General features: G+C 34.0%; 4 protein-coding genes and 1 long non-coding RNA gene across 16 annotated transcripts in view; 4 read left to right on the forward strand and 1 right to left on the reverse strand.

Moving 5' to 3' along the window:
* Positions 1-15,541: 15,541 nt before the first annotated feature.
* Positions 15,542-17,221, reverse strand: LOC111407389. 2 transcript variants are annotated; one of them, XR_002705100.1, is made up of 2 exons: positions 17,023-17,221; positions 15,542-16,280 (listed from the first exon to the last, which is right to left on the reverse strand). It is a non-coding gene; the product is annotated as an uncharacterized LOC111407389 (long non-coding RNA). The 2 variants fall into 2 exon arrangements; XR_002705101.1 differs by having other exon boundaries at positions 15,542-16,701; positions 17,023-17,107.
* Positions 17,222-27,389: 10,168 nt separating this feature from the next.
* On the forward strand, positions 27,390-28,247 carry LOC111408360. Its single transcript, XM_023038126.1, has one exon. It carries the CDS (start codon positions 27,390-27,392, stop codon positions 28,245-28,247), a length of 858 nt encoding a protein of 285 aa, XP_022893894.1.
* Positions 28,248-35,679: 7,432 nt separating this feature from the next.
* On the forward strand, positions 35,680-49,604 carry LOC111407390 (glycerol-3-phosphate dehydrogenase SDP6, mitochondrial). Of its 2 annotated transcripts, XM_023036827.1 has the most exons (7): positions 35,681-36,153; positions 38,584-39,057; positions 39,634-39,965; positions 47,355-47,515; positions 47,848-48,106; positions 48,929-49,224; positions 49,311-49,604. In XM_023036827.1, coding segments are annotated over exons 1-7 (1,890 nt in total). In that variant the 5' UTR covers positions 35,681-35,786; the 3' UTR covers positions 49,312-49,604. The 2 variants fall into 2 exon arrangements, with proteins under 2 accessions (XP_022892596.1, XP_022892595.1); XM_023036828.1 differs by lacking the exon at positions 49,311-49,604 and having other exon boundaries at positions 35,680-36,153; positions 48,929-49,225.
* Positions 49,605-55,251: 5,647 nt separating this feature from the next.
* LOC111407394 (putative ribosomal large subunit pseudouridine synthase SVR1, chloroplastic) lies at positions 55,252-67,061 on the forward strand. 4 transcript variants are annotated; one of them, XM_023036830.1, is made up of 10 exons: positions 55,252-55,906; positions 63,801-63,880; positions 64,049-64,120; positions 64,242-64,274; positions 64,419-64,512; positions 64,615-64,663; positions 65,057-65,207; positions 65,889-65,945; positions 66,151-66,206; positions 66,480-67,061. In XM_023036830.1, the coding sequence occupies exons 1-10, from the start codon at positions 55,399-55,401 to the stop codon at positions 66,538-66,540; spliced, it is 1,161 nt and encodes a 386-aa protein (XP_022892598.1). In that variant the 5' UTR covers positions 55,252-55,398; the 3' UTR covers positions 66,541-67,061. The 4 variants fall into 4 exon arrangements, with proteins under 4 accessions (XP_022892598.1, XP_022892597.1, XP_022892599.1 ...); XM_023036829.1 differs by having other exon boundaries at positions 55,254-55,906; positions 64,049-64,149; positions 64,242-64,314; XM_023036831.1 differs by lacking the exon at positions 55,252-55,906 and having other exon boundaries at positions 63,863-63,880; positions 64,049-64,149.
* A 973-nt stretch (positions 67,062-68,034) lies between these two features.
* Positions 68,035-72,089, forward strand: part of LOC111407395 (protein FLOWERING LOCUS D-like) — a 9,544-nt gene continuing 5,489 nt past the window's right edge. For 5 of the 7 annotated variants that reach the window (XR_002705102.1, XR_002705103.1, XR_002705104.1 and 2 more), the window contains exons 1-2: positions 68,038-69,781; positions 70,441-71,169. Coding sequence is in view for 3 of the 7 variants with exons in the window: in XM_023036833.1 (XP_022892601.1) it covers positions 68,266-69,781; positions 70,441-71,169 (2,245 nt within the window). In the remaining 4 variants the exon portion in view is untranslated. Of the gene's footprint in view, positions 69,782-70,440; positions 71,170-72,089 lie in introns of all 7 variants that reach the window. The other 2 variants (XM_023036834.1, XM_023036835.1) reach the window with 2 other exon arrangements.

A 72,089-nucleotide genomic window follows, 5' to 3' on the forward strand; every position in this document is an offset into this window, starting at 1 on the left:
GATTGTAATTAAAAAAATATGGGGATTGAAAATGTAATTTTATAATTGCATAATTGCCCAAGGGTTAAAGGTGCAATTTTATAAATAAAGAAATAATTGCATATGTGGTTCAAGGTCTAAAGATGTAATTTTAAAATTCAATCAAATGATTACACATTATCATAGGGGTTAGATGTGTTATTTCATAAATTGCACACTTAACCTCTATCATCAACTATAAATAGAGGATTGTTGTGAAATGTAACATACCATTCTTCTCATCATTTTCACTCCTTAAGATATTGATCAAGGAAACCGTGAAAAAGGTAAATATTGATATTTTTCTAACTATAGTGCAAAATACATTAATATGTGTAAATATGTGTTTATATGTGGTTGTTTCTTTTGCTATGTGACATGGTAGTATGTTACATGTGCATTGAGTTTATTTGGAAAATGTAGGAATAATTACGTTTTCAAGATCATGCATACTTGTGTTGTCATGCTGATTGAGTTGCTGTTGAAAATTTTGAACTTGAATCCCATTATAGATGTACCGTACTATTGTATCTGAATAACTGTACCACTTTGAGGCCCCCAACAGTCATTAAGGGTAGCCAAGGATAGGGTATTGGGAGTTCGACACGGCAGTGCCAGGAGGTTCCTTGGTGGCCTTGGGACTACGGATAGGCACCTTGAGCGCTGTATATATGTAGGTCAGGCCTTGAATTTGTATGTATGATATAATGATGTGGCATCCTGAGTCTCGGTGGGTAACGATGGATGCGTTGATATTGGTTTGCACTCAGGAAAAAGGCCATGTTATTCTGAGCTCATACGGTACACTATAATAAGGATTTGGGCCCATGTGTGTTTGACATGCGTCATTGCATCATCATATATTGACTAAACTTTATGGCTCACGTTTTGTATTTTGTATTGTAGATGCCACCGTGAGAGACTGTAATTGTCCGACCCACCAGACATGCTGAAATTACTGAGGACCTCAGTGCTATACATGTTATATATAGACGTATCCACTATACACTTTTTTTACGGTGATCGACGAGGAAGAAGAGATCGAAACTTTTGAAGACGGGGAGAATTTTGCAATGGTAATGATTGATGTTTACGACTTGATCACTTGTCGTTATATAAATACTATAATGTATGTAGAGTAAACAGCAAGTGGCACTATGTAAAATAGGAAAATGATGCCTAGTAAGAGAGTGTAGTAAAAATGAAAGAATTTTGACAAACTTTGATATACCACCATAGCAACATGCTGTAGAATATATCTATAGGAAACTTTTGAAAAATCTGTAGACATTTCTTTTGATCGAAAATTTTTGATAGTCATATGACTAAGGTGTAATGAGGTGTATTTTGTAAAACAAAATTCTCTTTTGGTATAATATAAACTTGGCAGTTCTTTTAACTCTTTATATTCTGAAATTTGATTTTCTTGATATGTTTTTATTTTACTGTAAAATGTTTAATATGATTTTAATCTAAGGATAAAAATAAATAAATTAGGGAAATTAAGAGTAGTGCGTCACATATCCCGTGACCTAGCTGACTGTGATAAAAAAAAACTCTCAAAAGATCAGTTGGCTATGGTCTTGTTAAATTCAATAAATGATAAATATAGAGATTTTAAAAATACTATTGAATATGGGAGGGAGACTCTAAATACTGATGTGATAATAAATGCTTTGAAAAACAAAGAGTTAGAGTTAAAATCTGACAAAAAGGAATCTGTTAGTGGTGTAAACTTGATGGCTAAATCCAAAAATTATCAACTTCAATAAGAAATCAGGACCTAAGAAGAATGTGAACTTTAAAGAGAAAATTAGAAATAAGACAAAGGGTTAAAAGTGTTTTTACTATTCTAGGTGAAGATCATTTTATCAAAGATTGCCATAAGAGAATTAATTATTTGAGGAATAAGTCTAATAGTGGTGGTGGTACTACTTTGGCCTATAATAATGAGTCCAACATAGATGAGGTTTTTGTTGCTATTCACAGTCCACCTAGTCAAGAGTGGATCTTTGACTCTGGCTGCACATTTCACATGTGTCCTAAAAGAGAATGGTTTACAGAGTTGGAGAATGTAAATGGAGGCCAAGTTTTAATGGGTAATCACATGTCTTGTCAAGTAAAAGGAATAGGAACAATCACCTAAGGCTTAATGGTAATAATGAACTGAATCTAGAAAAGGCCAGATATGTTCTTGATTTACAAATAAACTTGATTTCCTCAAGTGTCCTAGATGACTTGAATTATAATATTATGATTAACAAGGGATACATTAAAATCTTGAGGGGCTCTCAATGTATTGCAGAAGTTCCCAAGAGACATAGGCTTTACATTTTACATACTCAAAATCTTTTTTGACTCCATATCAGCAGCAATTTCTGCCCTCAATGACATGTCACAAATATGGCATAAAAGATTATGCCATATTAGTGACAAAGGCCCACAGATTTTGAAAAAACAAGGTGCCTTTGGTAAAGATGTGATTGTGAAATGCAGTTTTTGTGATCATTACATACTAAGAAAGTAAAATAGATGGTAAATCTGTGTCCATTCTTGAATATTTGCATGCTGATCTTTGGAGACCAGTTTCAGTATCCACACATACTAGTTTCAGATTTTTTCTGTTAATCATAGATGATTTTTTTAGGAAAAATTGACTCTTTCTTCTTAAACTTAAGTCTGACACTTCTAATGCTTTAAAGAATGAAAAATCTTGATTGAGAATAAAAAAAATAAAAATATTAAAGTGTTAAGAAATGATAATGGGCTTGAATTCTGTAATTATGAATTAGATGAATTATGCAAATTGCATGGTATTTTAAGACACATAACAGTGACACACACTCCACAACAAAATGGCTTGGCTGAAAGAATGAACAGAACTATTTTTTAGAAAGTTAGTTGTATGTTGTTAGGTTCTAGTCATCCCAAGTTATTTTAGGAAGAAGCTGCAAAAACTGCTAGTTATCTCATAAATAAAAGCCCCGCTAGTACTATACAATTTAAATCCCCCGAAGAAGTTTGGACAGGAAAACTTGTAGATTTGAATAATCTGAAAATATTTGGATGTGCAGCTTTTGCACATCAATCTGAAGGGAAACTTAAACCTAGAGTCATTAAGTGTGTTTTCTTGGGCTATGATAAAGGGGTATAGACTTTGGGTAAAAGAGACCAAAGCTTATAAGATAATTTTGAGTTGAAATGTGGTGTTTAATGAGTCTGATGTGCATTGTTTGAAATTTGAAAAAAGACCTTAAAGAAATAGGTCAGACTGAAAATGAAGGAAAGGGAAACTAAAATTGAGGTGGAGCAAGATAATAATGATAATCTACAACTTGATCAAATTGAAAATAGTGATGTTGAGGCTCAAAATAATGATGAAACTAATCAAACTAAATCTGATTTTGAAGTTAATCAACCCTTGAATGATTATCAACTTACTAGAGATAGATAAATGAGATAAATAAGACCACTTGTGAGATTTGTTGATGAAATATCCCTTATGACCTTTTAGGGGTTCATTGAGAATGAACCTAAGTCCTTTAAAGATGCTATGAGTAGCAATGACTCTAAGCATTGGTTAGCTACAATGCATGATGAAATGGAATCATTAAGAAAGAACAGAACTTGGACCTTGGTTAAAAGACCTAAGGGTAAGAGAGTTATTGGTTGTAAGTGAATTTATAAAAGCAAGAGAGGTGAAAAAGACATTAGATACAAAGCAAGACTTGTGGCTAAAGGCTTTGCTCAAGAGAGGGAATAGATTTCAATGAAATCGTTTCTCTAGTTATAAAATTCACAACTGCTAGAGTCATACTTGCCCTAGCTGCTCGGTTTAATTGAGAATTGGATCAATTGGATGTAAAAATTGCTTTTTTAAATGAGGATCTTGAAAAAAAAAATTTATGGAGCAACCCAAAGGTTTTGAAGTGAATACAATTACTGACTTAGAGTGCCTTATTAAAAAATCACTTTATGGTTTAAAACAGGCCCTAAGACAATAGTACAAGAGATTTGATACTCTTGTGCTTGGACTTGGTTTTAAAAGAGTAATTTCGATACCTGTCTTTAATAATAACAATAACAACGGACTCGCAGGTCCAATATAATAAAGAGCTCGCAGGCCCATAACAACAACAATAACAATGGACTCGCAGGTCCAAAACAATTAAGGGCTCGCAGGCCCATAAAACAAAAAGAAGTAGATCAACCATTCAACACATTCATATGGTCGAGTCCATAATCATCTATAAACATTCATCACATAAATGTTTCCTATTTATAATATCTAATATTATATACGATGTCTCATAAATCTAGCAATTATAGTCATCAAAACTTATTCAAAATTTTGGATCGAGATAATTAATTAATTAATTAATCATATTAATTAATTAACTTAATTGGCGGGCCTATTTAATTAAAATCAAATTTTAACTAAATCACGAATGAGAGTCCAACTCTAATTCCATAACTATTGGGCGAAGTAATTTAATCAAAACCGAATTTTAATTAATTATTAAATTAAAGTCATACTCTAAATTTTAATTTGCATTGGGAAGTGATATTAATTGAAATCAAATTTTAATTAATATAATATTAGAGTACAACTTTAATAAAATTGAATTAATATTTTAATTTACGATAAAATTCCTAAACAAAATAAAATTCAATTAAGGATCAAAATTAAATATTTAAGTTAAAATCTAATTTTAACAAAAATATAAAAGTCGTCAAATTTTAAATAAATTTTAATTTTGGGTCAAAATTAGGGTATGGATCAAATCCAATTAAAAACTCATTTTAAAACCAATTCAAAATTCAATATCAAAACTATTTTGACAATTTACAAATTTGACCCAAGTTGGAAATTAACAACAGACCCTTCCAAATTAAAAATTTGCGAAACAGGTCCCTCTTTTAAAAATATTGCAAATTGACCCCATTTTCGTAATTGCAACCAAGGGCCCCTAATTGCATTATTTGCAACAGAGGCCTCTGTCTCCACCAAAACCCTAAAAATCAATTTTTTTTTTCTTTTTCTCCAGTGAGGCAGCGCCTAATTGGACCCGGGCTGCTGGCTAGGAGCAGCGCATCGCGCTGCCGGCTGCAGCGGCAGTGGTGCTCCGCCACCGCCCCCCTCGACCCAAAAAAAAAGTTTTTTTTTTGTTTTTTGTTTTTCAATAATAGATTCTGAAAAAAAAAATTAAAAACTATATTTGCTAGATTTAGGGATGAACATGATTAAATCAACCTTTAATTTAATCAACATGTAAGCCCCCGTTTGACCCCCATTACCTGAAAATAAAAATGGGGGGAATATTATTTTTTAGAAAAATGAGTGGTTGAAAAAGAAGGAAAAGTTTTCGATTTACGTGTAATATTATTTTACGGAAGATTGTGTGGTTGAAAATAGGAGAGAGAAAAATATAATATAATATAATATAATTTAATGGGGATCAAACGGGGGCTAAATCAGTTCCTAACAAATACAAAGTTGACTCTAATACCACTGTTGGGAATTTACTTAAACATGCACAGGGGAATTAAACAAATTTTAATTTCCATTCAGGATTCAGCTTTGTATTTAAATAAAAACTGTGATAAGAAATATACATTTTCTTGATTTTGCAAATTCCTTCGCGTTATTCCTTTCCAGCAACTTGAATCTGCCTCCCACAGCTGTCCAATTGTCCAACCTCCAATGAAATCCACACAAAGAATAGACTACAACTGCTGGGATTTTTTCTCTTGTACCAGCAAGAATAATGAAAACCTTATGGACCTCAAATCCTAGCCATGTATTTATATAAGCCCAAACGGGCTCGGCTCGGTCCTGTCCAATGTTTAATTAATCCATTTAATTAAACTCGGTCCGTGAATTAATTAATCCAATTAATTAATTCGAGAATACAAATAACAAATCCAATTAATTAATTTATCCAACGATTGTTAAATTAATCAATTGGCAATTTGCAATCTTCCAATTCTCTTTTGTGTGCGACTCATTAGGTTCCCGACCACGATGCCTAACGACGTGAAATATTATTTTGATCTAATCAAAACTAATAAATTAAACACACTTTTAATTTATCACAAATTCACACTCGTCATCCCAGATTGACATCTAGCAATGTATCAGGGCAACACATGTGACGGGAAATGTCACGTGATATGACAAAACCAAAACTGATCGTTTACCATGAAATTATAATCCCTTCGTGAATATGATCCGATCAACAACGAGATATGAAAGTGTGTCAATCTCGATTATCGATCGTATCTTTCATTCTACTATTAAGTCAATATGAGTCGAAAACTCATTTTCGACTTATATGTATACCTTGACCAAGGATTTCGTTATTGACTTAATTGAACGAAATACAAATCATAATCTCTTACTATCTAAGAGTGACGAATCCTCTATTGGTCATTCACAACCTTCATATGGTCTTGACATACCCGAACGATATCGTATTAGCGGCCCTTGGCAGAGCAACATCCAACACCGTCAAAATATGACTGTCCTCATATAAGGCACTACGATGACCTCAAGTTATAGGACCAATTCCACTACCAAACGTTAGAGATTAACCACTGACACTCATATAGTTATCCATGTGGAATCTCTTAGCGCGTCTCCAATATTTTGTTCTATAACAAAACATCCACGTGTTCATTTAAGTGTCACCACACTTTAGCTCGTGAGATTAGCTACTTACTTCACAAGTAAGAAATGTCACATGTGATGGTCTAACTGTATTAAAAATATCTGTATCTCTTTATTACTTACGACCACGATTTATTCAAAATCCAATCATACGTAATTTGTATCTCACAATCACAACTCCTTGTGATTAGCAAATCACTTAAACTTGGATCTTCAGATTCTATTATTTAATATTATTTATCATAAAATTAATTTAAATAAATAGTAGATCTTGCCAAAATTAAATACATTAAACATATTAAAAGCATTTACAACTTAAATCGATTGGATCTAGGGCATAATACTTACAAAATCAAATCACTTGAACTTTGAAAACACATCAATTTTCATCGCAAAGGCTAGCAGAATTTAGCAAGAATTACAGGCCAAAACTTGTTCAGAACATAATACCAAATATGCCCATGTACAAAGTGATATCCCTAGTCGTTCCTGGCTGAAGCTCAACTAAACTAATCAAGGTGTTTGGAAGAGTTTTGTGGTCCAGTCACTAACAAAAATATTCCCAAGTTGGCAATGAATAATACTATTCCTAAGAGAAGCTGTCCAAAATAAGTCTAAACATAATCGTGCAATACATCTCTGGTAGAGCTCCATAAAGAAGAACCCTAAGTAGCCCCACAAAAAAAGATTGATCTTCATTTTTCTCCCCTATAATCTTTTGTTCATAGAGCCTTCAAAGGACTGACATAATGAGATACTTCTTCCAAGAACACAATTAATAAAATACAGTTAAAATACCCAAAAAAGGCAATGTTGTGGAGATTGGCACAATGATGATTGGGCTGGTTTATTACAGATGTTAGGCTTGTGGGCCGGGTTTGCAAATTGAATAAATGGTGCTATTTTATTCTTGGCAAAAACGTGTTCTGGAAACACGCTTTCTCTTATAAAGAACAGATGCTCCAGATCTTGCAATGTGTCCATTTTTGCAGGATTGAAACCTTCTAGTGGCTTCAATATTTATATGGCTCTAGGGTTTTCTGGCTGCAAGACTTTTCATTCTCTCTTCCTCTCGAACTTTCTTTGTAGCTCTTTGTGTTCTAGCTTCTGCACTCCAAAAAATTTAGCCCGGTTACGATGAAAAAATTACCAGCCTTGTATAGATCTTGAGTAATTGATGTATACGATTTTTTATTTCTTCATTCTTGAGTGAATGTTGTAATGATTTGTGGGGCTTATTTTGGAAAATCTTGAGTGATTTCTATTAAGTGCCATGGAGTTTGTAGTAGACCGTTCATTTTGATGATTTCATTGATATAGTGATTTCCATTAGGTGACGGAAGCTCAAAAGGAGATTAGGGACCTTGATTCCGAACCTCTTACTTTAGGGAAAAAATCTCGTGTTCCCTTTTTTGTGTTTTTTTTTTCAGTTTTGCACTTTATTATTTTCATATTCTTGTTGGTTAAAGTGGCTGATCTGAATTGAACTGTCGTAACAGTGGTATTAGAGCTTGTTAACGGTGATTCTTGGTGCCGGTGTTGGTAGATTTGAAAGTTTCTTACATTCATTCAACAAATTTCTTATGTTTCTTGAAACCCTAATAGGGGGGTCCGATCAGTTCGTTCATGTTTCTTATGTTGCAGTACATAATACTGGCTTATACTGTGAGATTCTTGCAACTGAGACTAAAACCCCAGATCTAAGACTTTTTCTTGGTAATTCCTCTATCCAGAAACCATAAGTTGTCTAGAATCTGAGGGTTGCCTTGATTACAAGTCAACGGTTTAGATTTTTTTTTTTTTTTTATGTTCTTGCATGTGTTCTCTACATATAGTATATTGCATGCTGAAATTTGTGTATCTATAACTTGGTACTTTGCTGTCTTACGTAAACTGCCTACTTTTATGATGAATGAATTGTTGAGATCTCTCTGAATAGTTTGCACTATATATCTTGAATATTGTTTGTACACTTTAAAAGTGATTATTGTGTATGATATTTGAGTTATTGCAAGTTATATATATTGTTGAACATGTATGTGATCTGCCTGCACTGTCAATAATCAAATTATATTTTGATTATGTCAACTAAAGTTGGACTGGAGATTTTTAATGGTGAAGGAGACTTTAGTCTCTGGCGCAAGAAAATGTGAGCCCTTTTACTTCAACAAAAATGTGCTAAAGTCATTGATGAGTCATGGCCTAATGATATGGAAGAAAACAAGAAAATTGAACTTGATGAAATTGCATGGAGCTCTATATTCTTGCAGTTGCCTGACAATGTGTTGAAAGAAATTGTGAGACAAAAACTGCTGCTGAGTTGTGGAAAAAATTAGAAGATACTTATTTGACTAAAACCATGCCTAATAAAGTATATCTTTTAAAACAATTTTTTGGTTTCAAATTGGATCCATCTCTTGATCTAGAGGCAAACATTGACAGATTCAATGGATTATCCTGTAACATCCCAAAATTTTCTAGTAAAGATTTTTAATATTTTAGGGAGTTTGTTTTTAATTTTAGGGACTTATTTAATGATAGAATAAATGTTATTAGGGATTGTAATTAAAAAAATATGGGGATTGAAAATGTAATTTTATAATTGCATAATTGCCCAAGGGTTAAAGGTGCAATTTTATAAATAAAGAAATAATTGCATATGTGGTTCAAGGTCTAAAGATGTAATTTTAAAATCCAATCAAATGATTACACATTATCATAGGGGTTAGATGTGTTATTTCATAAATTGCACACTTAACCTCTATCATCAACTATAAATAGAGGATTGTTGTGAAATGTAACATACCATTCTTCCCATCATTTTCACTCCTTAAGATATTGATCAAGGAAACCGCGAAAAAGGTAAATATTGATATTTTTCTAACTATAGTGCAAAATACATTAATATGTGTAAATATGTGTTTATATGTGGTCGTTTCTTTTGCTATGTGACATGGTAGTATGTTACATGTGCATTGAGTTTATTTGGAAAATGTAGGAATAATTACGTTTTCAAGATCATGCATACTTGTGTTGTCATGCTGATTGAGTTGCTGTTGAAAATTTTGAACTTGAATCCCATTATAGATGTACCGTACTATTGTATCTGAATAACTGTACCACTTTGAGGCCCCCAACAGTCATTAAGGGTAGCCAAGGATAGGGTATTGGGAGTTCGACACGGCAGTGCCAGGAGGTTCCTTGGTGGCCTTGGGACTACGGATAGGCACCTTGAGCGCTGTATATATGTAGGTCAGGCCTTGAATTTGTATGTATGATATAATGATGTGGCATCCTGAGTCTCGGTGGGTAACGATGGATGCGTTGATATTGGTTTGCACTCAGGAAAAAGGCCATGTTATTCTGAGCTCATACGGTACACTATAATAAGGATTTGGGCCCATGTGTGTTTGACATGCGTCATTGCATCATCATATATTGACTAAACTTTATGGCTCACGTTTTGTATTTTGTATTGTAGATGCCACCGTGAGAGACTGTAATTGTCCGACCCACCAGACATGCTGAAATTACTGAGGCCCTCAGTGCTATACATGTTATAAATAGACGTATCCACTATACACTTTTTTTACGGTGATCGACGAGGAAGAAGAGATCGAAACTTTTGAAGACGGGGAGAATTTTGCAATGGTAATGATTGATGTTTACGACTTGATCACTTGTCGTTATATAAATACTATAATGTATGTAGAGTAAACAGCAAGTGGCACTATGTAAAATAGGAAAATGATGCCTAGTAAGAGAGTGTAGTAAAAATGAAAGAATTTTGACAAACTTTGATATACCACCATAGCAACATGCTGTAGAATATATCTATAGGAAACTTTTGAAAAATCTGTAGACATTTCTTTTGATCGAAAATTTTTGATAGTCATATGACTAAGGTGTAATGAGGTGTATTTTGTAAAACAAAATTCTCTTTTGGTATAATATAAACTTGGCAGTTCTTTTAACTCTTTATATTCTGAAATTTGATTTTCTTGATATGTTTTTATTTTACTGTAAAATGTTTAATATGATTTTAATCTAAGGATAAAAATAAATAAATTAGGGAAATTAAGAGTAGTGCGTCACATATCCCGTGACCTAGCTGACTGTGATAAAAAAAAACTCTCAAAAGATCAGTTGGCTATGGTCTTGTTAAATTCAATAAGTGATAAATATAGAGATTTTAAAAATACTATTGAATATGGGAGGGAGACTCTAAATACTGATGTGATAATAAATGCTTTGAAAAACAAATAGTTAGAGTTAAAATCTGACAAAAAGGAATCTGTTAGTGGTGAAAACTTGATGGCTAAATCCAAAAATTATCAACTTCAATAAGAAATCAGGACCTAAGAAGAATGTGAACTTTAAAGAGAAAATTAGAAATAAGACAAAGGGTTAAAAGTGTTTTTACCATTCTAGGTGAAGATCATTTTATCAAAGATTGCCATAAGAGAATTAATTATTTGAGGAATAAGTCTAATAGTGGTGGTGGTACTACTTTGGCCTATAATAATGAGTCCAACATAGATGAGGTTTTTGTTGCTATTCACAGTCCACCTAGTCAGGAGTGGATCTTTGACGCTGGCTGCACCTTTCACATGTGCCCTAAAAGAGAATGGTTTACAGAGTTGGAGAATGTAAATGGAGGCCAAGTTTTAATGGGTAATCACATGTCTTGTCAAGTAAAAGGAATAGGAACAATCACCTAAGGCTTAATGGTAATAATGAACTGAATCTAGAAAAGGCCAGATATGTTCTTGATTTACAAATAAACTTGATTTCCTCAAGTGTCCTAGATGACTTGAATTATAATATTATGATTAACAAGGGATACATTAAAATCTTGAGGGGCTCTCAATGTATTGCAGAAGTTCCCAAGAGACATAGGCTTTACATTTTACATACTCAAAATCTTTTTTGACTCCATATCAGCAGCAATTTCTACCCTCAATGACATGTCACAAATATGGCATAAAAGATTATGCCATATTAGTGACAAAGGCCCACAGATTTTGAAAAAACAAGTTGCCTTTGGTAAAGATGTGATTGTGAAATGCAGTTTTTGTGATCATTAGATACTAAGAAAGTAAAATAGATGGTAAATCTGTGTCCATTCTTGAATATTTGCATGCTGATCTTTGGAGACCAGTTTCAGTATCCACACATACTAGTTTCAGATTTTTTCTGTTAATCATAGATGATTTTTTTAGGAAAAATTGACTCTTTCTTCTTAAACTTAAGTCTGACACTTCTAATGCTTTAAAGAATGAAAAATCTTGATTGAGAATAAAAAAAATAAAAATATTAAAGTGTTAAGAAATGATAATGGGCTTGAATTCTGTAATTATGAATTATGCAAATTGCATGGTATTTTAAGACACATAACGGTGACACACACTCCACAACAAAATGGCTTGGCTGAAAGAATGAACAGAACTATTTTTTAGAAAGTTAGTTGTATGTTGTTAGGTTCTAGTCATCCCAAGTTATTTTAGGAAGAAGCTGCAAAAACTGCTAGTTATCTCATAAATAAAAGCCCCGCTAGTACTATACAATTTAAATCCCCCGAAGAAGTTTGGACAGGAAAACTTGTAGATTTGAATAATCTGAAAATATTTGGATGTGCAGCTTTTGCACATCAATCTGAAGGGAAACTTAAACCTAGAGTCATTAAGTGTGTTTTCTTGGGCTATGATAAAGGGGTATAGACTTTGGGTAAAAGAGACCAAAGCTTATAAGATAATTTTGAGTTGAAATGTGGTGTTTAATGAGTCTGATGTGCCTTGTTTGAAATTTGAAAAAAGACCTTAAAGAAATAGGTCAGACTGAAAATGAAGGAAAGGGAAACTAAAATTGAGGTGGAGCAAGATAATAATGATAATCTACAACTTGATCAAATTGAAAATAGTGATGTTGAGGCTCAAAATAATGATGAAACTAATCAAACTAAATCTGATTTTGAAGTTAATCAACCCTTGAATGATTATCAACTTACTAGAGATAGATAAATGAGATAAATAAGACCACTTGTGAGATTTGTTGATGAAATATCCCTTATGACCTTTTAGGGGTTCATTGAGAATGAACCTAAGTCCTTTAAAGATGCTATGAGTAGCAATGACTCTAAGCATTGGTTAGCTACAATGCATGATGAAATGGAATCATTAAGAAAGAACAGAACTTGGACCTTGGTTAAAAGACCTAAGGGTAAGAGAGTTATTGGTTGTAAGTGAATTTATAAAAGCAAGAGAGGTGAAAAAGACATTAGATACAAAGCAAGACTTGTGGCTAAAGGCTTTGCTCAAGAGAGGGAATAGATTTCAATGAAATCGTTTCTCTAGTTATAAAATTCACAACTGCTAGAGTCATACTTGCCCTAGCTGCTCGGTTTAATTGAGAATTGGATCAATTGGATGTAAAAATTGCTTTTTTAAATGAGGATCTTGAAAAAAAAAATTTATGGAGCAACCCAAAGGTTTTGAAGTGAATACAATTACTGACTTAGAGTGCTTTATTAAAAAATCACTTTATGATTTAAAACAGGCCCTAAGACAATAGTACAAGAGATTTGATACTCTTGTGCTTGGACTTGGTTTTAAAAGAGTAATTTCGATACCTGTCTTTATTGTAAAGGAAATGGAGGTGTGAATTCACTCTATCTTCTTCTCTATGTGGATGACATGCTTTTAGCAAGTCATGACATAAAGAAAATAGAGTCAGTTAAAAACAAATTAAAATCAAAATTTGAAATGAAGGATTAAGTCCTGTTAGGAAAATATAGGGTGCTGAATTTAAAAGAGATAGAATAGAGGGCACACTAAGTCTAAATAAAAAATCTTATGTTTTGAAAGTGCTTGAAAAAATTGCTATGTCTGAGGCTAAAAGTGTGAGTTTACCTTTAGCACTTCAAACTATCATATGATCAATGTCCTAAAATTGAATATGAGTTTAAAAGAATGGTTAGAGTGCCATATTCAAAAGCAGTTGGGTTTGTTATATATCTAATGATCTGTACTAGGCCAGATTTGGCATTTTTAATAAGTGTATTGAGTATATACATGTCCAATCCTGGTGTCCATTGGGAAGTTATGAAATGGCTTCTTAGATACATTAAAGGGACTTATGACCTAGGGACTGAGTATAAAAAGTAAAATGAGGGCGTTATCTTGAGGGTTTACACAGCTGACTATGCAGGCGATAGGGATAACAGAAAATCAACCTCTACCTTTATATATACTTGTCTAATTCCTGTATAAGCTGAAAATCACAATTACAAAAATAGTTGCATTATCTTCAACAGAAACAGAATATATAGTTGCAACTGATGCTATTAAAGGGGGAATTTGGCTAAAAGAACTTTTAAATGAATTTGGCTTTACAAATGATGTTGTCTTACACTCTAATAGCCAATATGCTATATACTTGAGTAGAAATCCTTTCTTACATAACAGATCAAAGCATGTTGATGTGAAATTTTATTTTATAAGACATGTAATTGCTAAAAGTCATGTAAAACTTGAAAAGATTTCTACACATTACAATCCTGCTGATGTTGGAACTAAAGTGCTACCTTTAAACAAGTTTTTGGATTGTTTAAAATAGCAGAATATTAACTCTTACTGATTTGTGTATTAGGAATAAGAGCAAATGATGTCATGTCTGGAGGAATTACTATAAATGATGTTGAAATCATTGTACCAAGGTGGAAAATGTGGAGATTGGCACAATGATGATTGGGCTGGTTTATTACTGATGTGAGGCTTGTGGGCCGGGTTTGCAAATTGATTAAATGGTGCTATTTTTTCTTGGTAAAAATGTGTTCTAGAAACACGCTTTCTCTTATAAAGAACAGACGCTTCAGATCTTGCCTTGTGTCAATTTTTACATCGTTGGATTGAAACCTTCTAGTGGCTTCAATATTTATCTGGCTCTAGGGTTTCCGGCTGCGAGACTTTTTCTTTTTCTCTGCCTGTCGAACTCTCTCTATGGCTCTGTGTGTTCTCTCTCCAAAATCGTAGCCCGTTTGTGATGAAAAATCACCAACCTTATATAGATCTTGAGTGATTGATGTATAGGCTTTTGATCCTTCATTCTTGAGTGAATGTTGTAATGATTTGTGAGGCTTATTTTTGAGAAATCTTGCGTGATTTTTGCCGAATGCCATGGAGTTTGTACTGGACCGTTCGTTTTGATGATTTCATTGATATAGTGATCTCCTTTCAATGGCAAAAGCTTAAAAGAGAATTAAGAACATTTTGCCTTAGGGCGAAAATCTCGTGTTCCATTTTTGTGTTTTTGTGGTTTTTTAAGTTTCATGTTTTATTATTTCATATTTTTGTTGATTTAAAGTTGACTAATATTGTGAACTTCTCGTAACACTTCCGAACTTTAGTTTTGAAATGAGTTCCAAGTTCTCACAGTATCCAATAAAAATTGACAGACTTCTGGTTTGTAACTAATAACGAGCACGAAAAAGAAAAAGGAAACAGGAAAAAAGAGATGATATAACCGTTTGGGTGTGGACACAGGTCCATCAAAGACCTGTCTTACCAACCTGTTCGTCCTTTCACTCGGATAGAGGAGACTTTAGCCCGTGAATGGGCACGAGATTCCCCTCCTCAGCGGTCTGTTTTTTGTGAACTTTACCTTTCCTTCCCACTCACTCTTCTTTTCTTGTTTCCATCCTCCTTTTGATTTTTCAGTGTTGAAAGTTGGATATGAAAGTTAAAATAACGAATAAGACTGCACCATCCACTTTGAATACAAAATGGTCTGTTCCACTAAGAAAAGGTATACGTGTAGTGACTTAGATTTACTAAAAGAACTGCTTAACACAGAAAATATCAATTCTTAACTAAAATGGTTCTTGGTCTTTATTTGAAAATAAAAATTAAGTCTAACAGAGAGAACAAAACAAAAACAATAAAAATAGAGGAACAGTACGGTGACAATGCTTAGGCACCAATACAACGTTCCAGGAGATAAAAAAAAAAAAAGAAAAAAAGCGCATTACAGGTAAGCAATTAACATAGTCATACAAGTATATTGGCGAATTACAGCTGTTTCAAAAGTCATAACAAGTTAGGTATTATTTTTGAAGCCAAACAAGACGATCCAGAAAGAAGGTATGCTAACTCCAGATAAGTGATAATACGCATTTTTCTTTTCTCAGCTCATATTCCATCGTACAAGTTTTCGGCAACATTACCATCACCGGTAGTTCAAACTCAGACCCCAGGAATGGCAAAACCGTCCTTTTCTTCCGCTCAGCTGAGCCACAAGACAGCTCAAAAGTAGGGATGTCCCATTGGTTACCATCTCATCGTTCCCCAAAGAAACTATAAGCTGCCAGCATCCATTTACCAAGCTCAATCCACTGATGGCGGCTCTACAAAACTTGCTGGCTCAGGAACCATCTACACCCTTGACAGAGTAATCGAATGAGCTTTTTATTTACTGTTCTTATAGTATCCTGATATTAAAATTCTCAGATTTTTAAACCCTTGGTGAAAGGGTTGTTAATGTGAGAAAGAGGATTACGGAAAAACTGTCCAGATAATATACTTATATACATGATAACCTGCAATGAAATCAATTGCATTAGAAGGTTACAGGATTTGTGGCAATTTCTCCAAAAAAATTTCTTCAATCAAAGTATTGTACGCTGACTGAATGAGGGCCAATGAAATGAGATCTAGTGTATATCTCCCATCTTTGATAGCCAAAAAAAAATTAGGGACAGTGTTCCAAGTCCTCAAAGCCAAAACTGTCTCTGTCACCCACTTAGAAGAGCTATCAGATACAGTGTACATAAACTTGAGTAATTAGTCATTTCATGCAGACAAATGCAGTTTGTTGATTTTAAGGTGAAAAAGGATTAAAAATAATATTTTCCTGCACCAGGACTCGTACATGAGTGAATTTTCTTTAACCCGAAATTAGAAATCCACCCAACGTTCCTTGAGCTCTCTTTTATTACAAGCCATACTGAAAAGGCCTATCTGTCAAACTCCACAGGAAGGGAAACAAATTATTACATGAGTTGAGTGTCTGCCATGGTTTAGTTTCACACTAGTAACAATTCATAACCCTAGAGTACAATAGCCCATGTAAAACTGTAAACGAACTGCCTAACAAAAAGCTAAATAAAAACATGCTTAGCATGCAAACTTTGGAAAGGATTCTTAATTATAAAAAAAATAACAATAATAAATTCATTAAATTCTGTTGAGAAGAGAGAAAACTGAACAAAGGAATAACAAATCAAAATCCAAGCATTTTCCAATGGCATCTATCAGTTCTAAGAAGAATGTTTGACCTACCTTTTTCACTCATCCCGTCTCTTCCCTTCTTTCTTTTTCATTTTTGTTCATAGCACCAATTTGAATCCCTCTGAGAGGAAATCATCCCTGAAAGCAGAAGAAGAAAGATGAGGAAAAAATTTCATATCAAGTACAGTGATATGGAGGCAGAAGTAAGAAGAATAGAAACTTAGTCAGATATTCTTTGATCAGACAAAACATTTTTGAGGTAAAGTGCCAAAAAATGAAAGGTAAAGACGTTTTGCACAATAATATTGAAAGGTGGGAACATTTTGTTCTAATTACCCTAAAAATAAATACAAAAAAGCATTAAAAGTTGAAGCAACGCATACATGTCGTAGCTCTGGGCTTCCATGAGTGTTTGTTCCATATCATGGCGCCCAAGAAATGAAGGTTTCAATGTACATGTAGACAAATGCTGTGCCAGATTTATGTCCCTCTGAAGAGACAATGAGGCAAATTATTTAGTGCTAACACGGGTAATAATTTTTAAATCAATATAATTTGAAGGGAAACTTAGGATCATTTCTGGCAAAGAGTTAAGCTTCTTCACGAAGTCCATCAATTCAGAGACAGACTGAGTCTGTACAAGATACATAGAACCCAATCAGAACTCATTTCAGGTACTAGAGCTTGTTTTGTATTACAAATAATGTTCAGATTTAGTCAAAGAATAGCTTGAGAAGCTTTCTTAAAAGCTCTATTTACATAAACCCCAAATCTTCTAACTTGCAAATATGGGAAGACCAGAAAGTCTTTCTCAAATATTGCATGTACAAACTTGGACTAGACATTTGTTGATTCACACCTTAACAGATCTCTTCAATTTATTGTAGGAATATTGAGCAACATTTCAAGTGTTAGTCAAGAGACATAAATTTGGCACCTTTCTGCCAAAATAATTTTAACATTTTTAAATTCATTTTACTCAATTCTATAACCACAATTCAGATGCAATTCAACATCTCTATGTGACATTAGCCCCAGGACATCTGGCATTGGAGGCAAAATTGACAATGTCAATGCTACATGCCTTCATCTGACAATAACTCACAGTGGTGGAAATCTCTGTGTAGTCCTGCTTCATGGATGTTTGCCTTTTGACGTAGAACCTGCAACATAAATAGTAAGGGTGCGTTTGTTTTCCATTTTTGTAAAAATGAGAATGAAAAATATAGTCGTTATGGGCCTCACATAAGAGATAGAAATTCAAATTTGATGACTCAATATAATGGATAACGGTCATATTTTTCATTTTAATGAAGAAATAATGAAAAACAAATGCCCCCTAAATAAACAAAGCTTTAAATATGAATAAATAAAATTTCAGACAAAATAAAAACCGAAGATGATATGCACGTTAATTAAAATAAATTGATTATCAAATCATAAATAGATCACCCTGGACAACAACTTCAAAATTTATATCCCCATCTCTTCGAACAATTTGTCACTAAAACAAAGAAAATGTCAATAGGTAGTCTAATGGAACATCTAAAAGCAGAGAATAGTCCCGTATTATGTGCATATGAACACCACTACACTGTTGGGAATCTACTTATACATGCACAGTGAAAAATTAAAATTATTTCGATTTCCACTAAAGATCCCTTTGTATTTAGATAGAAATCATGATAAATGTTGTACTTTTGAAGAATTTTGCAAATCTTTTGCTTTTCTTTTCGTTCCAGTAATCTTTATTCGCCATCCACAGTTGTCCAATTGTCCAGCGTCCAACGGTGATCCACACAGAGAATAAGATTGCAGCTACTAGGATTTTCTCTCTTGTGCCAACAAGAATAATGAAAATCATATGGATCTCAAATTCTAGTCATGTATTTATATAAACCCAAATGGGTTCGGTCCGGTCAGGTCCAATATTTAATTAATCCATTTAATTAAACTTGGTTCGTGAATTAATTAATTAATTCGAGAATATAAATAACAAATCTAATTAATTAATTTATCCAACGATTATTAAATTAATCAATTGACAATTTACAATCTTCCAATTCTCTTTTGCGTGCGACCCAGTAGGTTCCCGACCAGGATGCCTAACGACGTGAAATATTATTTTGATCTAATCAAAATTGATAAATTAAAATACCCTTTTAATTTATCGTCAATTCATACTCGCCGTCCCTGATTGACATCTAGCAATGTGTCAGGGCAATACATGTGACGAAAAATGTCACGTGGTATGACAAAATCAAATTCGTTCGTTTACCGTGAAACTATAATCCCTTCGTCAATATGATCCAATCAATTATGAGATATGGAAGTGTGTCAATCTTGATCATCGATCATATCTTTCACTCCACTATTAAGTCAATATAAGTTGAAAACTCCTTTTCGACTTATGAGTACACCTTGGCCAAGGATTTCATCATCGACTTAATTGAAGAGTGACGAATCCTTTATTGGTCAATCACAACCTTCATATGATTCTTGACGTACCCGAATGATGTCGTATTAGCGGCCCTTTTTAGAACAACATCCAATACCGTCAAAGTATGACTGTCCTCATATAAGGTACCATGACGACCTCAAGTCAAACGACCAATTCCACTACCGAACGTTAGAGATTAACTACTGACACTCAGATAATTATCCATGTGGAATTTCTCGACGGGTCTCCAATATTTTGTTCTATAACAAAACATCCACGTGTTCATTTAAGTGTCACCACATTTTAACTTGTGAGATCAACTACTTACTTCACAAGTAAGAAATGCCACACGTGATGGTCTATCCGTAACAACGATATCCGTATCTCGTTATTACTTACAAGCACGGATGATTTAAGATTCAATCAGATGCAATTTGTATCTCACAATCATAACTCCTTGTGATTAAGAAATTACGAAGATTTCAATCTACGGACTCTATTATTTATTTAATTGTCTATTAATTAAATAATAGATCTGCCATTAAATTGCATTAATTATATATCAAAAGTATTTATGTTGAAAGTTGATTGGACTTAGGGCATAATACTTACACACGCCACACACGAGATTATCGGAAACAAGCATCCAGAAGAAAAAGTAATTACTCCCCAACGAAAGGAACGAGTTATACTTCCATCAACTGGTGATGCTAAATGAGCCTGATGTGGTAGATGGAACAGTCACACTAATTTCCAGTGGATGAGATAAGGGTAGACAAGCTCCTTAGTTCAATCACCTTATTAACAGATTAAAAGTTTAACGGAAAGAAAGGGAGCGATTACGGAGAAGACCTACAATAACTGGAAAAGAAATGAATGTATCTCAAGTGATTCAGATCATATAGCTATTTTAATCAACCTTGTGAACCACTAGAAACCACATCTATAAGAGACTAAAAGAAGAACAAGAAGAAATGAGACGACCAGCTATAAAATGTGCACAAAAGAAACGCTTGAATAAAGAAGTACGTAAGCAAAAAAAATGCTTTTAAATCCAAAAACAAATAGGATATTGTTGGGCCATTAGCAAACTAAAAATTTTAAATATAATGTGCTAAAACATTTAAGACATGCTTAATTTACCTAGAATTGAGGGGAACTTTAAACTTTTTCCCTTCTTGTTGAAGGCCCATAATAAAAGAATCTAGCTAAACAGCACCATTATTGACACCAAGAAACTGCATCAAACCTATTAGAGATCGCTTATGAACAAATCAAAACAGGAAGAAAAAGAAAAGAGAGGGAACCACCTCTATCATCAATATTGACTAATAAGATTTCAAAGCTTGAGCATTAATGCTTTTGTTCTCTAAAAATCTAAGTCTCTAACATTATTAAGGCTGAGTATCAAACTTTTAAAGGATTCACGTTCTCATTTCAAGTTTATTCAAAAAAGACCATGAGCGGACCCAAGGGGGTCATGCGAACCACTAACTTTTGAGATTTGATTTTTATTTTTTTTTTAATAAGTTCTGTTTGGTATCAATTGAAATATAAATTTTAATATAAATCAAAGTTAACAATTAATTTTAATAAAATATTTCATGAAATCCTTAACTTTTTAACTTTTATCAAAATATACTAAAAATTTAATTTTAACTTCCACCAAACAGGAGCAAAATCACAATAAATTTGAATTTTTTTCCTCTTTTCTCTTGCTCCATCTTACACTCACCCTCGCACATTTTACCAAAATCTTAACCCTTCTAATTTTTTAAAATTTGTCTATAATTTTTTAATAAATTATCATATCTACTTCAAATTTTCACTTTCCAATCAAATTTTCAATTAATTAGAACCTAAATTTGTATTTTATTCTATCCTATTTGTATATATAGAATGTGACCGAATTGATTATATCCAATTTAACTTACATTTAAAGAATTGTATTTGTTTGATTGAATATTTGTTATATGTTTCTTCTTTGGATTACTTGAATTGATTGTTTGTATTAAATACACTATAAATTTTTTAAATATAAATACGTATTTTCTTATGATGAGTAAAATATTAATAAAGTGATCAAATTGATGAAAATGATAAGTAAAATATTAATGAAGAAATATTTTTTTAAATGTAAATCTGCATTTTTTTGATCAATTATAAATCATTCAAAAATCAAGAACAAAGTATTCGATTTGTAAAGATTCTGATTGTACCCCCTAACTAAGAATCTCTGCGTCCGCCCCCTAAAGACTATGAAGATGACAATTATAAAATGTGCAATTCGTATAAGGAATGACACTGATGAATGACATCTCCAATTATCAATGTAGCTCAGAACTACACGCTTTTTGAAAAGGTCAGTCCATCGCGTGACATACAAGAGTTAGTCAACTATTAGGGAATATGCAGAGTCATTCTTTTTCTAACATTGCATTTTCACCCCTGAAGTAGTCCTTCATATATGTTGACTGAGAACACATAGGAGTAACCACGTCCACCTACAATAAGATCACAGAAAATTTGACATCACAAAGACTGATGTAGTTTACAAAAAATACTTTTGAAGACATAATTTAAATAAATAAATAAGTTTGTCCCCTCTAACAACTTAAACCTCTTGATGAGGTAGATCAATATAGTATTAGAGCAAGCACTTGAGTTCAAATTCACTGCCATTTGTTTATGAAAATCCGTGCACTTGTTAGGTTTTCAATTTATTTTTTAAAAAAATGAATGTAAAAAAAAAGGTTGAATCCCAATCTTGAGGGCCTCCACCGTTCCGCCTCTAGAGTTTTGTGAGGGAGGTAAATAGCGGGATGTGCCCCAGCAGATCAGGGAACAAGAGCTGCATGTACACTGCGCCTACAAGGAGTCCAATTCCATGTCTCAGGAATCGAACCCTCACACTGCGACTGCCAGCAAGGCGTGAAATAACCTCATTCCTATTCTTTGCACCACTGGACTATGCCCCGGGGGGCAAAAAAATGAATGTAGCCTACATGCAAGGGCGCATGTTGAAGATACAATTTAAACAAATAATGCTGAAGGTTGTCACTCTAATAGTTTAAGCTTTCGTAAGAGGTGGATAGACAAAGATATGAATTATGAACATAAAATAGCTAGAGAAATCACTATCTACTAGAAGTCCTAAACACCCAAAAACACTACAAGAGAAATTTATATGTACCATATTTCAAATAATAGTTCAATACAGAATACGTAAGCCTTGTTTTTTGATAAAAATTCCAAATATACTGAAATGGCATTTATCACTTGGGGCGGTCTCCTGCCAAAACTGTGATACTAAATCCCAAAACAGTTCATCTTAAAAGAAATCTAACACAGGATCATATGAAGAGGGTAAATATAGAAACAAGAAACCAAACAAAAATCAGTCTGCATTAGCAAGCTTAATAGTTGGCAGACCAAAGACTTCATTATATAGGACACCGTCTCCAAGTTCCTGGAAGTATTTAGCAAAGAAACTACTGATAACTGGATTAATTATCATTAATGAAAAAAGGCACTGAGTAGACGCCATAAATAAAATTTATCAGCAGACAAAAAGACGCTAGATGGCAGAAGAAGAGTTTGCCATGCTATTCAAGACATGTTAGATGCTTATATGGCTCAAGCTTTGACTTAGTAAAGATTGGAGGATTGGGAGTAAAAGTGTTTTGAATATATTATTGTCTCACACAATTACAATACAAACTACCTGAGGTATTTATACAATTTGGGAATGATGATATACAAAGTAAAATGAGCTATACAAAGAGGATACATGATTTATGGGATAGATGTGCTTGAATCATGTAAACCGTGTGCTTAACTCATGGAATTTGCTTAGAAAAGATTTCTCTTGACTGCTGGAATATGATCTCTGATTGGAGTGACTGGTGCACTATTACGCCCCCGTAAGATGGAATCCCCGTCAGAGATTCCAATTTTGGATCTTAGTAGCTGAAATCGAGAGCGAGGAAGAGACTTTGTCAGCTAGTCAGCTAGTTGATCATTGGTTGAGACATGAGAAACCTCAAGAAGGCCTTTGTTGACATAGTCTCGTACAAAGTGTAAATCAATAGCAATGTGTTTCATCCAAGAGTGATGCACGGGGTTGACACTTAAATAAGTTGTACAAACATTATCACAGAGGAGTTTAGGAGGCTTTGTGAAATAAATGCCCTGTTTTTTAAAGAGAGATATGAGCCAAGTGATTTCAGAAGTAGCTATTGCAAGAGCACGATATTCTGCCTCAGTTGAGGAACGTGCAACCGCATGTTGCTTCGTGTACACCAAGAGACAGGATTGTTCCCGTAGAAAACGATAAATGCAGGTGTGGAGGTGCAATCATTAGCATTACTAGCCCAATCGGCATTAGAATAAGTAGTAAGTGCATTTCCATCATCCCTGGAGAGTAGGAGACCATGCTGCACCGTTTGTTTGAGATAACGTGGGAGTCGCTTGACAGCATTCCAATGTTGCTCTATTGGTCGATGCATGAATTGGGCTAAATGATTGATAGGAAAGGCAAAATCTGGCCGTGTGAGGGAGAGATATTGAAGACTCCCAATTACTCGACGGAACTCAGTACCATCACTGGCTGGTGAGCCATCATCAAGGCGGAGATGAGCAGTGGTAGCTATCGGGGTACAAACTGATTTTGCTCCTTCTAAATTTGTTCTGTAAAGGAGATCCCGTACATAATTTTGTTGGCTTAAGAACAACCCATTACTGACAGGTAATACCTCAACGCCCAAGAAATAATGTAACTGGACCAAATCTTTAATCTAAAATTTGGAACCCAAGGATTGAATGATGAACTCATTGAAATCTGTCAAATTGCCTGTCAATATAAAATCATCAACATAAATAAGAAAATAAGCCACAATATCATCACAAGTATAAATGAATATGGAAGAATCTTATTTGGACTGATAGAACCCCAATTTCTGGAGATAGCCACTGAGGGTGGTGTACCAAGCCCATGGGGCTTGTTTGAGCCCATAGAGAGACTGGCTAAGTTTACAGACATAATTTGGTTTGTCAGAGTCTATGAAGCCAGTGGGTTGAACCATATAGACATCTTCATCAAGTGTACCATGGAGAAAGACATTATTAACATCCAATTGACGAAGTGCCCAACCATGAGAAAGGGAAATGGTGAGAACAATCCGGATTGTCGCAGGTTTGACAACTGGTGAAAAAGTCTCCTTGTAATCAAGGCCAGATCTTTAATGAAATCCTTTAGCCACCAATCGGGCTTTATAACGATCAATGGATCCATCAGGATGTCGTTTCATTCGAAATACCCATTTGCATCCAATTGGTTTGACTGTCAGTGAATTAGGAACAAGATCCCAAGTCCCATGGCGAACAAGTGCATTGAACTCATCACTCATAGCCCGACGCCAATGGTAGTCCTTCAGAGCTTGTCCCACACATGTAGGTTCAATAGATTGTGGCATTGGATGTTTGGTAGCAGTGAACATCCGTTTGGGCTTTAGGATATTATTCAAGCCTCTCGTGATCATTGGATGAGTACGAAGTAGCAGTGGACCAGATGGGACAATAGGCTCTAGTGAAGCATCTGTAGTAGTAGGTGTTATGCCAGATAGGTCAGTAGGTGATGGACCCGTGGGTAGACAGGATAGCACGGGTTTTGCTCGTAGAAGGTAAGAACCAGGCAGGCTATGGAAGTTAGATTGAGTCGTAGCTGGTGAGGCTGGCACATTTTGGATTGGGCTAGATGATGTTGGTAGCATGATGGGCCATTGATCAAGGTGAGTAGTGGACTTATCCATGGGTTGAATAGATGGAGTAAGAGAGGTGTATGGGAAAACTAATTCATCAAACATGACATGACGTGTAATATAGACACGATTAGATGTGAGATCAAGACATTTGTAGGCACTTTGAGAAGTAGAATATCCAATGAAGATGCATGGTTTGGATTTTGGGTCAAGTTTATGATTGTTATATGGTTTCAGCCAAGGAAAACACAAACAGACAAAGGTCCTTAGTTTTAGGTAATTAAGTATTGTACCAAATAGACGAGTGAAAGGTGGCTTATGGCCTTGTGCGATGGGGAGGCGATTGATAAGATAAACTGTAGTTTGAAATGCAACAGCCCAATATTTGGTAGGTATGTGGGCTTGGGTAAGGAGGGTTTGACCGATCTCAACAATGTGTCGATGTCTTCTTTCGGAAAGGCCATTATGTTGTGGAGTGTGGGGTGTGTTGTATAGTAACCTATTCCATGGGCCTGGAGACAAGGTTTAAGTCCTATATATTCACCACCATTGTCACTGTACAAATTTTTAATGGGTCGACCGAATTGCTTTTCCAGGAGGATTGGGGGAAGATTTTACCAACTTCTGATTTTTGATGCATGTGAAAGAACCAACAATAACGTGTGAAATGATCAATGAATATAACATAGTATTTGTGGCCCTCGTGAGATGGGACAGATGCCGGTCCCCAAACATCAGAATAAATATATTCAAATGGAAGAGTTGTATGAATAGTACTAGAATGAAAAGGCAATTGATGACTTTTATTAATATGACAAGGATGATAAACTTGTGACATAATTGGAGTACTTAAAGGAAGAGAATGCTGTGAAATTATTTTAGAGACTAGGCGGTGGTGAGGATGCTCCAGACGACGATGCCAAATGACACTAGAGATTTTCTCACTAACATTGGCTACAATGGGAATGAGCGGGTCTGGTAGTGTAGTAGGTAATGGGTAAATGCCTTGTTCACACCTTCCTCAAAGTAGAATCGCCCCCGTTGTCCGATCCTTCACCAAAAAATAATTAGGATGAAACTCAATTAATACATTTTTTTGGTGAATTGATGCACAGAGATGAGATTTTATGAATGTCCAGAAAACATAATGTGTCATTGAGTTTAAAATTATGAGTAGGCGAATGTAAAATAAGGGAGCTAATATGAGTAACGGATAAACCTGAACCATCACCAATTACCACAGCATCAGTGCCATCATACTCGGAATGGATGGATAAATTACCAAGCTCCGAGGTAATGTTATGAGAGTTACCAGAGTCTGGCAACCATTTTGTAGATTTCTCTTTGGAGCGGCCAACACAATTAGCCGAAGCGGTCTGTAGTTTTGGACAATATTTAGCAATGTATCTAATATCATCACAATATTGACATATGGGCTTACGTCGGGGCTTGTTGCACTTGGTATCCAAAGATTCCCACAGTTCTTTTGCAGACTTCGCATTGCAGTACAAATTATATAGTGTGTTATCCAGTCCATTGAGTACATAATTTCTGTATAGAAAATCAGAATGTTTCCATGCATCAACCGCAGCTAATTTCTCAACATCACTGTCTTGTTCGGTGTATGAAGATGCATCTTCTTTGAGAAGTTTTGCCAAAATTAATGTTGTCGAGTGACACCATCGACAATGTCAAGGCCAGATTCAAGACAAAGAAGGTAAGTTATGCTGAGATCTAGTCCAATTTTATGACATCGAAATCAAGTAATAGTAACATAGGCGTACCACTTTAATATGGCTAAAAACAAAGATTTGATTAATTTAATTTAGTGAAAAGTATTTTTCTAAAACAATGTTTTTAAGGAATTCCACCAAACCAACAGCGTTCAATTTTCGTAGGCAAGCAACTTGAAGATGGGCACTCTGACCGATTATAACATCTAGAAAGGTTGTTTCTGGAGTACTTGGACTGGATCTAGCCCTACTGATAGTACCAATAGGTCACGACCTACAGGAAACCCCACTAGTACAGGTATCTATCAACTTAGGAAAGAAGATAGTCTTAAGGCCAAAGTGGAAGCCCTCACTAAGGAACCTGAAACCTTGCGTGCTAAAGGCTCTAAATCTGCACAACCTGTTTCCCGTATTGAGTCTTCAGAGCTTTGTTTTGTGTGTGGAGGGAGTGATCACGTACCATAAGATTGTGCTACCTATGCTGAGATGAGGGGACTTTATGAGAAACATTGTAATGCCTTAGGCATATATCAAAAGCCTTATACTCCCTACTCCGAAACCTATAATTCAGGGTGGCGGAGTCACCCCAATCTCAGCTGGAAATCTAAAAATCAGCAACCTGCCCAATCCAATAGAGCCTACACTACACCTCCATATCAAACCACATTATCTAGAAACTCTTTGGAAGGCACCCTATATGCATTCATAGAGGTACAAAGTAAAACCAATCAGAAGTTTGAGACTATGATTACCCAAATTGTTGAGGAAAACAAGGAAATCAAAACTCATATGTCCAAATTAACCAATGCCTTAAATGTAGTTGAGCAGGGAAAATTTCCATCACAGGCTCAACCAAACCCTAAGGGACAACATATGGCACAAACCTCTGGCTCAAGAGAAAACAACATTAAGGAAGTTAATGCCATAACCACTCGGTCCGGTAAGGTTATTGAACCAACCTCCAAACCTAGGGAAGATGAAAAGGACTCTAGCAATTCAGAAGAGAGTACCTCTAGCGAGGAGGTAGTGAAAAATCCACCGCAAGTACCCTTTCCTCAATCTCTTAAATCCACCTCGAAATCTATTGGTCAACATAGTGAAATCTTAGAGCACCTTAAACAAGTAAAGATCAATTTACCTCTTTTACATGTGATCTCCCAGGTTCCCACGTATGCTAAAGTCCTAAAAGACTTATACACTATGAAGAGGAAATACCATGTCAAGAAAACTGCTTTCTTGACTGAGCATGTAAGCGCTGTAATTGAGCAAAGGATCCCTCCAAAGTATAAGGATCCTGGTTGTCCTACCGTTTCTTGTGTTATTGGGAATCATGAGATTTCATAAGCCCTTCTTAACCTAGGGGCTAGTGTTAACATCATGCCTTACTCTATTTACTTGTCATTAGGCCTAGGAGAAATAAAACCTACATCCGTAAGTTTACAATTAGCTGATCGATCCACAATACGACCAAAGGGTGTAGTCGAGGATGTGCTAGTACAAATTGATAAATTTTGTTACCCCGTTGATTTCTTGGTTTTGAATTTAAAAGAAGATGTGAAAGTTAACTCCAAGATTCCCATTAGTCTAGGTAGACCTTTTCTTGCCACAATTAATGCTCTTATCAATTGCAGGAATGGTCTAATGAAACTATCATTTGGGAACATGACCCTAGACGTCAATATCTTTCACATCATGAAGGAAGCTGAGGAAGATGATAAGTGTCATCAACTATACATGATTGATGCACTCGTTGAGGAGGAAACACATACGCTTATTGATCCCGACCCTTTAAATTCTTTCCTTTTAAACTCTGAAATTCCTGCAGGGTATGATAATGGGAAATATGCTGACATTTGTGCTGCTTTTGATGATTTTCAGGATTATGGGACACTACCAGTGACTACTTCCAATGAGTTTGGTGAAATGCGACGAAGGTTGACAACGCCCTGGCTGAATGCAGGTTAAAGAAACAAACATTAGGTCGAGCTAACAATAATAAACAAAGGCGCTGCTTATGAGGCAACCCAAGGGGAGTTGCTAGCCGAAGTGGTCTGTAGTTTTCGGGGGCGTAATAGTGCACCAGTCACTCCAATCAGAGATCATAATTTCAGCAGTCAAGAGAAATCTTCTCCAAGCAAATTCCATGAGTTAAGCACACGATTTACATGATTCAAGCACATCTATCCCATAAATTATGCATCCTCTTTGTATAGCTCATTTTACTTTGTATATCATCATTCCTAAACTGTATAAATATCTCAGCCAGTTTGTATTGTAATTGTGCGAGACAATAATATATTAAAAACACTTTTATGGTATCAGAGCATTCCCTCTAACGAGAATCTCGATCCGAACTTCTGCTGCTATGGCATCATCAGGTGACTCTTCCCCCTCCAGTCAGCCCGTTGTCTCTCACCCAACTAGCGGGTCTCTCTCTGATAAAAATAGCTCCCTTATTGCCATAAACACTAATCAATTACAACGCCTTACTTCCTCCAATTATCCATCATGGAGCGCTACCTTTACCAGTCTACTTCATGGCTACGATCTCATGGGGTACTTAGATGGTACTCTCCCATGCCCATCGAAGCCTGATACATCTATAGATGTTACTGTCCATGCTGCATTTAAACTTTGGTTTCGACGAGATAAGCTTCTCCTTAACGCTATCCTTGCTTCCCTTGCTGAAGCTATCATGTTATTGATTGCTACTGCTCAAACTTTGTGGGAAGCGTGGCAGCGCTTGTCCCGTCTCTATGCTAATCGATCTCGCACCCGAGTCATGCAGTTGAAAGAAAGTCTCACCATGTTGCAGCGTGATGATCGGAGTATTTCTGAATACATGCAAGCTGTGACGGCTATAGTTGATGAACTGAGCCTTATCGACATTCCTCTTTCAACTGATGATGTCACACTTTATGTACTTCACGGCTTGGGGCCAGAATTCCGTGATGTTGTTGCCCCCATTCGCACCAGGGATTTATCCCTATCCTTTGAAGAACTCCATGACATACTAGTCAGTCATGAAGTCTATCTCAAGCGCCTCGAGGCCTCCTCTGCATCTCTTGTAGTGGCTGGTGCACTATTAGGGTGGCCGTTGGATTCTCTATGCCTAGACACTAAAACATCTATCCATATGAAAAATGAAAGGCATGAGAGTAACATATTGGATGGTAATAGTGAAAGCCTTCCTTGGTCGATTGAGAAATCTGTCATAGAATGGCTTTGCTTGTAGTTGCAATACAGCTTGGCTTTATTAAGAATTGGGGCCATGATAATCTAATCATTATCCATCTCTTTTGTTTCCTAGTGTCATGTCATTGAATAGTTTTCATCCAGTTGACCGATAAAAAAATGTCAAACGTTTGATGTAAAAACTAAAATGTCTTACTTTATTTAAACAAGTAAAAAAGTAGAAAAATAAATTAAAAAATATAAAACAAAAAGAAAAGTTGGTTCATTTTATTAACCAATCCCCCATAAGAAAATAACTAATCAAACAGTGGATTGCTTGAAAACTTGTGTCGTATAAGCAAATATAATATGTTTTAAAATCTTACATTCCAATGCAAGTTAGTAGAGATTTTTTGACAGAGAAAAATATACGTTTCTAAAGATTCGTCTAGAACTAGAAGTTCCATTAGACATGTTAACAAACATTATATTTAATGTGCAGAATCATTAAATGAGATTTTGTTATTATTTAAAGTCTCTGTTTGGTAAAAATTAAAATTAAATTTTAGTAGATTTTGATAAAAAAAATAATAATTTAAATACGTGGTTGAAAAGTTGTGAGACCCATAAAATATGTGGTTAAAATTGATTGTTTAACTTTTACTTAAATTAAAATATGATTTAAATTAATATCAACCAGACCTAAGAAACTAAAAGACACACAGATAGCAATTCACTTAATGCGTTGAGAATCAATTTAGAGCTTGAGTATCTACTTGATAGAAATCAATGTCAAATAGATTGAAAGTCTTCTGATAGTTTTTTTTTCCCCGTCACAGTATCTCAATGAAGTTATTATTAGCTTGCATCGGAAATGTATTTTATTTAACTTATCTAACATAATTTTTAAACGTAGCCATGAATTGCATTGTCGATGCTTTTATGAGAGATTGATTTGTAGAATGACTTAGGTTACATTTGGTTTCCCATTTCCCGTCTTTAGTTTTTGAAAATGCTCACAATGTGTATGGTTTGTCGTTTTCGAAAATGCATTTTTGAAAATAAGGAAAAATTTATAACTGAAAACTCAAAATGATTTTTTTCCCCTTTTTAGTATTTTGAGTTAAAAAAATTTTAATGTGGAAAACACTTAAAACACGTGTTTTTTTTTTTTACCCAAGAGATACAGTATTTTTAAAATAAAATGTTGTAATCTGATAAAATTTAGTGAAGTATAATAATTTTAAAACCCACAAAATATTTTTAATTTCCATTATTGTTTTTTTCTTTAATTAAAATTTGGAAGAAGTATTATTTCCTTTTTTTTACTGCCTAAATGACAGGAAAATCTATCCAGAAGGATGAAGGACGGACTAGCTATTTTCTTTACAACGATTCCTATTTTTTGTTCATAAATTTATTATTTATTATTTTATTTTTGTAGCAAGAAAAAATAGTAAATTCATCAAATTTAAAATGTATAATATCTGGTAATATATTAGCATAAAATTATTATGTTTTACTTAATAATCAAATTGATTGAATAAATGTCATAAAACAATTTCTAAAATTTTTAAACCAAATGCATTTTTCTAGTTTTCGGTTTTGAGAAACCGTTTTTCAAAATAACAAATCAAACACGTTTTCTATAATTCGAAAATAGTCCCTCAAAATAGAAAACTAAAAATGAATTCAAAATTGAAAACGAAAAACGAAAACGCAAACCAAACGCACCCTTACCTTTTCTTTTTCATATTTAAGTTTTCTTCCCACTTTATTGTTTATTTATCTAAATAAAAGTAAAGATATTTTAGTGTTTTTATCACAAGCTTTTTAATGATAAATTGGATGAAAATGATCCAAAAGGATCAACTCCACTAATTTCCCTCATGAAGTGGGCGGTTTAGCTGTTTGTGCTAGGATTTGAAGGTTACGGACCATTTGCACAGCAATCCAATAAGTTAGGGACCATTTTAACAACATGTTTAATGTATAGTTTTTGAAAATAGATTTTATTGAAAATAATTTTTTAAGAAAAAGTATTTTTAAAAAACTAAGGAAAAGTTGTAAGTTCATCTGAATGATGATTTTATTAGAATAATGTGTGGTTAAAAAATAATATTAAATAATATGTATCAAACATGGGCTGGAAGGATTGTCCCTTCCTCTTGTATTTAATTTAGTAATCATTTAGGGACTATTTGACAGTTTAATTTTGATTAAATTTTAACAAATTTTGATAAAAGTTAATGAAATTTTAAATTAAAAACTTAATAGAAGCTGTGAATCCCATTAAATGTATAATTAAATTTGAAGTTTGACTATTGAAAAGTTGGTAAACGGCACCTAATGATAGATTTTAAACCACATTAATACCGGATAACATCCATCATTTTTTTAAGTAATCACTTGAAAATTATTTTTTGGGCACACTCATTTTCAATCACCACTCTCCAAAGAAATCATTTTAATGTTTACATATAATATTTCTTTCTTTTTTAATCACATATTTTCCAAATAATCATCATTAAGCAAATTTATATCTAGAACTAATAATAAAAGAATAATGTTATCAAGTAGTACTATTAATATTACAATACCAATTTAGGTGGCGTTATGTGATATGTTCGATGAAAAGGTAGACTATGTGATTTATTTAATACATTTCATATAATACAATATTAATGACACCTAATTTTGTTTTATAATATCAATTGTACTAAATAACATTACTCATAGGAAAAATAATAGATTTTATGAAATCTATAAATAATAAAGAATGATAGTTATCAATGTGTTGTTAAAATCAATGTTTGATTTAGCCCGTGTTTGAGCTCTATTCTTTAAAATTTAATTTTTTTTCCCATTCTCACTTTTAATCACTAATTCTCATAATAAAATAGTTGTACACGTAAATTCAAAACTTTTTCATTCTTGTTAACTATATATTGTCTAAAAAAAAAATTACAGTTAAAAAATTATTTTTCCCAAAAAAGGATTCAAACAACCCTTATAGCTCGTTTTATTTTTAATTCAATTTTGAGTTATTTTACAATTTTCCAGTTCAGGATCAGATTTAAGATCGATAAAAAGGAACTTGGTTTGTCTTTTGAAAACTTTTTTCTCAAAACAGAAAACTAAAAACACGCATTTGGTTAATTCGAGAAATTATTTAATTTTTCGGTACAAAAGTAAAAATAAAGGTAAATAATAGATAAAGTTTTCAAAAAATAAGAAATTAAAATTAAAAATCTATGACATAGATTGTGAATTTTTATAAATGGTCATATAAATATGTTTTTTAGTATGTAACTAAGTATTAAAAGTTTGAACTGTTTTTATTTTATTTTTAAATTTTTTTACTTTTCTATAATTTTCTAGAATCCTATTTTCTCATAAATGTACTTTTTTCAGAATTAGAATTCTATTTTTTCAGATTTTTAAAATTTTTAGATTTTTTTTTGGAATTTTTATTATATATATATATATATATATATATATATATATAATTTTTGGAATTTTATAATTATATTTTTAGAATTTTATTTAAGCCTTTAAATTTCATATTTTAAGTGTTTTTGGAATTTTTACTAACCAAAACATTCAAACTGTTGAAAATGTATTATCAATTTTATATGTTATACGTTAATTTTGTTTTGAAAATATATCTTCAAAAAATACAAAAGCCAAACGTATTTTGAGTATCTATTTTACGAAATTTAAAATTAAAAATAACTTAAAATGTCAAACCAAATGCGTTTATAAAATCTATCAATATTCTTGTTCTTTCATCCACAGTGGAAAATCTTATTTCATCCACTTAAAAAAGTTTAAGATTCTCTTGCTACATCAGGAAGCCAGCCGTCTTACTTTGATGGGAGAACAATTTCCATTAGGGTAAATAGCACAAAACATTCCCAAATCTTAATATTATTGTGCAAAACGTTCATACCTTTCATTTTTTGATATATTTACCATTGTGCAAAATGTCATTTTCATTCATTTTTCCAATAAAAGATAAATAAATTTACCCCTTTTTAAATAAAACAAGAAAAAATAGAAAAATAAAGAGTTAATTGCAACAATAACCCCACATATTCAAAAAATTACAAATCAGTTACAAATATATTCTTAAAAATCAAAAGTATAAAAGAAGATGATGAAGAAGAAAAACACCACCAAATGGAGCCACCGACAGTCCATACTCAAACCACCACCCACCGTCGCCTAAATTGCCGAAAGATGCTCCCCTTCACCAACAAGTTTAACCCTGAAATACCAAAAGCAAAAAAACCAAAATTCCTTTTCAAAGGGAACATCCCTAACCCCCACTTTCCAAAATAGGTTCGCGAATTCGAATTGGCTAGTAAATCGAAGCAAATCAAGAATGCTCAGTAACATTAAAATGTTTCATTTAGCCCAAAAAATCTACTAGAAGAAATCTTCCATATAATTTGTGGGAAAAAGATAAAATAAGCATATACATCCTGGACATGAGTAAACAAGCCAGCCCATTTCTATTATGAGGTGAAAATAGGAACGTGAAGTTAGCGAAAAATGATATTAGTCTTATGGGCCTTGAATTGGAGATGAGAATTTTGATGGGTTTTTTCTTAATCGCAAATCTAGAGCTTGGAGACGAGTTTTTAAGGTCAGTAAGTTGAATAGAATAGTAGTTATTTGTAAACTTGGCGTCACAAATTAGAGTAAGGCTTGAATCAAAACAGGGTTTGTTAGAGAGTGAAAGTGAGAAATTGGGAGTTGAAAACAAGGCAAAGAGGAAAATTGTAGAGTAAATTAGATGATTTAAAGTATAGTTAAAAACGGGTATTAAAGATATCACCATTTTCAAGAAAGGATGGTGCTTTTCTTCTTCTTCTTCTTCTTTTTAGTATATATTTGTGATAGATTTGTAATTTTTCAAAAATTTGGGATTATAGTTGCAATTAGCTCTTTATTTTTCTATTATATTCTTTTTGTTTTATTTGAATATGGGTAATATCGTTTTTTTATTGAAAAATAGACGAAAATGACATTTTACGAAATGAAAGGTGGATATATGGGTAAAATGTCAAAAAATGAAAGATGAAAACGTTTTACACAATAATATTAAAAGATAAGAATGTTTTGTGTTATTTAGGGGGTATTTGTTTTTCATTTTTGTAAAAATGAGAATTAAAAATATAGTCGTTATAGACCTGCACAAAAGATAGAACTTCAAATTTGGTAGTTTGATGTAATGAATAACGGTCATATTTTTTATTTTAATGAGAAATGAATGAAAAACAAAAAGGGCTTACTCATTTTTGTTCTATATCAAAAGTTGAGTATTTTAAGGAGAAAATAGGTAAATCCCCCGACATCATTGCAAGAAAGGGCTATTTAGCTCCCGTTTGGTACTTATTTTTTTCAAAATGTATTTTCTCTCTCTTTTTTTTAACTACGCATTTTTTATTAAAATAATATTACACTTAAATCAAAAAAATTTCTTTATTTTTTAACCACACACCTTCCATCAAATTACTATTCTAAAATACATTTTAACATACAAATTGTTATCAAACACCCCCTTAAAGTGCCACTTCCTCGGTCCCATTCCTGTGGCAACCTTTTCCAACAGATTATAAAGGATTGTACCGCCATAACTACTGCACATCATTTTCCCATACTCTTATTCTGATCATCGTCACGTCACTCGTCATCCACTTCATGGCCACAGCCATACGCCTCCGCCGGTTCGGTGCAATCGCCGCAGCATCCGGCGCCGTCTATTACACACTCCTTAGCAACCCCTCAATCTCCTCCAATGATCGCAGCGGCGGTGGGCCATTCCTCACCGCCATAAAGCAGAAAATTACGGACCCATTTTCAGTTGTTCCATCTCGTAATGTTCAGGAGTCGGCTCTGATGGGGTCCAGCTCGTCCAATCCCCTTGACATCCTCGTCGTGGGAGGAGGCGCCACTGGTTGCGGAGTTGCCCTTGACGCCACCACACGCGGCCTTCGCGTTGGCCTTGTCGAGCGCGAGGACTTCTCCTCGGGCACCTCCTCCCGGTCAACTAAACTCATTCATGGAGGTCAGCATTTCATTCTACACATATATTACGTGTCCACTGTATACGTTAATGTATTGTACTTTGAGCAATGGGAGTTGTACACTAACAGGCATGGGCTAAGGTCAGCTGGCATTGATGACTTTTCATATGCTCTCATGTGGTACTCGTGACTATGTGTAGATATCACATGAAAGGAATATGAAATTCAATGGCATACGGAGTTATTGTAAATTTAAGGAAAAAATTGTAGTTCTAAAACCATTCTATATTCCAAATGAAGCTATACTTATATCATTAGTAGAAATTTGGAGCCGTTTATTTATCTAGGGGGAAAAGAGGTATTGATTGGTGTCATTACTAGATGAAACAAGGGGACACCATTTCTGAAAAGTAAAAGAATGAATGATCTTATAACTTAGGGCATAAGAGCTTAGCACCCGTCTTAATGGGGTCCACCACCTCATTGTCCAAAATGAATCAAAATGCATAATTGGAAAATGAGGGAATGGACCTCAATACCGCCTAGAATGGTGCTACATAACATTATGCGTACGATAATCACATAAATATGTTGTGTGAGTGCTTTGATTTAATTATGATTGAATATTCAAATAAAAGTCGTGTGCTTTGATTTAATTATGATTGAATATTCAAAGAAAAGTCGTGGAATCTATCAATCCAATTGAAAACAAGAAGATATTACTAAATTGAGCATGATTGTTTCAAAGTAAAAAATGGCGGGAACTTTTCGTGGACACTTTCCACACATTACTATTAATTTTTTTTATACGCTTCAACCTCAAATTTAGAGAGAGATTTAAATCATTTTTCTCCNCGATGAGGAAAATGTTAGAGTATTGGATAGCATTTTAGAATCTAAAAATTAAGACGGAATACGTGGAATTCTCTTTTAATCATGGTAAGAATAAGTATGATCATAGGGCCAAAATAGAAGATCATGTTATCTCCAAAACGGTTATTTTGGGTGCTTAGGCTTAGTTGTTTATAATGAGAAGTTGAGTAGTGCGTGGTAATTAATATGATTAGAGTAGTTTGCAAATCAGAGAAGTGCGACACAGATTATATTTCCTTAAATCATATCTATATAGTTAAAGAGAAAATTGTATAAAATGATTGTTAGACCAGATATAGAGTATCATATCATGTCCTAGGTCATTAGAAGGCAAAATCACTGTAGCTTAACTCTGCAAAAATGAAGATGTTGAGATCAGTGTTTATAAACTTGCTCAGACATCGAACCGGAAAAGGTAAAGGGGCAAGCTTTATAAGGTTCAATGGTTGAAACAGATTCCAAATTTAAATAAGTAAATAAAATTTGTAGATACGAGCTATTAAAAAATTTATGACAGTTCAGAATTATATTTTCGCAGCACTAGTTCAAAGTAAATTCAAATGAAAGATGATCTGTTTTGATCACATGATGCAGATGAAAATTTTGTTATTAGATACTCAAAATATGGCCTCATTGTCAAATTGGCATCTATTTATTGGATTTGGCGCCTTGCTGGAAGCTTCTTTTTATCCTGTGAGAAAATGGGGATTAGGATTAGAGGATGAACATTTATAATCTATGGATTACGTCTACGAAGCTGCAAGATGAGTAGACCCAGGAAACTCTCCAAAACCGTGACTGCTTCACCAGTTCCTCTTGAACCGGTGGTTTTAATGATTTTCTTATTGGTTTTCTAATATCCTGTTATAACATGGAACCAGACTGCCCTTTGTTCTGGTTCTCGGTCTTCCCGGTTGAACTGCCCTGTTCAATCGGGTAACAACATTGGTTGAGATGGATATTTGGCCACATTAAAATGGATAAAATATGAAATGGAAATATGAGATACCAAGTGAAGGCGAGACCCTTTGGAGGATAAAGGAAGGACGATTTAGATGCTTATATATGAGCCTTGTACAATCCTAAACAAATCCTTTCAAAGACGTATTTAATCTTAGTCGAGCAAGATGGACTAAAATTGACGTGCTTCCTGTGTCTGTCCTTTTTCAAGTTTACATTGATTAACTTTGACACCATCGTGCCATTTTCTCATGGGGATTCACTTGAATCTGAAGTTTTTTTCAACATTTTAAGGTATTCTAAGACATTAATTTCTTAATCTTTTTTCAATATTTTGAGGTATTCTAAGACATTAGTATCTTAATCTTATCCTCTATGGGTCATATATGTTGGCCGAACAGTTTAACTCAGTTAATGATTTTACTCGCAACATTTGTGCAGAGTTGATTAACTTTAGCCACCGCTCTTTAATTTTTTTCTGGTAGACAATACAAAGAGGCTTTATTTGTTGACTACATTTTTAACCGAAGAAAAATTGTGGTCTCTTCTATGATTCTCTTAGATAATATTGCAGATATTCTTGATTTCTATATAGTATCTTGGATATCTATTGTTCACGTGTAAGATAATCCTGTCAGGAGTTCGTTACTTGGAGAAAGCTATTTTTAACTTGGATTATGGGCAATTAAAGCTGGTTTTCCATGCTCTCGAGGAGCGTAAACAAGTCATTGATAATGCTCCACACCTCTGCCATGCTCTGCCATGCATGACTCCATGTTTTGAATGGTTTGAGGCAATATACTACTGGATTGGTTTGAAAATGTATGATCTAGTTGCTGGGCGTCACTTGCTACACTTGTCTAGATACTATTCAGCACAAGAGTCGGTTGAACTCTTTCCTACTTTGGCCAGGAATGGCAAAGACAAGACCTTGAAGGGCACTGTGGTTTATTATGATGGACAAATGAATGATTCACGCCTAAATGTTGCACTAGCATGTACAGCTGCTTTAGCTGGTGCAGCTGTACTTAACCATGCAGAAGTGATATCCTTCCTTAGGGATGAGGCCAATGGTCGGATAATCGGTGCACACATAAGAAACAACATATCAGGTACCAAAGGAATCATATCAATACATTTCCATCTGCACATCTGCTTGTAGCACTATTATGCAGACGTTTCATGTATAGAAGTTTCTTGCCTATTTTCATCCATGTAAAATCTAATACATATATAAAATTTTGAGTACCTTTTTGGGTTATGTGGCTTCTGGGCCATCTCTCTTTAACCTTCAGATCTATACATCATAAATTTGATGATGTTGACTATTCTTCTGTTGGTATTCCATGGTTTTATATGAAGTGCTACTGGTGTGCAATTTCCTCAGGATTTAGTACATCAATTTTTTTATTGGAAGAAAGAACTATTGGTATTTTTTGCCCTTCAAATATACGTAATCACCAATTCACTAACATAGGGATATTGAGGAAGAAAATATAAACAATGGTGCCCATCTCTTTCTTGAGTTGTTTGTTATTTGCTCAATCCCTCCTTCTCTGTCTCTGTGTGTGTGTGTTGTGAGTGACTGTGCATTGTTACAGTGTTTCAACCACTATTAATTATGTTTGTTTGTCGCTATGTAACATGATTAAATTGCTCTTTGAAATCTTACTTTGCAAAGTGTGCAGGCAAGGAATTTGATACATATGCAAAAGTTGTGGTGAATGCGGCTGGTCCATTCTGTGATTCTGTAAGGAAGCTGGCTGACAAAGATGCAAAGATGATGATCTCTCCTAGCAGTGGTGTACATGTTGTGCTTCCTGACTATTATTCTCCAGAGGGAATGGGCTTGATTGTCCCCAAAACCAAGGATGGTCGTGTTGTGTTCATGCTTCCTTGGTTAGGGAGAACAGTTGCTGGCACCACTGATTCAAACACTAAAATTACGATGCTACCAGAACCCCATGAGGACGAGATTGACTTCATATTGGATGCTATCTCTGACTATCTTAATGTCAAGGTTTGTTGATACTATGATTCCCTTGTTATGCATTTACATTTTGTTTTATACAATGGGTATTGGTTTTCTTTCCTTATCTTGCTTTTGTTTTTTGTTGTTAGTGTAATTTCTTGGGTGTGAAAAGTTTATACTTCATGCCTTTTATTTTGAAATTAATTTTATGTTTTCTAGCTATTTTTTTATTCCTATTACTTTTAAAATGTAAACAATTCCTCAGATGACCAAATATATGCCTTTTTGTGGATCTTTTACTCCTTTGTAACCCGGATATCTTTTCACCCTCTTGAGTTAGTTGTTGAAAGGATTAGCTGGAACTCCGTTTTTCTTAACAATGGCTGTGAAGAGTATATGTATTTATTATTTTTTGTTGGAAAACAAGCAGATGCTTATATTCTCTTTTTCTCCCTTTTGTTCTCCGCTCCTCTCTTTTTTGGAGGGTGGAGGTGGAGACATTTTGATAAAATGAAATGTTCATTTTTATCTGAATGTACGACATCAATATATCCTAATGCACAAATTCTAGGTTCTGATCCATGAAAGTTCTGCCGCAATAACATGCCTGAGTTGTAGAAGCTGAGAATGTATATCTGTCTTGGCTGCTTAGGTACGCATTTGCCTTTTTAATACCTTGTTTAACTTACATATGTGTGTCGTATAAGCAAACACCTTATGGTCTCCGTTTAGAATGATAGCCTAGTGGCAATTAGCCAACCTTGCACGGTTTGGGCTTAGGGTTCAGCCTCTTCTTATATCCTTGCTCTAACATTAGGCTATCAACCTGTTATAATTTCTTTTGGTACGAGCTCATTTTTCAAGTTCATGTTTGAAGGTTTGTTACATTGTCAATGTTTATAATATGTGTAAAGCATAGCACTAATATAGCAATATTTTGGTCAACTTTTGCTACTGCTTCCTATGTTACAAAATATTAGGGGCCGTTCTCTTCGCGTTTCAGTTTTGTAGTTTTGAGTTTTGAAATTGTTGAAAATTCGTTCTTTTTATTATTCTAGAAACAGTTTCTGGAAACATAAAATTGGAAAACACGTTTACTTTGAAATTTTAAGAATAATTTTTTATAATATTTTATTCTAGAAATCTTATTATTCAATAAATTTTAATATTTTAATGTTAATATAGTATTAAATAACATATAAATTTTAAATAACTGAAAAATGATTTGAGTGTTGATGAAATGTATTAAATAACTCATTTTTAACCATACATTCTATAATAAAGTGTTGATGAAAAATAGTTTGAGTGTTTATAATTATGAGCCAAATATAGCCTTTGGAGTTCTTAAAACCAATTTCATTTGTAATTATTTTTCATTTCCGCCACCAACATAAGTCGAAATTCAATAACATGAAACATGTTTGTGGTCAGTAAAACTTGTCTTGATTGAAACCTCATGCATACAAATTACTTAAAAATTCTATAATCCTTTTGAGGCAAATAATCCATTTCTATGTACAAATGTGAAACAATCCATTCTATATTGAATTGCACATCACCAATGTATGTAGTCTTATACTCACAATCAAGTATTATACAAAAAAAAAATAACATCAGTTTCTTTTTATGCTTCAAATAATAAAGTTTCATCAGCTGAATGAGGAAGTGCAAGAATTTCATCTATACGTCTCACGGGAGAGCTCAACATTTCACTACATCAGGAGCAGTATGTTACAATGGCCAAGATTATTCGTGTGTACAACTCAAGGAAAAGGAAGAAGGCACTACTTACACATTCTCCAAAAATTCATTATGGCCAAAGATTATTCAGAAAAAGGAAGAAGGCACTACCAACACATTTGAACCACACAATCCAAAAATTCACTATTCAAAATAATGTTTTTCCCAAAAAAAGGGTGACCAAACAGGGGCTCAGTATAAAATAGTATTCATATCGTTTTTTGTTCCATAATCCCTTATAATGTTCAAAACCTATTGAACTCTAATATCAAAATAACGGGTGCTATCAAGCAATAAAGTCTCCTTTTCTTTCTCCTTCCTCACACTTCGAAAGAATTGTAGAAAGACACTATTCCGTTAAAGTTAAAATTACTTTTAATCCAAAAAAATTTTGAAGTAGAGCAAGATAACAATCCTTTTTAAGTTTATACATCTTATAATATTAGTAAACCAAATATATAGCAAAGGATTTCAATAGATAGTCAGGATTGTCCAATTCTATCTCTGTAATTAAAGGAAATGCATACCTTGAACAATGTCTTTGCTCCCCAAATAACAAATGTCTCATTACGGGTGTGGTGCCTATGATTTCCCCTCATGCCTTCAGGTCGGACCTCCCCCAAATGAACTAAAGCACAGAAGCTTGCTTTTCCTGTAACCTTATGCTTTCGCAGCACACCTTTCTCTCGCATTAATCCTTTTACAGTCTTTTTTCCTTTCTTTTCTCTATTATTATCAATTATAGAATTACCAAAAAACAAATACTTGTACCTAAGCATGAACAAGTTTACATTTATTGGCAGGAAAAAGAAATCACAAACTTGGTCTGCCGTGTCAACATACAAAATAATTGAAAATTCATGGCGGCAGCAATAAATAAATTCACAACCTTTTTCCATCAAAAAACTAGTGCAGCATCGCAGTGTTATGCACCACTCACTAAAAGTTGCACCAAGATCAAATATTAATATTTCTAGCTTTTTTCCCTTTTTTCTCTCCTTCTTGAATAATTTTACGAACAAATAATATTGGGTGGGTACCTATATATAACTTTCTTGACAGAAAAATAAAAATAGACAAAAAAAAAAAAAAAAAAAAACTAAAAAAAAAAAAAAAAGGTGGTGCTGGCAGCAAAAAAAAAAAAAAAAAAACTTGAAATGGTAGCATCCAAGGCAAGTGAAACAAGATTAATCAACCATCCACGAAGAATTTCAGTGAATTTAACAGGGTTGCTGCAGTTTGTGGGTCCTGCGACTGGAGAATAAGACTAAGAGATGGCTATTTGGGAAGAGAGAAAGGAGACCGAAGAGAGACGGGTTGGAATGAAGTTTCTCTTTCATGTTTCCCGTGTTTTAAAAAAAAAAATTGGGTTTTGTATACAAAACGTCCAAATTGACGTTTTGCATTTTCTTCATAAATTTTTTTTTTATTTTCAAAAATTCGATTTTTGAAAACGGAAAAGAGAACGCGTTTTTACTGTTTTGAAAAATCGAAAACAGAAAACGACTTGAAAACAGCAAAGAGAATAAGGCCTTAGTTTTGCAAATGCCTGGTTATTGGATGGGTTGGTCTGAATATTTCAATACTCGAAATCAATCATTACACTTTGAATATTTCGTAATTGGAATTATTCGAATCCATGTAATTACTAAAATCAAACCCGAACGAAAGTCGTCGATTTCGATTCGGATTCGATTCTACCCAGAACATTTTTGTTAAAAATCGTGAGCTAACAATACAAATTATTTTTCAATAAATGAAATATATCGTCAAACACATATGTCAGCACTTCTAATTCTCTTCAAATATTCCACTAAATAACATTTATTATCTAGAATGATATTATCTAATTTCGGCTATGGCTCTAGATGTGACGCCTCAAGAAGAGTTTATAAGGTGGGAAACGCATAAAGTGCGGGCAGGAGTGGCTATGAAAGAAAGTGATATGATTTAATTATTTTAATGAATGAATTTGACTGATTAGATACGTATTACTTGGGGTTTTGCCAGCTTGATACATGTCGGGCCTTGCAAGCTTGTTATTTATTGGGTCAATCGTTGTATCAGGATGAATAAATTGTAAAAATAAAAAAATTATAATAAGTGAACCAAAGTTAGGTGCCCAAGAACAAAGAATCGACCCGGATCCAGTTAGTTCTCGATTCTTTTTCCAAATTTATTTATTTTTGGAACTGGATCAAAGTCTCACGGTCCGGTTCGGAGGTTTAGTTCCAGTTAATGCCCGTCCCTAGTTTTGTATGTCATTTTGATCTGTTAATGTCGTGTAGAATCCATAGGAAGTACTGAATTTGCATAAGAAAATTATATGCTTGGTGAGTAGGATTAGTTTGTACTAGATAGTATTAAAATAAGAAAAGAAGCTAAAATATTTTTAGTGTGCTAAATAATCAGATTGAGTACTATACACCAAACAAGTACTAGATTCATGTTTTGTAAAGAGGATTGGATAGTAGCAGAGCGTATAAAAGAAGAAAATTAGGCTAAAATATTGTGTAGTACTGCGCACCAACCTTTTACCAAGTGTTTTCGTAAGGATTTCTTTAATCAAGTTCAACTGGCTCATTAAACTTTAGTCAACACTCTTACAACTTGCTGATAGGAAATGAGATAAAGCAAAGCAATTCTTCTGTATTAAGAGTTTCGGAAGTGTGGTGTTCTTTGAATTAATTTTACAGTTTCTTTGAAATTTATGTTACTAATTTGTCAAAAAGGGCCGAATAATTGAGAGAATTTCTGTAAAACATGTTATTCCCTTGTTGTTTCTATTGTGTATATATATAGTACAATCATTGAATATACAAGGAAAGTAAATAAAGATAATTCCTAGAAATCAGCTTCCTTTCCAAATATAAATCTAACTATATGCGGTAATATCCCCCCTCAAATTGATGCGGGGAGATCAACCAGCAGAAGTTTGCCAACAAGGAATTGATGCCGCAATCGAGTCATTGCTTTGGTGAAAATATCTGTCACCTGAAGATCAGATGAAATGTAGGAAAGAGATATCACGTGATCTATCAAAGTGCACGAATAAAGTGACAATCAACCTCGATGTGTTTGGTGCGTTCATGAAAGACGGGACAGCCTACAATCTGAATAGCACTAGTATTATCCGCATGGAGAGGAGTAAGTTGAGTCTGAGGAAACCCAAGCTCCACTAGAAGACCACGTAACTAAATAATCTCAAAACAAGCTGAAGACATGGCACGATACTCAGCCTCAGTAGATGATCTAGAAACACAATATTGTTTCTTACATTTCCAAGAGATCAATGCATCACCCAAAAGCACACACCAACCCGTAGTAGAAAGACGTGTATTTGGACACCCAATCCAATCAGCATCACTATAGGCCAAGAGCTGAAGAGAACCCCTTTAGGAAAGAATAACCGACAAGTAGATGATCCAAGAAGATAGTGAACAATATGGCAAATATTCGCAAGATGAAGATGTCGAGGTGAAAACATAAACTGGCTAACCTGATGGACGGCATATGAGACATCTAGGCAAGTGGTGGTCAAATAGATAAGACTCCTAACTAGACGACGATAAGACTTTATATTGACTTCCACAAGGGTATCTACAGAAGAAGAGTCCTCCAACCTAGCCAACGCAATTAGATCCTGAACATACTTATGCTGGTTTAAGAAAATACCTTGATCCCGATGATGAACTTCTAGGCCCATAAAGTATGTAAGTTGATCAAGATCTTTCATGTGAAAAGTGGTATGCATTAACTATTGAAGCTTAGAAATGAAACTACGGTCCGTGCCAGTAATGATGATGTCATCCATATAAACCAAAAGAAGTACAATACCCAAGGCAGATTTGTGGAAAAAGAGAGGAATCATACTGACTGTGTAAAACAAAAGGTAATAAGTGTGCTATGAAACTTCTCAAACCAAGCCCGAGGAGCCTGCTTGAGTCCATACAGAGAACGCCGTAGTCTACAGATGTCATGAGAGAAAAAATAGTCATACCAGAGGGAAGTTTTATATAAATTACCTCATGAAGATCACCATGAAGAAATGCGTTCTTCACATCGAATTGATGGAGTTTCCATGACTGGGAAACAACAATAGCTAAGACTATCTGCATGATGGTCATTTTGGCAATAGGAGCAAATGTCTCCTCATAGTCAATCCTATATTCATGTTTGTTACCCATGGCTACAAGACGTGCTTTATACTGATCCAAAGAGCCTTCAAAACAAAGTTTCACAGAGAAAACTCATTTACTCCCAAGAGGTTTCATCGCAGAAGGACAAGGAACGTCTCAAGTGAGATTTTCCTCAAGTACTTGAAGCTCTACTTTCATTGCATTTTGCCAACATTCATGTTCCATAGCCTGTTTATAAGAAGAGGGAATGGAAATAGCAGATAAAGTAGATGCAAGAGAGACGGGAGATGAGAAACCATGCCAATCAAGTGGTCGAGAAGGACGTGTAGACCGATGAAGATAGGTGGGAACTATAGTACGATCAGGTGACGGAGCGAGATTGGGAGGGGGCACAAAAGAAGCGGTACCAGACTCACAAGTACGTCGTTCATATACAAGTCCCGATTTAAATCGTGTCATAGGAGAAGGGGAAGCAAGGAAGTTAAGCAGGATAGATAAAGACGTAGATGGCAGCTCAACATGAGACGGAAAAAAATATTGGTTTTCAAGGAAAACCACATTCCTAGAGATACGGATACTTTGAGTATGAGGATCATATCAAGCATAACCCTTTTGAGAAATGGCATAATCAAGGAAAGCACACTTAACAGATTGAGCAGTAAGTTCACGTCGCTCATGAGGAGGAAGATGCACAAAACAAACACAATCAAATGTACGCGGATCATAGTGCGACGATGAGTGTCCATATAGCCTAAAGAATGGAGAAGCATGATTTAAGGTGGGAGAGGTTAAACGATTAATTAAATGAACTGAAGTGGAAAGTGCTTCACACCAGAATAAAAAAGGTACAGATGAGTCAAGTAAAAGAGTTCACACCATATCCAGAAGTTGACGATTCTTCCTCTCAACAACATTGTTTTAGAGAAAGTCCTTAAACTTATAGGACATATATTCTCCTCCAAAATCAGATCGCAAGATTTTTATGCCTCTAGAAAATTGAGTCTCAAGAAAAGCAAGAAAACGCTTAAAAATTGAAAAGACCTCGGCTTTGGCCCTTAAAAAATAAACTCAAGTAAAGCGACTGAAATTATCAATAAATGTAACAAAGTACTTAAAACGTGCGTAAAAAATAATAGGTGAAATCCCCCAAATATCACTATGAATAATATCGAAACATTGTGAGGCACGAGATCCATGAGGGGGAAGAACTCGAATAGAAAATCACACCCAGTAAGAAGTTAGAACCTTTGCCCTGATATCATGTCAAAAAGGGTCGAATAATTGAGAGAATTTCTGTAAAACGTGTTATTCCCTTGTTGTTTCTATTGTGTATATATAGTACAATCATTGAATATACAAGGAAAGTAAATAAACATAATTCCTAAAAATCAACTTCCTTCCCAAATATAAATCTAACTATATACGGTAACATAATTTAGTTGTAATCATGAAGTTTTTCGTGTATTATTGGTGACTGTTTTGTTTTCTGTTTCCTGATTCTTGTTCCACTCGGTGACTTGTGTCTTGCCCTTGAGATACATTATTTGTGATTATTTAGGTTAGACGCACTGATGTTCTCTCAGCTTGGAGTGGCATTCGTCCATTGGCTATGGATCCCAAAGCCAAAAACACGGAGAGCATCTCCAGAGATCATGTCGTGTGTGAAGATTTTCCTGGTCTGGTTACAATTACTGGTGGAAAGTGGACTACATATAGAAGGTAAACTTAATTTGGTATTACACGTTTTTTTAAAATTGTTATTAAACTTTTTAATCCAACAACTTTTTGGGTTCTTATAAGTTATATAAGCTATGAATAAGATACTCATCTTTGATTGATTGATAAAGCTTCCATCCCTATGCACGTGAGGCTAAGCTCAACAAAAAGCAAAAGTAACTCTTACCTTAGTGTCAAAATAAATCACTTATTTCTATGAACAATAAAAAATTTAATTATTTTAAAACTTTTTCACCTTAGCTTTTGAGCATAGCCAAACATGTTCATGTCAGACTTTTCCATTTGAGTAGTATGCTTACTATAACCACTTTCAGCATGGCAGAGGATGCTGTTGATGCAGCTATTAAGTCTGGAAAGTTGAGCCCGGCCAGCAAATGCTCGACGTACAACCTACAGCTTATAGGTGCTGATGGATGGGATCCTGCATCTTTCACTGTTCTAGCTCAGCAATATGTGCGCATGAAGAAATCATATGGTGGAAAGGTTGTTCCAGGTGTAATGGACACTGTGGCAGCGAAACATTTATCGCATGCCTATGGTACTTTCGCCCAAAGAGTAGCTGCCATTGCTCAGGTCATTTCTTCCTCCACTGCTGTTTTTATACTTTGCTGCTTTATTTCATTTTTACTTTTCTACAATTTTCTCCTTGATAGCTTCTTGAGTTGGGTGGTTCTAGTGCTTTTATTTCATATGCCTTTACATAGGTATCTAGCAGTGTGAGATTTTTATGACCCATCTTTCTCTTCTTTTCTCTTTATCATATTCCAAGTAGCAGCAGACCAAGTGCACAGTTGGTACCATTGCAATTGATAAGAGTATTTCACAGGATTACAAACAAGATTTGAACTCCTTTTTTTCCTTTAATCCTATCTAGTACTCTCTATTCTGGCATAACAAACATACTACAAGTGCATATTTGGTACACAATATTAGAGAGGATTCCACAGTATATGGAACAATAGTTTAACTTCTTTTTCTTCTTTGATACAATCTTGTGTTATCATCTTTAACAAACATGCCACCAGTATATCGGGCTGTTCAATTCTTAAATGTTTGACAATGGTGAAGTGCTTCCTATGTTTGCATAAGAAAATTCATTTAATAGTAACTCCCCATCCCCCGTTGCACATAGATATGAGCATAGTTTCGAAGATCTACCAATGATTTTCTGACAATATATGGCATTTTTTTATTTTAGCTTAGGTGGTTTCTTGTGATGTTCCTTTCTTACATTGATTGGGTTATTAATGACGAATCACATGGAATTTTCAGTCTTTTGGGCCATATATCTCTGTTCACTTGATGGAAACATATCTATGCTACAACATGTTTATTTAAGATCATTAAATTTTTATTATTATTATTTTATTTTATTTTATTTTTTTTGGTGGGCAGAATGAAAATCTGGGCAAGAGACTTGCCCATGGATATCCTTTTCTAGAGGCTGAGGTTGCATACTGTGCTCGGAATGAGTACTGTGAATCTGCAGTGGATTTTATTGCCCGAAGGTCTCGACTTGCCTTTCTTGACACTGATGCAGCCGGGAGGGCGGTGCCTAGGATCATTCAGATACTTGCTGCTGAGCACAACTGGGACAAGTCGAGGCAGAAGCAAGAATTAAATAAGGCTAAAGAATTCTTGGAAACCTTCAAGTCATCTAGAAATGCTCAATTTCATGACGGGAAACACTAGTATGTGTGCTTGGTATTTACATCACATTATTGGTTGATTTGAAACCACGACACTTCTAACATTGCTTCTGTTTTTCATGTTCTAGGTTGATGATGATATCATTAAAAGGCATAATTTTGCCTACAACTGTGGAAGAATTCCATTACCGTTTCTTTTGGTCGGGAAATTTCTTTTCTTTCGTATATCTTAAAAGAATGCCTTTGAACAATACTTTTATGTATTATCCTGAGAGAGCAGCAAAATTGCTATTCATGCATAACCCTTCTCTCTCATATTTACCTGAAAATAATGTTTCTTTTCTACATTAAATTTCTGCCATCCTTGTACAAGGTGTACATCAATGCCAGATGTGGTGTCAATAAACATCATTTGTATAACATTTATTTTATTCTGATATAGGATTAGTTTCAACTTTTACCAACAAAAAACTTACTTGTTTTTATAAAGTTTATGTACTCGCCAATAAAAAATCAAGGTTGGCAAAACGTGCATTTTTCTTTCATAACTTTTTGCTTCTCCTATGAGTTGGAAGGAGGAGTACGAAACTTGCGAGTCTTTGCAAAGGGAAAATTACACCCTAACATCCTTTCTCAAAAGCAGAGTGGGAAATATACATAATTATAAATGTTTCAAAATGAATTTTTTAAAAATAAAAAATTTCTGGAATTTTTACAGAAATCAGTTGATCATATTTTTTAATATTTGATAAAAAATTGTGACATATAATTTAATTTAACATGTAATATAGTCAAGATTACATACTAGCTACAAAATAACAAATACAAAGACACAATTTGTGTGTCACAATTACATATTTAGTTATAGTCACAATTACATATTTAGTTATAGTTATACATTCTATTACATTGCAAATTATTTATTAATCATATAATACTCCATTAATAGATCATAATCACTCATCATCTTATCCTACTTTACCTCCACTCCACAACCGTCAACATCATCCAAATATTTGTTGCTACCCCAAAATCCAAATACCTCCACCACTGCCACTTTTACCTCGGATTCACAATGACCACTTCCTCCACCTCCCAACCATAGTCAAATCATCGTTCCCACGACAAATTATCATTAAAATAAAACTATCGACAAATTGTCGTTATATATCCACAGTCAATACCATTACAATAAAACAATTGACACAAAAGCAAAAACTCAGGATGACTAGAAGTAGACTATGATCTAATTGATGAAGATGCATGGCTGGAGTATTTACGGAATGGGAGTGACAACATCATTGATGTAGGTCAAAATGGTGGGTCCCATCGATGACAATTGGTTCAAGGTTTTTGGTTCTCAGAATTTGGAAGCTTTTTGCAGTTTTTGAAAAAATGTTGAATCCCAACTTTTAGGGTCCTTACTGTCCCACTCCTAGAGTTTTGTGAGGGAGGTAAATCGTGGGATGTACCTCAGTAGAACAGGAACAAGAGTTGTCTGTGCTTTTTTGCAGTTTCTGGGCCCTACACGGCGTTGTGGGCACAATCAAAGATGGGGGATGTATTTTGGAGGTAATTCTATTGACGGTAGGTTATGGGATGTGGTGGCTAGCGATAGCGTTCGCGGGGGGTAAAATATAGGGTGTTAGGACCATGAAAATGGGGATTGTAAAGGGTATGGAATGAGTTGGGGGGGGGGGGGGGGGGGGAACCCTTTTTTTTTAAAAAAAAAAACTTTTCCAATAATAAAACTTAATAGATTAATGAATAAAATGTAGTCTCAAGAAAGACAAGCAATATATCAAATGCAATAACAACAGCCAATATTCGATGTTATCAAACTCAGAGTAACATCGTCGATGTGTGGAATCAAATAGTGTAAGGCATGATATAATATCACCGCAAACAATTGCTCAATACAAGGTTGTAAACATCATGATAAGTATATATCAATAGATATATACTAGTTTCAAGAAAATTGGCATGCTATTTGTGTTCAGTCTTTGAATTCTTTTTTTGTTGTGACAAATTGGAATTTTTATTTGTGTAATTGTAGCATAAATTGGGTTATGTTCATGGTACATTTGAACAACGTTGATGCCATTTCTGAATGTCGTAATAAATATTATGGTTGTATTACATGTATATCACAATTTATAGATTTGTTTATGACGAATGATATAGTGAAATTTGATTGGATCACAATCTCATCAATCAAATAATTAAAAATAAAAAATAAAAAATCCCTTACTTTCTTTTTCACATCTCATCAATCTATAAAAGATTAAGGAGATGATAGTGTACAAGCAGTTTTCTAAACATTAGCTGAATTGTGATTGCTACAAAACGATCAATTGAGCATGTATCGACGCACGTGTTAACTTCCAAGTTTTGATCAAAAATTGAATCACACGCACGGGAACACAACATGATTAAATATATTTTACTTAATTATAATTATTTAATATATAATAAATAAAATAATTTACATAGATTGAATGAGCAGTTTGTTTACGATAATATAAGGAAAAAAGAAAAGGAAACCTTCAGTCAAATAATAAAAAATTATAATACCTAGAAAATTCTAGAAAAATATCGAGAAAAATTTAAAAATCATAAAAATCTTGGAACATTACGGTGAGCCACTATTAGATCATCGCCATTGAGATCACATATATTCTCCTTCTTTTCTTCGTCACCGGGTCATTGCCGAATCTAGATTTGAATCAAAAGTTCACCAGGATATTTGACAACTATGAAGGTAAAGATTGATAAAGATTTTGACTTTGTTGTTGTGCTTAAAGGTTATTTTCCTGGCGCTTGCTAATTGAGGTAAATAAATCGCATGACGATAGTTCGTTGGTAGCATTGTTCTTGTGATTAGGCAAAGGTCACAGTGCATCATTTAGCTTGTGTTTTATTTGGATATGGTGTGTGAATATGGGTTGATTGCCAATTACGTGTGGTCTTGGATTCCTTGATCATGGTGGTGGCACTAATGTTGGTACATCGCAAAGAATGTGTCGCCTCTATGCTGTTGCTGGTGGTGGGTGCCTGGATGGCATCAATGTTGATGGGTAGTGTAACCCAGTATGTTAGAAAAGTAACACAATTTATTTTATTTTTATTTTTTTTGTGGTAAAAACAGTTAACACTATTTTTGTAATTTTTAAAAATTTTATCTTTTCGCATCGAATAGGTTTTTAGAAAACTTTTAGGGAATTGTATTCAATTCAGATTTTTAAAGAATTTTGAAAATTTAAAAAAAATAGGAATATTCAATATAGATTTTTTAGACTCTTTAAAAGTATTGGTGTAGTAAATCGAGGCCTCTATAGATTGTTATTTTTTAAATCATGGTGTATTCAATTAAATTTTTTTTTTAAAATCCCTATAAGTTTTAGGGTATTTAAATTATTAATCACTTTTATAAAAGTTTTTATTGTACTAACTTTTAAGCAAAAAATATTAAAATAAAATCTCAAATTTGTTATTCATTTATCCCAAATTTTGAGAGACTTCCACAAAAATAATAATGTGTATTTTTTTATTTCTTTCAAAATTTATTTTTTTCAATTTTCTATGAATTAAAATTATTTTATTAATTGGTTATATTTGTTTCTATTTTTGTCTCTCTATTTTATTGTTTATTTATATTTTTTATGGAAAAAATTAAATTGCAACTAAAATTCTTATAATTTTTTTTCATCATTTTTTATGAAAAATATCTATTTTTAATTAAAAATTATAAGATTTTATATAAAAAAAAAAACACTAATTTATAATTAAATTTAAATATATTAATTTTTGTTGTTCTAGAACCCATAAAAAAAATAAAATTTCAACGAAAGTCTTCATAAGCCTTTTAAATTTTACAGAAGTATATAAAAATTTAAAAATAAAAGTCTTTAAAAATTCGAAAGATTTTCAATAATTTCATACAAATTCATAAAATGTCCAAAAAATTCATTAAAGCCATTGCTTAAAGTTCATAAAAGTTTTCAAAAATTTCAATTGATTACACTCTCCTATTTGATTCAAATTTGAGTACAATGATGTGTCACTTGCCCACAACGCTTTGATTAATTATTGTGAAAAATCTTTTCTTCTACATATGAGCTAAAAGTGTGTTTGTTCCACATTATTTCTCACGAAAATGTTTTTTTTTTTAAACCAAAATCCTATTTTTGATGAGTTTTATTGACAATTTTTTTCATGAAAAATATTTTTCAAGATTTAGTTAAATAACCATATTTCCCTCAAAAATAAGAAAAGCATGTTCTTTAGGAAGTGGTGTTTTTATTTTCCTAGTAATTCACACTTTCTGTNTATTGTGAAAAATCTTTTCTTCTACATATGAGCTAAAAGTGTGTTTGTTCCACATTATTTCTCACGAAAATGTTTTTTTTTTTTTAAACCAAAATCCTATTTTTGATGAGTTTGATTGACAATTTTTTTTATGAAAAATATTTTTCAAGATTTAGTTATGTAACCATATTTCCCTCAAAAATAAGAAAAGCATGTTCTTTAGGAAGTGGTGTTTTTATTTTCCTAGTAATTCACACTTTCTGTGTTATCTATGATCTATGCCCACACCTATCTGCCCAACAATAAAAAATGACAAACCATCATATTTTTTAAATTGAAAACTAAATCAATCAAACATCTTTAATTAATAATTTTCATACAAATAAGATCTAAACAATTCAATTGTCTAGAATTTATATTATTTCCATGCAAGTTCAATGTTTGCAATTAAATGCACCCTAAATATAAAAAAATGGAAATTAAAAATCCTTATGAGTGCGTTTGATTGTCAAATTTTTTGTATGAAAATGTTATTTTTCTATTTAAAATCCTATTTTTGTGTTATGCGGTTGGTATTTTTCATGAAAAATATTTTCCTATTTTTTGTTATGTGACCATATTTTTTCTCGAAAATAAGGAAAATATTTTCTTTCGAAGAGTGGGGTTTTATTTTCAAGCAATTCACACACTCTCTCTCATCTATCCCCTTCCTCTCATTTACTCAATAATAAAAAATAGATAAGTATAATATTTTTAAATTAAAAATTATATCAATTAAATAGATTTAATTCACAATTTCTATACGAGTAATTCTTAAATTATTTAATTACTTAAAATTTATTTTCTTTTTATATAAATTCCACCCTCTTAAACTTGGGTCATACTACATGGGACGCCGCTATTTCCTTCCACATTTTTTATATATACATCCACTTTTAAAAATTAAATTTTGTTATATTTTAAATTCTATGTTAATTTACTTAAACAGACATAAACAAAATTAAATAAAAATACATAACTCAAAATTAATCTACTAGTTTTTATTTTCATTTGTGCTTAACTAAAATCCTAATAGACAGAGAAAAATACATGAATATAATTATAGGTAATGGTGGCCCTAAATGTGATTTTTGTGTTGAGAATCATATCGGATTTCTAAGAATGCAAAACGAAATCTAATGCAGTTTCATCAGTTAACCAAGAAAGAAGAATAATTATACCTAATAAAGTTAGTAAAATTCAACTTGCTTAATTGAACTTTCTTCTTCTTTCTTTCTTTAGCCTTTGTTATTTGAAACATTATAGTACTCAGAAATTCAATAGATACAAAATTTATTTCATGTTAATGTAATGTTCAATCAGTTCAGTTTTGTTCTTATTTCATTCATTTGATTTAAGAGTTTATGGCTTTAGGGATTAAGCAAATCTATAGTGATAAGGATGTATTTAAAGTGAGATGAATATATAAAATTCATGTGGATATATAATATTTAAATTAATGAATTTAATAAGGACAAGATTGAAATATGATGTGGATGTAAACAGTATTTTTTTAAAATTTTTTTATTAGAAATGAACTTAGAGTAAAATATACTTATAAAAAAATGTGGGCAAAAATAGTAGTGCCATGCTACATGTACATTCGGATATTCATCTTCTCACATGGAATGGACTCGTTTCAAATAAAATATGATTTTATTTAAAGTGAATGCTCTTAATGTGAGTAGGATGGACTCGCATGGACTCTCAAATGAACACCACGGTATTGGTAACATTATCCCTTAAACTTTATCAAGACAAACAATAGGAGAGAGAAATGAATGCGCAAGTATCCGGCCCAGTCCACTAGTCTAACAATTTTACACTTCCCTCTCATTATCTTCAACACTGCCGGAATCACCACCGCAGATGGCGGCGGCTACCTATGCTTTCACCACCCTCCGCCTTTCCAAGCCCCCTTTCCTGTCACATACCACCCGCCGCCACCTCCGCACCCTCATTACCTGCTCTTCTTCATCCACTACCACTGAATTTAACATCAAATTTGCCCCGCCCAAACCCAAACTCAAATCGGAATCCAAATTACGACAAACCCCCGCTCCGAACTCGGAATCTCCTGAATCAGTGAGTTCAGAACTTGGAGACCAGCTATACATCCCATGGATTGTCCGCGACGAGAACGGGAACCTCACTCTCCAAACCACGCCTCCCGCGCGCCTCATTCAGGCCATGGCCCATACGAATACTCAGAAAAAGAAGAAAAAAGACAATAGCAATATCAACAACAATTCTAACAAAGCCAAGCAGCCAGCTTCGACGGCTGAACCAAAGTACTCCAAGGCGGCTCGAAGATTCTATAATGAGAATTTCAGGGAGCAGCTACAGCGGCTAGCGAAGGTCCTCGCAGCTTCCGGAGGTAAAGTAACTTCCACTGTCGCATCAGGGTATTTTGTATTATGCCTTTTCAGATGTTTGTAGGTTGTTGGGCATGTTCAACCATTGCACCATTTTGCACCATTTCTTGGTGCAATGTTGCTCCAATACAAAGCCAAACTTTGCACCAATTTAGTGTAAAATGTCATTTTTGTCATTGTTTAACATTTTTCAAATAAATTTGTTGAAAATATTTATGTCATTTGTGCAATAATACAATAAATTATTATTATTATTTTTATTAATATTAATATTATTATTATTATTATTATTATTATTATTTGTATTTAAAATAAATTTTAAATGTAAGACATAATAATTAATAAATTAATCAAAAGACGAAAATAATTTAAAATATATCAAACACGATTATTTATTAAAATTAACACGAAATATATTAAATAGCGACATGCATACGATAATCTAATTTTATTTTTAAAAAAAAGATACATAAAAAGTGCATAGTTCAATAATTTGGAAGATCACTTCCGGATCCTTCAAAATCGCTAAAATAATTTTCAGACAAATTAGATGAACTTTCAGATCCTTTATCTTCTTGTTGAGATTTCTTCTGGCAAATTCTTGCTTGTTCGTTTTGCAAGCACAAACATACGTGTGGATCTGTTATCGAACTCAAATATGTTAACAAAATTTTATTCTCCCCACGATATTCTGTCATTCACAATTTTTTTTTTGATTTCGTAATTCTGCTGTCTTTTCTCACTACTTTTTTTCATAATTTCGAGAATTTGTCGGTTCTCTTCTTTAATGGATGTAAGTAATTTTATACCTTCTTCTTTATTTTTCCTTTTTTTACCTATATGGGTCGTTATCGTCAACATTGTCTTCGTTTATATTAAGAGAAAATGAGGATAATCTAGGAGATGTTGAATGAGTTGACGTGTGGTCCTCCGATGACGAATCTGATTGTGATGATGCAATGTTAACATGACCTTGCCTATGTCAGATTGCTTTGGCCGTGTTAACATCATCTCAAATTTTTTTGGCATATTTAAGCATAGGTCAGACATGATAAAATTTGAACCCTTTCTTGAAATTTGGGTTTTCAGATAATAGCACTTTGGCTCGAAACATCTACGAAACAAGACAACATAACATTAATTTAACAGATGCTTAACATTTGGAAGCATACATTACGAGTAATACTCACAATATCTTCTTCTGATGCACCACTTTGTTTCAGAAGTTCGACTTGCTAAACGCATCCTTGCATTTTACTAATGGCGGCATTAATAACTTGCATTCACTTCATTAGAGATCTTTTAGGCCGAGTAAGAGTGATAAATGAAGGAAGTGTGGTATTGTATCCATTCTCCACTCGGAAACAGAATTACTCCTTTGATTGGTATATACCTACCATTGGATCTTGGGAGATATCAAGATAGACTTGACATAAGTGTACATTTTCTTCATGTGAGTGAAGAAGTTCGTGGAACAGAACTCATTTTTTAGGGGGGTTATTGATAAGGGTAGGTGATATTAACTTGGGAAGTTTGAGAAATTGAAGATAATGATAAGCTAATTTATAGACAAAAGTGTAGGCATGATAAGATTTGATTATATACGGATCGAACGGTTGAGATCTTGACACAATCCAATCCAATGACGGAGATGAATTTGTCTAGATATCCTATCTTCAATAGTGTACTATGAGATTTGATATTACATATGGATTGAACGGTTGAGATCTTGACGTAATCCAATCTAACGACGGAGATGAATTTGTCTAGATATCCTATCTTCAATAGTGTACTATGATATTTGATATTACATATGGATCGAACGGTTGAGATCTTGACGTAATCCAATCTAACGACGGAGATGAATTTGCCTAGATGTTCTATCTTCAATGGTGTACTATGATATTTGATATTATAAATGGATTGAACGGTTGAGATACTTACGTAATCCAGTCCAACGATGGAGATGAATTGTCTAAATATCCTATTTTCAATAGTGTACTATGAGATTTGATATTATATATGGATTGAACGGTTGAGTTCTATACGTAATCCAATCCAACGATGGAAATGAATTTGCCTAGATATCCTATCTTCAATAGTGTATTATGAGATTTGATATTATATATGGATTGAACGGTTGAGATGTATACGTAATCCAATTCAACAATGAAGATGAATTTGCCCAGATATCCTATCTTCAATAGTATACTATGAGATTTGATATTACATATGGATTGAACGGTTGAGATCTCTACGTAATTCAATTCAACGATGGAGATGAATTTGCTTAGATATCCTATCTAACGGTGGACCAGGTATTCAGCAACAATAAAAGGCAGTATTGAGGTCGGGCAATCCTCATCCCTCAATCATACTACTCAAAAATGAATTTCAATATTGGAGGTCCCTCTTATGTGTCTGATTCAAATTCATCGTCATTGTCCGATGAAGAAAATGATAATGATTTTCTTGAAGAACGACAACAAGCTATTATTTGTCTATGTTTGAATAGAAACTTACTCATAGCTCAGTACGCTACTCAACATATTTACCAAAGGCCACATGGATGCTCCATTCAGGGTCATAGAACCATCGATCGTGATCGACAAATCGTTGATGTAAATCTCTTCAACGACTACTTTGTTAAAAACCCACGTTTCGATGAACATATGTTCCGTCGACAATTTTGAATGTCTCGACGTTTATTTGGTCGAATACTAACGGTGGTGAAAGGTCATGACAATTATTTTGTGCAGAAACGAGATGGGCTAGGTAGACTCGGATTGTCTAGTCATCAAAAGGTAACGGCAGTGTTTTGGATGTTGGCATATGGCGTGTCAGCAGATTCTACTGATGAGTATATTAAAATAGGTGAATCTACCGTCATTGAAAGTTTGAAGAGATTTTGTCGTGCCGTTGTCGAAATATTTGCTGAGCAATATCTAAGATCACATACTGCGAATGACATTGAAAGACTACTCCATGTTAATAAACAACGTGGTTTTCTGAGAATGTTGAGCAGTCTAGTTTGTTTGCATTGGAAATGGAAAAATTGTCCAATCGCATGGGCAGGACAATATGCAGGTCGTAGTGGATCTCCAACTATTATCCTCAAAGTTGTAGCTGATTATGATCTTTGAATATGGTATGCATATTTTGGACTTCCTGGTTCGATCAACGATATCAATGTTTTGGAGAGAGCTCATCTTTTCGCAAACCTCGCTCAAGGTATTGCTCCTCCAGCTCAATACGTCATTCAAGGAAGACAATATAACATGGGTTACTATCTAGTTGATAGTATATATCCAAAATGGTCTACCATTGTGCAAACAATTCATGAGCCGCGTGGTCCTGAAAAAAAGTTATTTGCTATGAAACAAGATGCGTGTAGAAAAGATGTTGAACGTGCATTTGGCGTTCTACAATCGAAGTTTGCAATAACGAAAGGATCCGCAAGGTGTTGAGAAAAACAAGTATTACATGATATCATGACTACATGCATAATAATGCATAACATGATTATCGAGGACGAACATAATGTTGATGCACCAGTTCAAGAATGGGCGAAAGCGTTAAGTCCAGAAGTTGAGTTGGTTGAAGACGAAAATCAACATTTTCAGGAGTTCCTTGCTCGTCATAGACAAATCAAGGATAAAGAAACTCACATTGCACTTCGTAATGCATTAATCTATCATATGTGGGATGAACATATGAATTTTGAGAATTAAATTGCAAAAATTTAACGACTTCGTAATATCGTCTATCCAAATTCGAAATGCATTGTACTATTTTCTGATGGCATGATTTCATATTTTCATTGTTGTAGTATTTTTATTAATTGTTCTATGTTTTTTATATTTATTAATGAATTTAATCTTTTCCGTAATTTAACGTAATTATTTATTTAGTAATTTATGTATTTATGAAATAATTAAATAAATCTCATAGTACACTGTTGAAGATAAGATATCTAGGTAAATTCATCTCCGTCGTTGGATTGGATTACGTATAGATCTCAACCGTTCAATCCATATATAATATCAAATCTCATAGTACACTATTGAAGATAGGATATCTAGGCAAATTCATCTCCATCATTGGATTGGATTAAGTAAGTATCTCAACCGTTCAATCCATTTATAATATCAAATATCATAGTACACCATTGAAGATAGAATATCTAGGCAAATTCATCTCCATCGTTAGATTGGATTACGCCAAGATCCCAAGATGTCAGCCGTTTGATCCATATATAATATTAAATATCATAGTACACTATTGAAGATATGATACATAGACAAATTTATCTCCGTCGTTAGATTGGATTACGTCAAGATCTCAACCGTTCAATCCATATGTAGTATTAAATCTCATAGTACACTATTGAAGATAGGATATCTAGACAAATTCATCTCCGTCATTGGATTGGATTACGTCAAGATCTCAACTATTCGATCCATATATAATCAAATCTTATCATGCCTACACTTTTGTCTATAAATTAGCTTACCATTACCTTCAATTTCTCAATCTTCCCAAGTTAATATCATCTACCCTTCTCAATAACCCCCCTCAAAAATGAGTTCTGTTTTACGAATTTCTTCATACTCACATGAAGAAGATGTACACTTATGTCAAGTCTGTCTTGATATCTTCCAAAATTCAATTGTAGGTATATGCCAATCAAGGGAGCAATTCTGGTCCCGAGTGGAGAATGGATACAATACCACATTTCCTTCATTTATCACTCTTATTAGGATGAAAGGATCTGTAATGAAGCGAATACAAGTAATTAATGCAGCCATTGGTAAAATGCAAGGATGCGTTCGGTAAGTCGAACTTTTGAAACCAAGTGGTGCATCAGAGGAAGATATTGTGAGTATTATTCGTAATATATGCTTCCAAATGTTAAGTTTCTGTTAGATTAATGTTACGTTGTCTTTGTTTCGTAGATGTTTCGAGCCAAAATGCTATTATCTGAAGACCCAAATTATAAGAAAGGGTTCAAATTTGATCATGTCTAGCCTATGCTTAAAGATGCCAAAAAATTTGGAGATGACGTTAACACGGCCAAAGCAATCTACCATAGGCAAAGCCGTGTTAACATTGTATCGTTACAACCAGATTCGTCATCGGAGGACTACACGTCAACTCATTCAACATCTCCTAAATTGTCCTCGTTTTCTCTTAATATAAACGAAGACAATGTTGACGATAACGACCCTTAGGGGTAAAAAAGGAAAAATGAAGAAGGTATAAAATTACTTACATCCATTAAAGAAGAGAACCGACAAATTCTCGAAATTATGAAAAAAGGTAGTGAGGAAAGATAACAGAATTACGAAATCCAAAAAAGAAAATTGTGAATGATAGAATATTGTGAGGAGAATAAATTTTTTTTGATATATTTGAGTTCGATAACAGATCCATACATACGTTTGTACTTGCAAAACGAATAAGCAAGAATTTGCCAAAAGTGATCTCAACAAGAAGATAAAGGATCTAAAAGTTCATTTGGTTTGTTTGGAAATTATTTTAGCGATTTTGGAGGATCTGGAAGTGATATTCCAGATTATTGAATTATGCATTTTTTTTTAAAAATAAAAGTAGATTATCGTATGCATGTCGCTATTTAATATATTTCGTGTTAACTTTAATAAATAATCATGTTTGATGTATTTTAAATTATTTTCGTCTTTTGATTAATTTATTAATTATTATGTCTTACATTTAAAATTTATTTTAAATACAAATAATAATAATTTATTGTATTAAAAAATATATAGCACAAATGACATAAATACCCTCAACAAATTTATTTGGGAAATGTTAAATAAGGGCAAAAATGACATTTTACATTTTGCACCAAAATGGTGCAAAGTTTGGTGTTGCATTGGAGCAATGTTGCACCAAAAAATGGTGCAATGGTTGGAAATGCCCTTAGGCCATCTTGAAACACTAAAATAATTTGAGTTAAGTTTTGCACCATTTTGTACCAAATTTTGCAACAAACTAGTTTTCGTTTGGCTCTCATTAATTTTCATTACATTTCATTTTTTTTTCATTCTATTTTCATCCACGCAATCTTCCATACTTCTAAACTTTTTCAACCACTCATTTTTAAAAAAAGACTATTTCACTCATTTTCATTTTCGCAAAATGGGGACCCAAACGAGGGCTAAAAATCATCTTCAGCCCATTACACCAAATGAACATTTTTATTTGAAAATTTATTTATTTTACAACTACATAAATTACAAAATAAATAATTACTTTAAATTAGCGAAAATATTAAATTCATTTAAAATTTTAAAAAATATATTACAATTAATAGAAACACCATAAATAAATTCCGACGGCATGATATTAGGAAGTCGAAATAATGCTACAATTTAATTCTCGGAATTTGTATATTCATTCCACGAATGATCAATTAATACATTTCGAAGTACAATGACTTCTTTTTAACTTTAAATAATCGTGTTTGCTACTCTCCCAAAATTTTTTAGTATTCTTATTTTAATTAATTTCTTAATTGTGGTTGATTACATTATTAAAATTTATTACAAATGATCAAAATAATAATAATAATAATTTATTGTATTAAAAAATGTATAACAAAAATGGACACAAATACCCTTAAACAATTTTTTTACAAAGTGAAAGTGAAGGGTAAAATTTTACTTGACCATTTTGGTACAAAATGGTGTTTTGGTGCATACATTGGTCTAAAGTTTTGTAGTATCATAGGATTTTCTTGGCAGAGATATTATCATGCTGCAAGCGTAGTGTTTGCATGTTCAGATAAGCTTAAAAAGTTTGCTTATATAAGTACCATTGAAATAAATAATCTTTCTTTAGTGAAAGTTCAATATAAAAGTTACTTATTCTGAAAGCAAGGCAAGAGTTGCTTTCAATACAAGTAACTTTGTCTACTTAAATAACTTTTACTACTTTTTAGGTGTAGCCAAACACGATCCTAACAGTTTTTCAACATTGCTTATGTGTAGTACTTCCCTAGTTCGAATACATATATTTCTAACATTTCTACTTATGCTGATTGACCTATTAAAGTTTCAGTAGTAGAACGCTTATTACATCTTAAGAAATGAATAAGGTATCTAGGATAGTGCTAATGTGGGAATTTTTTGGTTGACAGTTGAAAATGCATGCTTGATGAAAAGCTCATTGAATTTAATCCTTTGATTTTTCAATACTCTACCTCACTAAAGAAGCGGCTTACAGAGTACTGCATACAAGGAAACTGCGGTGAACAACTCCTAAAGAGTAATTAATGTGAAAATTCTTTTCTAGAACATTACAATTTAAATATAGTCAGGGAAAATATACACAATGCACCGAAATGCTGATAATCTAACCATTTTATATACCTTCAAATGTAATAACTTGTATGGGGGGTTATTTGCGTGACTTTTGCAAGATTTCTGGCATCATCAGATTGAAGTTTTGGTGATACTTTGGAATGATTTCTGACTTCATGATCTGTGTCACAGTAGTACGAGTGTATGACAGAATGTAGTGAGGGTCGTCATCCTGGGGTATCATTTATATAGCGGTATACTTGCATTGTGCCTTCAAGATGAAAGTTCCCTGGATATGTTGTCAACAAATTGTCAACTCGTTTGACACCAGAGAGAAGTGACAGTGTCATGTGATACTTATTTGGAGAAAGCCACAATGTCTATGATCAAAATCTTAACTAATCATGAGTTTGAGGTTAAATGACACATCATTATTTGCTTTAAAGATGTAGATAATTTCTTGGTTTTAAAAATATCTAGAGTAGTGTGAAGAAAACGATGATGTTACATTTTTACATGCGCATGCACACACTTCAATTATGCATATGCATGACGTGGTTAGTTTTCACAGTGGCATCAAGGAGAAGTAGTGAAGAGCTGATTTTTCAAGGCAAGGTCACTGTCAATGGCTCTGTCTGCAACGCGCCTCAGGTCCTTACTGCCATTGATTAGTAATATATTTGATGAAATATATTTATATCTATCTGAGCAAGCTATGGATAACTTTATTATACACCACATAACTTGTACAGTTTCTGATTGTTAAGATCATTGTATATGTGTTAACAATGTCTTTATTTGTTCTTGATGATTGAGCAGACCAGAGTTGATCCAGCCCAGGATGTGATATACGTTAATGGAAGCCGACTAGCCAAGAAACTTCCTCCGAAGGTTTATCTTGCTTTGAACAAGCCAAAAGGGTTTGTCATTTTCATTATATTCTTAATTTTGCACTGGATCATAGCCTTGATTATATGTGGCGGACTTGATGTGAAAATGTAAATTATTGCAGTTACATATGCTCAGCAGGAGAAAAGGAAACCAAGTCAGTAATATCTCTATTTGATGATTTTATGAAAAGTTGGGTATGGTGGACTGTCCTACTCCACTTTTCATCTTTGAGGAGGCTTGCATTTTCTTGTGCAACTATATTTCTTGAAACCTTATAATTTCTTATACATTTTTTCAGAATAAACGGAATCCCGGAGTTCCAAAGCCACGACTCTTTACAGTTGGTCGCCTTGATGTTGCCACAACTGGGTTGATCATTGTTACAAATGATGGTATATATATCTCTGGTGTTTGTAACGGATGGATACTATGTTTATTAAGTTTACTTTGGGGAAGAAATCCATGCATATTTATCTGTTTGTATGCTGTTACAGGAGAATTCGCACATAAGCTTTCACATCCTTCATCCAATTTATCAAAAGAGTAAGGACCACTTTTCCATTCTCTTCTTATTTCCGTATGCTTTTCGGCTCTTCTCGGACATGGACTGAAAATTCACGTACTGTGTAGTATTTTTTTAAGGGGCAATTACTTAGAAATACATTTTGTGAATGATATTTCAAAACTCTGTCATAGCTAATGATTTGTTAATAGTTACTGCTTTTATTTTACTTGCTGAACTAATAATGCTAGCTTGCTGCAATACTAGACTTGTATTTCACTAGATTAATTGACTTAACACTTGCTTATTTAAATTTTTCAAGACAACATGCATACTTTAATGATTTATTGTTATGGCTTAAGAATTAGGGTGGTTGAATGATGTGGTGCTGACCCATGCTCTGGTTTTGACACTTTCAAATTTGTGGCTGGCAGGTATATTGCAACTATTGATGGTGCTGTCAATAAGCGGCACTTACTTGCTCTCAGTGAGGGAACAGTCGTAGATGGCGTCCATTGCACCCCTGATGTAGTGGAGCTACTACCACAGCAGCCAGATATTTTGAGATCTAGACTCCGGATTGTGGTATTATTCTATTCCCAATTACTCCATTTTTTTTATCTTTTTTACTTTTCCTTGGGGTAGAATCTGCAGCTAGTGTCCCAACGATTATTTTGTAATGATTTGGTCCTTTAGACTTCCCGGCTGGAGTTTATTCAGCAGCTCGAGTAGCATTCCAGGAAAAGAAAGTCAGATTGAATGTCCAAGATGACGCATAAGACCAAAATAACTAAACGAGCATAATCGATTTCCAGGAATTCTGAGTTGGCCAACACTCGATGGCCGTTTGCGTTCCTCGTGCTAAAACCTTGATTTCTTTTTGACTGAGAATTGTTTTTCCGATCTGTTGTATGTAATTGGAACATTATGCATCGATTCTCGTCTAAATGGATTTGACTTCCATTAAAGCTTGAGCGAAAAGCTTCTAGGAAAATTGAGTGGAAATGGCAGGAATTGAGAATTTGTCCTGGTAAATGGCATTATATATAACCAGTAATTGTATGCGTCTATACTATACAAGTATGTATGTATCCCTTTCATAAATGCTGGCAGCTGAACTTGTCTATTTACCTATTCCGGCCTCTTGTAGTTCATGTTCAATACCTATTTCTTAAAATTCCAAGCATATGCAAGTTTACAGTAATACATTCCAAGCACATGATTGGAAAAAGGAAAAATTAAACTGTAGTTGCTTAATTGGTGCAGATTCATCAGGGAAGAAACCATGAAGTGCGGGAACTTGTTAAAAATGCTGGACTTCAGGTAATATGAGATTTTCAGCTTGCTTTTGCCATATGATGTTTCATATGTGCTTGATTATGTGGGTGTAGCTCAGCCATTTGGTTGTCATTATTATTTACCTTGTTTTTGTTCCCTGAATTTTGTGTATTTACCCACGTCTAATTTCTTTTCTGAAAAGTGAATTACATTATAATGTAAGGTAAAAACTGATTTGTCCTTGTTTCAGATTCATGCATTGAAGCGTGTACGAATTGCTGGTTTTAGGCTTCCATCTGGTCTTGCGTAAGTTTTATAGTCGTGTTAATATGAAATTCAACACTGGAAAAAACTTGCCCCTTTTTTTTTCTTAAAAATCTATATTTGGCAGTATCATTTACTGTCATGGAATATTACCACACCTATTTGTGGATTTCACATGGTAAACTGCACCATGGTTCAAGAAAATTTCAATTCTAAAAATAGTAAAATAATTTCTAAAAGCAGTTTATACCTGTGTTTCTGCAATAGTCTCATTTGGATGATGCCTTCTATTGTTTCTTGTCTCATCTGTCACAGGCTTGGGAAGCATGTTGAATTAAGCCCATCTAATCTCAGGGCACTTGGTTATAAGAGCTAAGGAACTCGGTATCAAATAGATGTTCGAAAAATTTCTGAGGTCACACGAACAACTCAGAGACAGTCGATGATTTTGGCAAATATATTTTTTTAGGTAGGAGTTGCCTATAGTTCATCTAACCATGAATTCTGGATTTGAAATTTTGATGGGTTTCAAATTCTTCCAAAATTATATTTTGGTGGAGCTAATGTCCAGTGGGTTTCTGAATAGAGTTTTTGACCACCCGCATTTTACCAGACGTACTTCCCTACATGTACGATAAGGGTTCTTGTAGATAATAGAATTGTCTTACAAGTTGATGTAGCAACGAGGAGGAGAACTTGAAACTGTGAAGTCTGAATTTATGGAAGGTATTTGCAATCCATGAACTTGTGTAGCTGAAGTTGTACATTTTAGGCTCCTGTTTTTCATGTATTTCATAGTAATCCGACCAAAAATTATATTATTGTTTGTTACTGATAATAAGATTGGGACGGATATGATTGAATGGTACAATGAATAAGGTTTTAACTTTTTTTTTTTTTTTGCTTAATATTGTTTATTATTTATTCAGTTTTCATCTTATTGAAGATGCCCTTGCTGCTTTTAACATTTGCGATGATCTCCATTTTAGAAGGGGGAGGATTAACAATCATAAAGTCAAAATCAAGAAAATGAGTGAAGGAGTCAATTTAGGGTTCATTTGATAGCATCATATTCCATGAAAAATGTCACATTCGAGAAATTCATTTTCTATTTTGACTGTCTGATATGAAAGTAAAAGTGAAATTCAAATTCTAAGTATAAACATTTAAAGCATGTTTTTGGCCAATTTCATGGAAATCGAATTCTAACGTTTTTGTTTTTTGTTTTTTTTTACATGGAATTAGTTTGCCTTTTCCACCTTTACTATCAAACAGATCCTTAATTCAAATGAATTCGAGTTTTTTCATTAAGAAAATCAAACGTTCCTGCATGAATATCTCTTGGGAACTCAATGTGTTTACAATCATGTTACATGTTCATTTTTTATTATATCATTTTTGATATTGTGTCACGGGAGGATGCATGATTGAACAGTTTAAAAGAAAAAAAAACTTTTCTATCTACCATTTTTTGAATTTCTACCAAATGTACATAAAGATGTAATCCATGAAATGTACACTTAGCATAATTCATGTTGGCTTAAATCCGATATTAACAACGTTAATTATTTTTTAGTTTTTAACTTTGACAAATAGAAATTTATTTATTTTAGAATTGATCATAGTCAATAAAAGTCGAAGTTACATGAGGGGAAAAAAAAAAAAAAAACACCTCAAGATGGGCCCGCCCGACCCTAAAAGCTTCGTGGCAATCTAAACGGTCCCTTAATTCCCCACCGTTTTCCTTGGGAAGAAATAGTGGACCCGACCATTTTTTCAAAAAGGCCGTTGACCATTAGATTAAAAAGAGAAAAATTATTCAAATCATAAAAAACATCAAATGGTCATTTATACCCTCACATCATTTTGAAGAGAGAGACGTCTAAAAACACTGATAGTTATCATCGACCCACACCGTCAAGAAACTGACGATCCAGAGCGAAGATTCTGAAAAAATTTAGTTTCAAAACTTTAGATACCATTTATTGAATACATAAAGCACGTTGTTTGTTCATTTGTTTAATAATCTCTGTAGAAATTTTTGTAGATCATAATTGTGCATGAAATTGAGGATATTGGCTAAAAAAATTTCACTTTAGGGATGAGACCACAATTTCCGACGATCTCTGCCAACGCAAGTGGCGAAGACAAAGGGGCCGTTTGGATCCAGACGGCCCAGATCCAAATTGGGACATTCGGATTTCGTACAGCCAAGATGTCTAGGCTGTCTAGATCCAGACGTTTGATCCAAGCGGAGGCCTCAATAGCCTTGACTGCAGGGTTTCCAGGCGATTCACTTATTGGCGAAGAAGTAGATGCTGAGGTGGTTAAAGTTGTGGGCGGAATAGAGCAGGATAATTATATATTGATTAGGAATCATATAATTTCTAGGTGGCGTGATAACTTGTCCAAATGGCTGACTAAGGATATGTTTGTGGATTGTATTCCAAAACATTGTCGGGCACTTTTGGACTCTGCATATGATTTCTTGGTTTTGCATGGGTATATTAATTTTGGGGTGGCACCTGCAATAAAGGAGAGAATTCCATTGAAACCAAGTAAGCGAAGTGTGATTGTGATAGGGGCCGGGCTTGCCGGATTGGCTGCTGCAAGGCAGTTGATGACTTTCGGATTTAAGGTGACCGTTTTGGAAGGGAGGAAGCGTGCAGGTGGCAGGGTTTACTCGAAGAAGTTGGAGGGTAAGAATATGATGGCAGCTGCGGACTTGGGCGGGAGTGTGTTGACAAGTACATTGGGAAATCCACTTGGGATTTTGGCAAGGCAGTTGTCATATACACTTCATAAAGTGAGGGTTAGGTGTCCGCTTTACAGAGTGGACGGGAAACCTGTGGACCCTATTTTGGATGACAAAATGGAGAATGCTTATAATCAACTTTTGGATAAGGTAAGCATACTGAGGAATTTGATGGGAGACGTTTCACAGGTTGTTTCTCTTGGGGCTGCATTGGAGTCATTTTGGCAGGTCAGTGGGGATGTCGCTAGTGAAGAAGAGATGAAATTGTTCCATTGGCATCTTGCAAACTTGGAATATGCAAATGCAGGTTTGATTTCGAAAATATCACTTGCATTTTGGGATCAAGACGATCAATATGATATGGGAGGGGAGCACTGCTTTCTCACTGGAGGAAATGGAAGACTGGTTGAAGCATTGGTGGATAATGTTCCAATTCTTTACGAGAAAACTGTGCAAGCTATTAATTATAGCAGTGATGGAGTGCAGGTTTTTTCTGGGAATCAGGTTTATGAGTGTGATATGGCTCTTTGCACTGTTCCACTTGGGGTTTTGAAAAGTGGTTCCATCAAGTTTGTCCCCGAGTTGCCCCAGAGGAAGCTTGATGCAATAAAGAGGTTGGGATTTGGCCTGTTAAACAAGGTTGTGATGCTATTTCCGGAAGTCTTTTGGGGCCCTGATCTTGATACATTTGGGCATCTCACTGATGATCCTAGCTCCCGTGGGGAGTTCTTTCTTTTCTACAGCTATGCAACTGTAGCTGGTGGTCCTGTCTTGATTGCTTTAGTAGCAGGAGAAGCTGCTCTCAAGTTTGAGACCATGCCCCTTCCAGATGCCGTGGAGAAGGTGCTTCAGATTCTTAAAGGTACATGTGCATTGACTTTATTTACACTAGTAAAATGGTGATGTATTGCTGTTTGTCTTTTTATGCAAATTGAATTGTGCTCAGTATTCACTGGATGCTTTCTCAGAGTTTACTACCATTCACTTTTCCTTGCTATTTTATACACGCTAGTTAAAGAAAGAATCTCTTTTATCTTTTGTATTCGTGCTTAGGGCTCCATTTCACCTATATATTCCATCTTTTCCAAATGCTTGGCCTCCATTCACCAAGAACTCATGGTGATCTAATAAAGGTCAGCTACCATGGTATCTTATCTTGATATTTTAGGCACTAAAACTTAATCATTGGATAGCTAGGTTTCCGAACTATCAATTTTTTGAGCTTATCTTTGTAAATTTAAATTTTAATGAGCTTCTTTCATTTTAAATGGTCAGTTGTAGAAATGGAAACTAAATCACCATATACTTTTCATGAGAGTTTGATATAATGGATATCTTCTCCAGGGTAAAGGAAAGAAAAATTTTTGGCAAGGAAATTGAGATGGAAGGACTATTTTTTAGAATATATTTATATCGGTGAAGCCAAAATTGGATGTTTCAAGGAATGAATCCTCTAATGCATTTAATAATATAACTGTACTTGATGACTGCTTCAACATGATAAAGTATATTTCAATGCAGACATCTATGAACCACAAGGAATTAAAGTTCCAGACCCTATCCAAACTGTCTGTACAAGATGGGGCACTGATCCCTTTTGCTTGGGCTCTTACTCTAATGTTGCAGTTGGTGCATCAGGAGATGATTATGATATTATTGCAGAAAGCGTGGGAGAAGGGAGGCTTTTCTTTGCTGGCGAAGCTACAAGCAAGCTCTATCCTGCAACTATGCATGGTGCTTTCCTTAGTGGGTTCAGAGAAGCTGCCAACATGGCGAATTGTGCTAAAGCTAGAGCTGAGAATGTAAAAATGCAGGAAAATCCATCAAATAATGCATATGTTTGTGTTTCTGTTCTTGCAGGTTTATTCAGGGACCCTGATCTGGAATTTGGTAGCTATTCTATAATTTTTGGTAGAAAAAATTTTGATTCAACGGCAATTTTAAGGGTCTCATTTAGTGTGTCAAGAAAAAAGACTGATCAGCAGCATTCTAACCGATTACCTTTTGAGCATCTTCATCGGCATTTTAATCGGCAGCAGGAGTTTCATCTTTATACCCTGTTATCTAAACAGCAAGCTCTGGATCTGAGAGAGGTGAGAGGGGGTGATGCAATGAGGCTGAATTACCTTTGCGTGACGCTTGGAGTTAAACTCATTGGGAGAAAAGGTTTGGGGCCAGCTGCAGTTTCTGTTATTGCTTCAATAAAGGCTGAGAGGAGCGAAGGCAGACCATCAAGTTCTCTGAATCCTGGTGGGTTCTCTTAGTTATCTTACTTATAAGCCCGTTCATGCAGGGGTTATGCTTATGTTATCATAAAAGAATTTATTTAGTTTGTTAGAAATCAATGTGTGATTAAATGAAATTCACTGTCTAATTTTCTCTTTAATAGAAAAATAGAGGCAGTGGCTTATAACATAGAAATCGGAAAACAACATCAAGTTCTCAAAAAGAAAGAAGTTGAAGGTAGAATTCTTCGCATTGAGTGTCCTTAATAGCTTTATGGATGCGTATGGAGCATAAGATAGAAAGTACTAGAATGACAGTTTACGAATGTGTATTATGTATAGGCACAAAACAATTGATCCGCCTGCGTATAGTTAGAAAAAATGTGAAAAAGAGAAGGATGAAATGGGTTTGATTTAAACAAATAAAATTAAAGGGAAATAGCTCTTGTTATTAGGAAAACTGACAGGGAACTTAAGCTGATGTATAACGCTTGTTCCTTCATTATGCAATTGCCTTTAGAATACAAGTACAGTTATACGTCCATGTAACTTCCACATGTACATCAGGTAGGGATGGACCCCCCCTCCCCCCCGGGCAGCGACATGATCCCCATGGAAATCTGAACGAGGCAGGGATTCCCTGCTTAATCTGGTCCACGGGTGCGGACATGGCTGAAAATCAGCCCCCAACTGGGGATAGCCGTATTCATTTCATTTATATTTTAAAAATTAAAAAAATTGCCCAATTTCTATTAGGGAAATACCACTAAATGGCCACTGCAAAATGTCCTTTCGAGTAAATGGCCACTTTTTGTGTAAATTAGTTAATTTTAAATGAAAGTATCAAAAATATTCTTACGGTGTGTTTGATTGCAAGCATGAAACTTGCATAATGTGTTTAATTGGCTCAATTTTCAACCTAGAAAATAATGTCATTTTCCATAT

This window comes from Olea europaea, chromosome 13 (assembly GCF_002742605.1).
Source record: "Olea europaea var. sylvestris chromosome 13, O_europaea_v1, whole genome shotgun sequence".
NCBI lineage: Eukaryota > Viridiplantae > Streptophyta > Magnoliopsida > Lamiales > Oleaceae > Olea > Olea europaea.

Coding starts and splice junctions, on each gene's coding strand:
- LOC111408360 (XM_023038126.1), top strand. CDS start 27,390: ATGAGGGGACTTTATGAGAAACATTGTAATGCCTTAGGCATATATCAA.
- LOC111407390 (XM_023036828.1), top strand. CDS start 35,787: ATGGCCACAGCCATACGCCTCCGCCGGTTCGGTGCAATCGCCGCAGCA. Junction 36,154..38,583: donor AACTAAACTCATTCATGGAG/GTCAGCATTTCA, acceptor TAATCCTGTCAG/GAGTTCGTTACTTGGAGAAA. Junction 48,107..48,928: donor GAGTAGCTGCCATTGCTCAG/GTCATTTCTTCC, acceptor TTTGGTGGGCAG/AATGAAAATCTGGGCAAGAG.
- LOC111407394 (XM_023036829.1), top strand. CDS start 55,399: ATGGCGGCGGCTACCTATGCTTTCACCACCCTCCGCCTTTCCAAGCCC. Junction 55,907..63,800: donor GGTCCTCGCAGCTTCCGGAG/GTAAAGTAACTT, acceptor TAGTTTTCACAG/TGGCATCAAGGAGAAGTAGT. Junction 64,513..64,614: donor GATCATTGTTACAAATGATG/GTATATATATCT, acceptor ATGCTGTTACAG/GAGAATTCGCACATAAGCTT.